General features: G+C 34.7%; 4 protein-coding genes, 3 long non-coding RNA genes and 1 pseudogene across 9 annotated transcripts; 3 read left to right on the top strand and 5 right to left on the bottom strand.

The window, feature by feature from the left end:
* Window positions 1-1,290: 1,290 nt before the first annotated feature.
* Window positions 1,291-3,118, top strand: LOC9299737 (annotated as a pseudogene).
* A 7,169-nt stretch (window positions 3,119-10,287) lies between these two features.
* On the bottom strand, window positions 10,288-12,163 carry LOC9299736 (serine/threonine-protein phosphatase PP1 isozyme 7). The gene is made up of 4 exons (XM_021010684.1): window positions 11,827-12,163; window positions 11,187-11,746; window positions 10,885-11,106; window positions 10,288-10,581 (listed from the first exon to the last, which is right to left on the bottom strand). Exons 1-4 carry the CDS (start codon window positions 11,999-12,001, stop codon window positions 10,543-10,545), a joined length of 996 nt encoding a protein of 331 aa, XP_020866343.1. The 5' UTR covers window positions 12,002-12,163; the 3' UTR covers window positions 10,288-10,542.
* Window positions 12,164-12,994: 831 nt separating this feature from the next.
* LOC9299735 lies at window positions 12,995-15,481 on the bottom strand. Its single transcript, XM_021010676.1, has one exon. The coding sequence runs from the start codon at window positions 15,111-15,113 to the stop codon at window positions 13,101-13,103; it is 2,013 nt and encodes a 670-aa protein (XP_020866335.1). The 5' UTR covers window positions 15,114-15,481; the 3' UTR covers window positions 12,995-13,100.
* Window positions 15,482-18,044: 2,563 nt separating this feature from the next.
* On the bottom strand, window positions 18,045-20,283 carry LOC9299734. Its single transcript, XM_002863612.2, has one exon. The coding sequence runs from the start codon at window positions 20,199-20,201 to the stop codon at window positions 18,228-18,230; it is 1,974 nt and encodes a 657-aa protein (XP_002863658.1). The 5' UTR covers window positions 20,202-20,283; the 3' UTR covers window positions 18,045-18,227.
* A 5,498-nt stretch (window positions 20,284-25,781) lies between these two features.
* On the bottom strand, window positions 25,782-26,552 carry LOC9299732. Its single transcript, XR_002329993.1, has 2 exons — window positions 26,242-26,552; window positions 25,782-26,027 (listed from the first exon to the last, which is right to left on the bottom strand). It is a non-coding gene; the product is annotated as an uncharacterized LOC9299732 (long non-coding RNA).
* An 11,261-nt stretch (window positions 26,553-37,813) lies between these two features.
* On the bottom strand, window positions 37,814-40,861 carry LOC110230223. The gene is made up of 3 exons (XM_021032363.1): window positions 38,174-40,861; window positions 37,998-38,091; window positions 37,814-37,914 (listed from the first exon to the last, which is right to left on the bottom strand). Exons 1-2 carry the CDS (start codon window positions 40,859-40,861, stop codon window positions 37,999-38,001), a joined length of 2,781 nt encoding a protein of 926 aa, XP_020888022.1. The 3' UTR covers window positions 37,814-37,914; window position 37,998.
* A 342-nt stretch (window positions 40,862-41,203) lies between these two features.
* LOC110227943 lies at window positions 41,204-42,932 on the top strand. 3 transcript variants are annotated; one of them, XR_002331578.1, is made up of 6 exons: window positions 41,204-41,525; window positions 41,794-41,880; window positions 42,360-42,419; window positions 42,490-42,613; window positions 42,704-42,766; window positions 42,860-42,932. It is a non-coding gene; the product is annotated as an uncharacterized LOC110227943 (long non-coding RNA). The 3 variants fall into 3 exon arrangements; XR_002331576.1 differs by lacking the exon at window positions 42,360-42,419; XR_002331577.1 differs by lacking the exons at window positions 41,204-41,525; window positions 42,360-42,419 and adding an exon at window positions 41,547-41,716.
* A 1-nt stretch (window position 42,933) lies between these two features.
* Window positions 42,934-43,395, top strand: LOC110227965. Its single transcript, XR_002331579.1, has 2 exons — window positions 42,934-43,040; window positions 43,155-43,395. It is a non-coding gene; the product is annotated as an uncharacterized LOC110227965 (long non-coding RNA).
* Window positions 43,396-58,471: the final 15,076 nt, after the last annotated feature.

Here is a 58,471-nt window from a genome sequence, read left to right as displayed (position 1 = left end):
CTCACTGATCATGCTTGGTGTCATTAACTTTGTTGGTATGCTCTTTCGGGTCCTCGTCCCTGAGCCCAAAGGCAAGTCCCTTGAAGAACTCTCCGGCGAGGCTGAGGTTGATAAATGATTATGCCGTGATATATTTGTCATTGGTTTTGTGCATTCTTACCTTTTACGTTTTTTTTTTTTGCGATGAGTGAATTATATTTGCAATGGTGTACTACTTCTACTTTTGCTTTTTGTTTTAATGTGTGTGCAACCTGTTAAGAAGTAAACTGATGTTATGTTCATAACTGTGAAATTCTAGCCGCTTAACACGGCCCATGAATACACATGAAATAATAGCTATCTTTATATATATAAATCTCTATATTATTTTCACCTTTTTAAAACCCAACAATATATCCAACGTCTGTAGATTAGTATTCATTGGTAGATTTTTTTCAAGTGGAATTAGGCCATATAGAACTAGATTTAACAATCTAACCAACTATAGTGCTATAAGTTTGGAAGCAATAAAGACATGAACAATCAAACGAAAAATATGCTTATTGGAAAGTTTGACATGAATGATATAAGGGCTAGCGGATGTAATTTTAGGGATCAATATCACTAGAACTTATAATTAAAAAATCAGCTTGCACTGGTTCATTATGTTGAAAAGATAATTGAGAGATTTTAGAATTACTGAACTACAAAGATTGGTGTATTGTAGTTCATGTAATCGAAAGATTTTTTTGTAAGATTGTAGATGAATTTATCATCAAATGAATACAAAGACAAAATAGGAGTATGCTGCAACAGTTTATTTGGTAAATGACCAATTATACTAGACTGGATTTGATGCTGCAATAGTGTCGTAGAAGTCTTCCAAATAGACATTATAGCTTTAGTCAAAGCAAATGAGAAAGCCGAGTGGTTTCAGAACATCTTGAAAATATCTCAATTTGGGAGAAACCAGTGTTGGCACTACGTATAAACTATGATAGCAATCATTTATTGTTCGAGCATTGCGCTCTTAGTATAATGTTAAATATTTTCTACTTAGAAGACAACACAAAACCAATAGCATGTAATCTCAAATAGTGTAATCTCACTTGATTATCTCAAATCGGATAATAACCTATGAACTAGTTCTTTGGGAACAATTCTTGGGTTCACCCCTAGGGGTGAACCCATTTCATTCACCCCTCTTTAATTACCAATCAGAATTTGCCTTATCATCTAATTAAAAAAATTAAAACAATTAAATAAAATAATTAAATTAAATTATTAAAAACCTAAAACTAAATTAAATGCATGGGCATTCACCCCCTCTTTCACGTCTCTCTCTCTAAAGTTTTTTTACCGTACGATCTTTTTTGCGTGTCCTTGGTCACCAAGCTCCTTGGCCGAATCTACTACTTCAACCCGACGTCAGCGAAGCCTGGCTCACTTCCCCCTCATGTTGCGGCCGCGGTCAACGGTGTGGCCCTCTGTGGAACCCTTTCTGGTCAACTCTTCTTCGGATGGCTCGGTGACAAACTCGGAAGGAAAAAAGTGTACGGTCTCACTTTGATCATTATGATCGTGTGCTCTGTCGCTTCTGGTCTCTCCTTTGGCCACGAAGCCAAGGGTGTCATGACCACCCTTTGCTTCTTCAGGTACAATTTTCATCCAACTTTAATATCATACACACCACATATAGTTAATCGATAATCTCATGGCGTATGCAAGTTTTTAAAATTAGTCACGCTTGAAACTGATAAAAATATTTAATATATAAACCATTATATAGGTTTTGGCTGGGATTTGGTATTGGAGGTGACTACCCTCTTTCTGCCACCATCATGTCTGAATATGCTAACAAGAAGACCCGTGGGCTTTCATCGCGGCTGTCTTCGCCATGCAAGGTGTCGGAATCTTGGCTGGAGGTTTCGTGGCACTCGCAGTGTCTTCTATATTCGACAAAAAGTTCCCAGCTCCAACATATGCAGTCGACAGGGTACTCTCAACGCCTCCTCAAGTTGATTACATATGGCGAATCATCGTCATGTATGGTGCTTTACCCGCAGCTTTGACTTACTACTGGCGTATGAAGATGCCCGAAACAGCTCGTTACACCGCTTTGGTGGCCAAGAACATCAAACAAGCCACAGCAGACATGTCCAAGGTCTTACATAACAGATCTTGAGGTTGAGGAGAGGGCCGAGGATTTCGTCAAAGACCCCAGACAAAACTATGGCTTGTTCTCCAAGGAATTCCTTCGGCGCCATGGGCTTCATCTCCTTGGAACTACCTCCACTTGGTTTTTGCTTGACATTGCCTTCTACAGCCAAAACTTGTTCCAGAAGGATATTTTCTCGGCCATCGGATGGATCCCAAAGCCAGCCACCATGAACGCGAGCCATGAGGTTTTCAGGATTGCTAGGGCTCAGACTCTTATCGCCCTTTGCAGTACAGTCCCAGGCTACTGGTTCACAGTTGCTTTTATTGATATCATTGGAAGGTTTGCGATCCAGCTAATGGGATTTTTCATGATGACCGTTTTTATGTTTGCAATTGCCTTCCCTTACAACCACTGGACCAAACCAGAAAACCGTATCGGATTCGTGGTTATGTACGCTCTCACTTTCTTCTTCGCCAATTTTGGTCCAAATGCAACCACTTTTATTGTCCCGGCTGAGATATTCCCGGCCAGACTAAGGTCAACATGTCATGGAATATCGGCCGCGGCTGGTAAGGCTGGAGCCATCGTTGGAGCCTTCGGGTTCCTATATGCAGCTCAATCACAAGACAAGGCCAAGGTTGATGCAGGATACCCACCAGGCATCGGAGTTAAGAACTCACTGATCGTGCTTGGTGTTCTTAACTTCATCGGTATGCTCTTCACCTTCCTTGTCCCAGAGCCCAAGGGCAAGTCTCTCGAGGAACTCTCTGGTGAGGCTGAAGTTGACAAGTGATCAAATGTGGACTTGTTTGTGGTTTGTTTGATTTTTTTGTTTCTTTTCAATTTTTTTTTTAATTTTCCATTTCGTGATGCAGTAAGAAATGTTTGATTGTGTGGAATACTTCAATCTTACTGCCTTGAGTGCAAATCTTGTAATCCACTTTTTCTGTTCTAATTAACTTTGATTTCTTTTAATTACCAACTATGTTTGATTTTATATTTCCAAATATTTATTGTAGGCTGTAACCTTTCCAAATCATTCACATCTTCTTAACTAATTTTTTTTTAATAAGCCAAAGTCAGACCAAAGAAATCAATTCAATCTTTTATCATTTAATCCACATGAAGCAAACTTTATCAGGCTAATGGTAATGGTTTTGTTTGTGTATGTTGTGTCTTCAAACATGTAACAATAGAAGAAAAAAAGAAAGCAATTTATAAACTGTTTTGTAACTTGCACATTTTAAGAACGTTATTAGTATGCTAGGACAAATTGATAAGGTCTAAGCCCAAAGACTCGTTAAGAGCATCTCAGTTAGGTTTCTCACATTTAAAGAAAAAATAATTAATTAAAAAGATGAGAGAGTAATGAAGATCGACTTTTCTTTTTGACATTTAAGATTGATCCAAGTTCTTACCATCCGACTAATCTCCAATGGTGAGTGTAGCAGTTGAATAGACAATCACCGGGTTTTTTAATTGACTTAAAACATGATACCATTTCGTCACGACGTCTCTTCTCCGATATCGTCTTCTTCCAATGCTTCTTTTTTTTGTTCTTCGATCATCTTCTTCTCCTCATGGATTCTTTTTTTCTCTTTTGCAGGTTCAATCAAGGATACAATTCCAACATATACGTATTTGTTAAACTCAAATTTGATTATCCTGTTTAAATGTAAAAAAATACTAAATACCAAATTTATTTAACGTGAGAAGTTTCATTTTTAATTCAAAAGAGTAAAAATATAATAAATAAATAAAATTTCATTAATGGTTTATTCTCTACATTAACATTATGATTATGATTAACAGAAAATCCAATTAGAATAGGAAAGAGACGTTGGTGCTTTTCCTATAAATAAGAAGACGTGTTCTTCATTCTTACAGACACATGAGTGCTGTTAAAACAGAGAAACATAAAACAGAGTGTTTGATAAGTTTGTGTGAAGCTTGTGTTGTTGTTGAGTTTGGGGAGAGATCACTTTGAGAAGAGATTGCTATTGGCGTAAGGAGCACAGAGCAAAGACTTCTCCAAAAAGAATGCATACATGATTAAAGGGTAGTAAAATGAGTTTACTTGTTAACCTTAGTTTATGTTCTTAGATAGATGTTTTAGAATTGTGTTGAATTTCTAAGTCTATCTTGTACTTCTTAAAGTGATCTAATAAACTCTTGTTGCAGACGAGGACTAGTGGTTGGTTTAAAAGAGAACCAACCAATACCTCGTTAAATCTCGTGTCGTCTTATTATTGTTTTATTGTTTAAATCGTTTCCGCTATTTAATTATTATATCTAGTCTCTCTAGAAATTTTACATAACGTGAGAGTGGACTTACGGAAAACACTTGGTGCTAACTTAAAAGTAACCAACAAGATAATAGTAAACTATAAATCAACTAATTTAACTAACCTTTATGGTTGTTGGAGTCCAAGAAACGAACAAAGAAAAACGATTGAAGAAAGTTATGTGTAACGTTTTGACATCTATACTAGTATTTTTGAAGTACATTTTTAGCGGGTGGGTTAAATTATTTGCGGACACATATGGTATCCGACCCGATAAGAAACTTACTTCATAAAAAATTAGTTAGATCGGGTTATATTTAACCCAACTCTTATACCGGTATTTGCCTAAAAGTCGGATACTAATATACCAAAATTAGATCGTGTCCACTAATTACGTTTCTATATTTAAAAATAAAGATATTTAGAAGATTTGGTTATGATTTCTCCTTTTATCTTTGTTTGATTATTTTTAAATATTTTGATTATCATATAATACATAAAGTTATTTTCTGCATATATTGTGATTCAAATTTTAAAAACGGACATATATTATCCAATTAATAAAAAAGTGTGTGTTCAACGTCTCACATTGGCTAAAATGTTTAGACAATGATTCAGAGTCATATTATAAATAAGAACAAAATAAATCCAAATCCGAATGAGTAGGAACCTTAACTTAACAAGCATCCAAATTTAAAAGTTTGTATACGGGTTAATTCAGTTTTTAGTTAAACCGTTTTATTTTACCGTAAATATTATAATTAATATATTTGAAAGCAATAGAAAGTTTCTAATATTATGAACATTTAAAAATAAAAAACAACACGGGAAGGATTATATTGCGGGATGGTGAGACGGGTTTTGAATCAACATTAATAAAAATTTAAAATTTCATTAACACGCTCCATTAAAATCAATAAAAAAGTTTATAATATTATGAACATATAAAAAATAGCAAGGGGCGGATTATATTGCGGGACGGATTATATGGCAGAACAGATTTGAATTAACATTAATAAAAATTTAAAATATCATTAACTCGCCGTTTCAATACGGAATAAACCCAAATTTTATTATTTTTTAACACCATGATTATTAGACATATCGAATTAGCCTGATTAAAATAAGAATGTATAAAACAAAAGTTATCTCGTGCTATACCGCTACGTTATAATAATTGTAAACTATAAAAATATAAATGTCTTATTAAATGATACTATTTGCAAATTTTTATATTTAATAATTAATACATAATCATTAAATTTAAAAAATCATTACTTTTAGTAAATAAATCGTCTCGCGGTGTACCGCGAGTTAAAATCTAATTTATAGACTAAGATATCTCAAAATTTAAAAAATGTATTGCTACTTATAGACCAAATTATATCCCAAAGTCAACGTACCTAAACTATATGCATCGGAATCTAAAGGAAAAATATACTCTCATCTTGTTTGTGTTAAATAAATTGCATTACAATAAGAGCCTCAATAATACGTAAAAGATAATGAAACTATTATAGTATGAATTTAGTTGCTTCTATCGTTAACGAAGACCGATTATTAATACATTACTTTTGAACTTAAGTGATCGATTTTCATTTTCATAATATATAGAAATATATAAAGATTTTTTGAAGAAATTCATCAAAATACAGTATGATCTAGCTACCAGATTCAACACCAACAAAATTGTAAAAATAAATTGGGAAAATTCCCAAAAAAAATCTCATGTATTTTTTATTTGGACGTTTAATACCCAATTGTTTTCGGTTAGAAGAAAAATACACATATTAATAAAACTGTGCGATTTAATACCCAAACAATTAAATGTTGTTATTTTCATATTCACGAACTCACAACAAAAAAAATATTCCAATTTTACCCTTATCATCTCAATTAATTATTAACTTTTAAATAACGTGATATTATTTTTTTATTTAAATAAAAATTAATTTTGTTAATGTTTTATTTAAATATATTAATTTTTTGGCGGGAAAAAATTTTACTGGAAAATTTTACAAGGTATTTTAAAGGTTTTACAAGTTTTACAAGTGTTTTGGCGGGAAAAATTGCGGGATCACTTTTCCCGCCAAAAAATATTTTGTATTTTGTGGACCTAATTTTGTTATATTTCCTTATATATTTGTGATATTTTTTATTAAAAGAAGGGTAATTTAGTCATTTTGTACATAAAAAGGGGTATTTTTAAAAATAGACAGCCAAAAGGGGCATTTTTGAAAAGAGATATTGAAAAAGGGGCATTTTTGTGAGTCTCCCTTTTTTTTGTTAACTCTTCCTAACATTGCGACATTTGACTCTATATTTAGGCGACACATGTCCTTTTTCATTTTCATTTTGTTTCTTTTAATATATTTTTTAAACCATAATCTTTACAATTTTATGTCAATCTTAATTCTAAAAAATCATATTTTTTTATCTGATTTGTACACTTGACATGTATTTTTAAATCTAATTTTTTATATAATTTGTTCTACTAAAAATAATATTTAATTACTATCACATACTTGATACGTCTACTTTACACATTTTTCCTACATTTTATTTGATTTATTTTTTATCACTTGAAGTAAAAAAAAAAAAAGATAGTCACTTGGCATATACTTTTTTTTATCAACCACACATTAATTAAAAAACAACTCCATGATTGGTTGCCCATGTTTGTTTTAACTCCATAACTCCTTGACATGCATTTTTTAAATCTAAATTTTTATCTAATTTGTTTTGCCAAATATATATATATATATATATATATTTATATATCTATTTATTAATACATATATGATACATCTACTTCACACATTTTTTTCCTACAATTTATTTGATTTATTTTTTATCATTTAAAGTAAAAAAAAAGATCATACTATTTTATAATCTATATATATAATAGGAGAGTTTTCTCTCCTCTTAGGGTGTCCACATCAGTGACACATCAGCATACACGTCATCATAAATTTTTAATATGTACAAAATGCCACTAAAAAGATTCGAACCCATTAGCTTATGCATTTAGTGAATGCATCTCAGACCAAATTACCACTTAAATCATTTTGGTTTATAACAAAATATAAACTATATATATTACCTTATACAAGTTCCACATAATTTATTTTTTTAAACAAGAAACATTAAAAAAAAATTAATTCATATATAACTTTTATATCATCGTCTTTTAATAAAAGAAAATATTTTTTCATAAACAATAACAGGATTTAATATAAATAAAAAGTAATATAATACAACACACAAAACTATGTGATAAAAATAAGATAAATATACAAGTACACATTTCAATTTTACACAAAATAAGAAATGATTTACTTTTAAAGAAAAATAAATTTTTAAATTTTTTTAAAAATAGTGTTAAATTCTGTTACCGATAAAAATATTTAAAAATATGAAAAGATACTGGTTAAATATAAAGTAAGATAATTTCATTTTACTTAGAATAAGTAGTAATTTATTTTTAAAATAGAATATTTATTTATAATTTCTAAATATATTTGTTAGTAGTAAAGTACAAAATTTATGTTACCAATTAAAAATTTAGAAAAATTCATTGTATATTAGTAAAATTCAGAAGCGTTGGAGATTAGAAGAAAAAATGTATTCATTGGAAGTTTGATGTTCTTTTTGGTGTTAATCTTCACTTTTGATGTTCTTTTCTACATGATTCATCTCCAAACTCGAGTACTTCAAGATTAACAAGATTACCATACTAGAAACAGCTGCAACAAAATAAAATTCAAAATAAGCAAAAATCTAAAATGAAGAGTTGTTAAAATAAAAATATGCATATAGATATCAGAAATGGATGATAATATCCATAGATTTCCAACAACATTTGGTATATTAAAAATGTGAAAGAAGAAATAGTCAATGTGGTTGAAAAAAAAAATTAGGTGCTATGAAAACACACAATGAAAATAATTAAAAAGATAAAGTATCTGATATATATATAAGAGAATAAATCACAATAAATTTAATTTTATATTTAATTACAACAATCGAGATAACATAGAAATTTTAAAAAAAAATCAAATCAATGATATTAGTCACGATGAAAGTAAAAAACAACAATAATATCTAATAATATGAATTTAAGCACAATTACAATTTAGAAACAATTAGAAAAATACACGTATCATCAACCGGTCTCATCATCAACCACATAAATAAAAACATTAAAAAAAATCTTAAATTGATAATTATTTTTTACACAAACTCATATACTATTTTCTAATATATAAACCCGCAAAAAGATCATACTATTTTATAATAAAATAAATTATCATAATGAAAACCATTTCTTGGATGGGAAATGGAATGGTTTAAATATATGATTATGCCTTTATGTAATTTTTATAAACATTAATTACTACCATTTTAAATGCAAGGAACGAATATTGACTAAATGTTACGTTTTTTAGTCCTCTCATCAAAGCACAATTAATATAAGAAATTTATATTAAAAATTACGTATTAAGGCCAACTAAAAATCATGTAACGTTTTCTTTCACTAATTGAGTAAGCAATTGAATAAGTCAGTTTCTCTAAAATTTTAGTAAAATCCTATTAACTAAATAATTAATAACGTATGAAGTACTAAATAATATAATGCCCCACTAAACTCTTATTTACCTAAACTCATTTGTTATAAATAGTAGCTTTTCCTTTCATTACAAGGCCAAACCAAAAGGCGAACATGAATTCAATCTGTTTAGAGCTTTTCAAAATTATTTTCATGTAAACATGCTATGTCATATTAATTTGGATTCATATCTTTAGATTTTATAGTAGTATAAAGCTTTATGTTTGTTCTTAAAGGTTTTAATTTTAATTTTATTTTTGATTTAGTTCTACGTAAACCATTCTCTATGTATTTATAAAAGGATCTTATCCACCTCCTATGTCAGCTTATTTTCCATAGTAGAGTTTTAAATTTTATTTTTCTCGATATCCCGTTCCTTTATTTTGATTGAAACTTAGTATTTTTCTCTTGATTTCATACTATCGCCCACATTAAACAACCATCTAAGATAGTTTTTGTCTGATCATCTAAGATTTATAGCTTTTGTTTTTTATGAAACACCATTAGTCTATGTATGTGATCTTCCTCTGTTTATATGGTATTTCCTTTCTCTATTAGCTTATAAACTAAGTTGTTGCACGAACTGGATCTCTCAGATCACTAATTACGGCACCAACGAGGAGTGCGCTGTCTTTTATCGACAGCGCACTTACCATATCTTGTGACATGTTTGAACCAACGAATGATGATCTTAACGAAAACATCAACAATGAGTGACAGTCATCGAACTCCTCATTGGTGCTGTAATTAGTGATCGAGAGATCCAGTTCATGCAACAACTTAGTTTCACATATACAGTTTGGTTGGAGTTGTGTGAGAGTCGTCTCCATCAACGCATCACTCCGGATTGGACTGATACTTTGAGAACTATATATGCTTCTCCATCAACGCCATTGATAGTATTCTTCTCAAGCTTTGCTTCCAGACAGCCATCTACTATCTATGGCGTGAGAGAAACAGTAGATCACAACCGCCCGTCCCTTTCCTCGCGCCAGCTGGTCTGCATCATCGACGAAACAGTCCATGATCACATTATTGCTATGCAACACTTGAATTCTACAAACCTCGGAGATTTGTTACAACGGTGGCTAATGACCCGCCTATCACCCTAAGAAGCGTGATGTCTTCCTCTGTTTATATGGTATGTGAACTTTGTATCCAAATGTCTTATTTCTTTTGCTCTCTAGTATTAAAAGATGCAAGAGATAAGAATATCAAATGTCTTCTAATTAAGAAACTTAAAAAAAAAAAAATGGTCCAAAGGAAATCATATTTTAATATCAAATTCTAATCGCCAACAGTTACAAACCAAATTTACAAACAATAGAGATATAAAAAACATACACACAAGTAAAAGCAAAAGACAACACAAAAACAAAACAAAAACAGAAGCTTCCCAAAATTCCGAAATTCAAAATCATCTTGCTTTCTCATCATATAATCGAATTACGTTGGCATGATTTCTAAACAGTTATTATGCGGAGTTTTATGGAGTCATCAAAACTTCATCAGTTGTATTCTTTCGAATTCTGCGAACTCAAAATCGACTGCAAGTAAACATGTTTCGAACAAATGGTTAGAGATTGCGAGATTGCCTTGTAACATGACATGACAAAAATTGTGTCACTATAAATAACTAGTGAGAAACAAAGCAGTTTAAACTATACCACAGTGTTAGATTTGACTAACGTTTGGTCTAATTCGGTGAAGTCAATACTAATCCAAAGTTTCATCAATCAATGTGAATAGTAAGAACAAAATTAAATATTAAATCATTCAAAACATATAGTAATAGAGCAATTTTTTATGCATTCATTTATTTTTGGTGCAAAAGTATCATCCACACATACCTTGACTTTAGGATAAGGGAAGCTAGTTTTAGCACCACCTCTACTTCCGAAACTGAACTTTGATTTCTTGTCATTAGGTTTTAAGATCTGAAAAGAGCAGGTCAAATCATCGTCCACACTCATCATCGCACCTGCATTGTCGAATTCTCCACAGTAATTCGGTGCAGAGAATATCGTCACGAGCTGCTTATTCGCAAAGAACTCGAATCCGTCTTCAACAACCTGTTACGACATCATTGCTTGCGTCAAAAGGAAACATACACAAAAAGGGTTTCGTTGGGCACAAGGAACAATAAACAAACCTGGTGAGCCCTACAAATTAGGTCAAGATCAAGTCTTTTCAGAAAGCTAGAAACTGTATCCGATCCGAAAGTGTAAGAAACTCCGCGATCGTTAGGCCCCCAACCTCTAACATCTTTATCAGGATCAGACCACAAGAGATCACAGAGTAAACCGCGATCAGGAATATCTGTTGGACGACGAATATCCCTAATCTGTCTCAAGCTAAGAAGCTCCGGTGAGAGCCCACCATGCATACAAAAAATCCGATCATCGATGAGTGCAGCCACGGGGAGACAATTGAAGCAATCGGTGAAGATTCGCCAAATCTTGACACTGAATCTGCGTTTACACTCGTCATAGAAGCCGTAAATGCGATTTATTGAGGCACTTTCATGGTTTCCTCTAAGAAGGAAGAAGTTTTCAGGGAATTTGATCTTGTAAGCGAGTAAAAGACAAATCGTTTCGATGCTCTGCTTGCCGCGATCAACGTAATCTCCAAGGAACAAGTAGTTTGAACGAGGAGGGTAACCGCCATATTCGAATAGTCTCAAGAGATCCGGATATTGTCCATGAATGTCCCCTGTTTTTTTTGTTTAACCAAAAGATTACATAAGAACACAATATCAGAGAAGAGTCAGAGAGAAACAGAGAGAAGCCTACCACAGATTTTGACTGGAGCTTCGAGTTCCAAGAGATTTGGCTGTCTTAAGAAGATACCTCTGGAGGCGAAACAGAGCTGTTTAATCTCTGTTTCAGACAATTGAACAATCTTTCCTGGTTTCTCTCTAGCTTCAAGCAACCTATTGATCACCGAGTTTAAAGTACTAGCATCCATTAATAAAACCTCAAGAAACAGAGCAACAATGAGACGAAACAACAACGAGAAGAGACCTAGAAGATTTATACTAAACAGAAGCTATTGACAATATGAAATAAATTAAAAAAGTTTGGTTCTTTTATGTTCTTTTATGCTTGCTCTTTGAGAAAAAGAATGGTAATTGTCAATTTGAAGAAGGGCTTTATAAAGCCGCGTTGAAGAATATATTCTTCATAACTTTTTAGCAAAAGCCCATGTGTTCAGACCTACCTACATTGTTCTAACTTCAACTAAATCATGTAATAATCAGATTCTTGCTAATTCAGAAATACATTCTTTATGTGTTTGTTAAGCTTCACAGGATTGAATCCAGCCCGGTACGTCAAGATTCAAATTCAATATCTTTGCGCCGGTAATTAGAGTGCGAAAAACGCTCTTTCTTCTTCTTAGAATCAATGTTTTTGGATTCGTTCGCGTCATATCAAGCAACTTGGCTATCTACAAAAACATATTCTTCTTCCTTTTCAGCAAAATCCCAACTATTCTACTTCCACCAGAATAACCAAAAATATTAGCTAGTTATTTTTTGTCTTTTTATGGGTAAAAAAATGTTAGCTAGTTTAGACATTTCTTTGTGTTGAGCATTTTAGGCTTGAATCTAATCATGTACATCGAGATTCGAATTCAAGATATTTCTGCGTGTAAGAGCACGAAACAACGTTCTTTCTCCATCACAGTATCAATGTTTTTGGATGTAGAGTAATTCTCAAAACATTGTTCGTTGATGTGTTCGCATCATGTCAAGCAACTTGGCTATGACAAGAACATATTCGTTATGAAACCACCGGATGTGAGAGGACACCACAGGAATAACAAGGAAAGAGAGAGATTAGAGAATATTAGTTTGGCTTTTGCCCTTTTCTTCTGTAAAGGAAAGATTCCAAAGTTAGGAGGAAACGAAGAGTGATGCCTCCTCTTATGACTTCTAGATCATTTTCATTTTCTTAGCTATATCTAATTAGACTTAGTATAAAAAAAATCATAAACAAGATTCATTCATGTCCTCACATCAAAATGAAAAAAAACTGCTTAAGGTATAAGCTTGTGTATGTGTATCTCAGTCATAAACAGCAAGCTTCTTATACTCATCACCTTTAATGGCTAACCACATGACATCTTCAGGATTCACAATCCCACCTTCCTCAAGAAACAGAGTCAGTAGATTCTTCGAAAACCCGCTAACCATAGCTACTCCTTTCTGCTTAGACGCCACGGGTGTAGCTGACGAGTCTCTTAAGTTCCAAAATACAATTTCAGGAACATTCTGAAAACCCTTCTCTTTATACTTTCTCTGAACAACTTCATAGTCCGTCTCCCATTTCTCAAAACTCTCGGAGACACTCTCATAGTCACTCTCGGAGTTACTCTCGTAGTCACTCACTTCCGAATTGCTGTCTTTTACTCTTGCATCATCAAACTCCATGTCGCTGAACACAAACAACCGCTTGATCATCTGGTCATTGGTTAAGTTATTTTCAACTGCAACCTCTAGAATCCGATCAAACACCTTCTGAAAATCAGTGTTCATTCCCCAATCCATTGCTCTGACAAACCCAGTCTTTTCTCTCAGACTCGAACCCGTGACAACATGAAGCTGCGGGTTTTCGCTAAAGGTGATAACTTTCCCTTTCCACGGCTCTTCGTTAAGTTCTGAAACCAATAACCCGAGTGCTACACAAACATTCATAGGTGTACCAGCCATGCTTCCCGAGACATCACAAATCGCCAATGAATTCGTCAATTTCCCTTTCTTGGCAAGATCATCCACCATTCTTGCCCATTGAAGCTCTGCTACTTCTGCACCAACTTCATTTTCACTATCATTCTCAAGCTCGCTGATTATCTGATGAGGAAGCAATGCACCAGCCGCGATTTTCTTCTTCCCAGATCTCACATCCCCCAAAAACTCGGTGAACCTCTCGTTATCGTGTTCCACAAAGCGTGTCCTGTAATTCTGCATAGCCACAGAAGGAACTCTATTGTACTTCAACAAATTCCATTCCTTGGCACTCATAGACACCTCTGGTAATTCAAGCGCTTTATGTAACGGCACGAGAACTTCTTTCCTCAACCTATCTCTAATCCTATACGCATAATGCGCTTCTTCGATACCTTCATACTCATCTCTAGGAAACATCCTTCTAGCAATCGCCTCACATATCAAAGTAGTCTTATCATACGAAGAATCGACAGAAGGACACCATTTCGAAGCTAAACCAATCTTATTCAACTCATTCGAATTCAAACACTTCAAATCCGATTTCAACAAATCGGCAAACAAATCCGCAATTCTATCAAACAGTAATCTGTAATTAGCATCAGAGTTATACCTCTCTAGCGCCTTTTTCGCCTTTTCGAACTCTCTCTGTTTCCGCAAAGCCCTAGCTTTGATTTTATCAACAGGGCCACCAATCTCCTCCGCTGTTTCGAGAATTCGATCTTCCATTTCACCAGATATAGCAGTCCTTTTCTCACTATCCCCTTTGAATTTCCTCTGAATCCTCTTCCTCCAAACACGCTTCTTCCCTCTCTCCATCTGCTGACCTTCCAAGATCCGAAAGAGAATCTCAGGCAAATCTTTGAAATACCCAAAATCGACGAGAGCAGGGATATTCAAAGCTAGGGTTTTTGGGTGATTCTTGTAAAGCCACAAGGCAGCTGTGTAAAACCCTTCCTTGTCTGATTTCCCAGTTCCTCTAACTCCTCTGAGATTGCAGATGAGCTTTAACGTAGTCAAAGGATCGTGAGACCAAGAAATCGCCAGCCTTTGGATCAGATCCTCGGAAGGTGTGTCCGGGACGATGTGGAAGAAGAAATCGAGACATGGGTTCCCGGAGGATAGAAACGTGGGCGAGAAGTTTTCCGTCAGACCCATCCGTGGTTCTTCGAGGTTTAGTGTGGCAGTTTGGGAGATCAAACTGTTGCCATCGGAAACAGGGGTTTCTGGTGTCTCGAAGGCGGCGACGGAAGGTGGTCCCAGAAGGATCGTAGTGGAAGAAGCCATTGAAGAGATAGAGATTTGGTGATGGTCTAAAGGGTTTTTGTCAAAGTAGCGGATTGCTTTGCCCATCAATTAGTAGAGTATATTTATAGGTAAAAGAGAAACCCTAAGACATCAACTTTATAGAAAGAAAAATATAATAAATCAAAAAGATTAAGATTTGTTTAGCTTGGAGACCAAGTAACCTAAATCCTTCAAATTTCCGATATACACATTTATAGGAGGCATTTATATAATGAATCTCTTATACATTAATTGAGAAGCACTCTTAATAAAAAACATCTTACCTTCACTAGTTTACAAGAGTGTCATGACGTGTTCAGAAAGTTTCTCATAAATTTAATTAATTTCCAAACCTTTATTTCACTAATTACAAATACTGCACATTTTTTTTTTTTGACGTCTAGATTTATTATTTATTGCAAATTATGAGAACTGTTACATAGACGATTCTACAACGGACAATTCCTTCCGACCCTTATTAGATCCACGACAGACGACACTTCTTTCTCCATGCTCTTGACGGACACCTTCAATGATCCACGACCTAACGACACTTCTCTCTCTGCGTAGAATCCTGGCGAACGGCTATAATTGTACTTCGCTGGAGATCTCTTGCACACTTGCCTCATTTAATCTGCAAATTTATTAATAAATCGCAATATCTGGGACTCGAACCCCAGACCTCTTGGTGTAGAAGCATTAATTAACCCTTGGTCAACCAATGGGCCAAGGGGGCTTCCACACAAATACTGCACATTAGTGTTACTTTTACATATTTCTTTTCAATATTTAAGATATCAACAATTCATAAATGCAATTGATTACCAAGAGTATATATATTTACGAAATAATTTATATAACATCTTATTATATAAAACTTGATTTTTAAAGTTAGTAATTTATAAGATCGTGACACGTGTCAATTTTTTTGATAAGATTTTGACTTGTCTATAAAAAATTATTTCAATTAAAAAATAATTATACAATAAATCACAAATCCAAAAAAAAAAGAATTACATTTACTTTCTTTAAGAAAAGTATATTAAATTGTAAAATAAAAATAAATAATATAGTAAATAATTAATCCTGAAAATTTATAGTATTAAAAAGAAAAGTATACATAAAAATAAATTTAAAACATATAATCTTGTTATATGACTGTTGATGTTCAAAAGTAAGTAACAAATTAACATGATTGCTATATGTGTCAATCGATTCATTGATATATGTAATAAACTTCTCACATACAGATTTTGACACATACTAACACAAAATTGAAACTTACAAATCTTTAACATAAAAAAACATACATATTAAAGTATAAAAGTCAATTAAAATTTAGTTAAAAAGTTAAATTTTATAAAAAGGGAAAACTTATGAAAAAGGGAAAATGTAAAATATAATTACAATTACTATTTTTTGAAAAAATATATTAAAAGCAAAGAAAAATATTTAATGTAAAAAATGTTATTATTATATAATGTTCGATATATCAAAGTTCGTAAATAACATGATCAAGACATGAGTTGAATTATCAAATATTTATATATCATCGTGTTTATAATTTTCTATTTTATTTTAGATTAAATTTTTAGTTTCTAGATTATTTATTTTGATTTTTACTTTCATATTTAATTATAGAGATAATTGGGTGAGAGACATTATTGGGGGAGCTATTTAGTTTTTTGGTAAACTGACACATGGTCCAGAACAACACTAATTTTAGCTCCTATTTTGTCCAATTTTAACCCCACTCGCTTATGTACTGTCGACCAAAGTTCGGCCCATTGTGTGAGACAAAGACAATGAATTTTGGCATTCTCGAGAAACTGAAGCGTGTTATAGCTTGAGACAAATGAATTGATGTTTGTTGTGGATGTCCAAAGCATTTTGTAAATCTAGTATATATCTTGCATGTTGTTTCCTCTGTCGATTAGATTAAATATCTAAAAAATATTTGTGGTTACATGTATACAAATGTTAATAACGGTCTATATACATGTTTTCATGTATACAAATGCTAATTAATAACGCTCCATGTACGTATTTACATGTATACAAATGTTAATAACGCTCCATGTACGTTTTTACATATATATAAATGCTAATAACGCTATATATATTTACATGTACACATAGACTGCACTATTTAACACCATAATTATTTATCTGTATACAAATGTCAAAATCGTATAAAATATTCATTGGATGTCTATGCAACTAGGTTAGTTGTTTAAAAAATTCAAAGAACTATTTATTGAGTATCCATCAAACTATGTTAGTTGTCTATACTCAAATTTGAGTTAGCTCAAGTTAAGATCTGTTGCATTTATTAACGATCATTTCGTTCTTTTTGTCTACGTGGCTATGTTAGTTCAACTGGAAGCATTTATTATATGGCAGATTGTTCCTTCGGCTCTTTTAAGAGACACCAACCTTCACCACGCGCACGACGTAAACAATGGCTGGTATTCTCGTAATTATTGTTAACTTCAAGCCCCATTGCAACTGTTTTTTTCACGTTGTCTATGACCCTCCTTACTAATGTTGTTTTCTTAAATATTTTCCCCAATAACGTCTCTGAGCAAATTCACTCTTAATTATATAAAAATATTAAATCATCGTGCTAATAATTTTTGATTCCTACATGTGTTATGATTTAATTTAAAATTTCACATTATATATTTTGGAAACGAGGGTATCATCAGTATTCGAAAAGTTTCAAGAGATCATAGTATTGTCCATAAATGTCCCCATTTTTTTGTTTTTTTGTTTAACCAGAAGACTAAATAAGAACACTTTTTTTTTTTTGGATCAAAACTAAATAAGAACACAAACTCAGAAAAGAGATATAGAAAAACAAAGAGAAGCCTATGACAGGAGCTCAAAGAGATTTGCCTCATGAAGAATATCTCTAGAGACGAATCAGAACTGTTTGATCTCTGTTTCAACGACTAGACAATTTCTATCTAGCTTCAAGCAACCTTGATCACCAAGTTTAAAGTACCAGCATCCATTAATAAGTTAAACAGATCACATAGGTATTTAGAACGAAAAGTTAAAACAAGCAAGATTCATTCATGTCCTCACATAATTCCACTAATCAAAAACAAAACTCTCAAAATTATTAAACTTCTTAGTTTTTTGCGGTATAAGCATTGAAGCTTGTGTATGTGTATCTCAGTCATAAACAACAAGCTTCTTATACTCCTCACCTTTGATGGCTAACCACATGACATCTTCAGGATGCACAATCCCACCTTCCTCAAGAAACAGAGTCAGTAGATTCTTCGAAAACCCGCTAACCATAGCTACTCCTTTCTGGTTAGCCACCACGGGTGTAGCCGATGAGTCTCTTAAGTTCCAAAATACCATTTCTGGAACATTCTGAAAACCCTTCTCCTTATACTTCCTCTGAACCACCTCATAATCTGTCTCCCATTTCTCCTTGGATCGTTGCTTCTTTATCTTCAACCGGTCCTCCACACTCAGACGGTAACTCACCTCTGAATGGCTGTTTGCCATTGCATCATCAAACTCCATGTCACTGAACACAAACAACCGCTTGATCATCTGCTCATCGGTTAAGTTATTCTCGACTGCAACTTCTAGAATACGATCAAATACCTTCTGAAAATCCGTGTTCATTCCCCAATCCATTTCCCTGACAAACTCAGTCTTTTCTCTCAGACTCGCACCCGTGACAATGTGCAACTGCGGGTTTTCGCTAAAGGTGATAACTTTCCCTTTCCACGGCTCTTCATTAAGTTCCGAAACCAATAACCCGAGCGCTACACAAACCTCCATAGGCGTACCCGACATACTTCCAGAGACATCACAAACCGCCAATGAATTCTTCAGCTTCCCTTTCTTAGCAAGATCATCAACCATTCTCGCCCATTGAAGCTCTGCAACTTCCGCGCCAACTTCACTCCCACTCTCATCCTCCAGCTGCTTGATTATCTGATGAGGAAGCAACGCACCAGCCGCAATCTTCTTCTTCCCAGACTTCACATCCTCCAAAAACTGTGAAAACCTCTCGCTATCATGTTCCTCAAACAGCTTCTTGTAATTCTTCATAGCCACAGAAGGAACTCTATTATACTTCAACAAATTCCATTCCTTTGCACTCATGAACAACTCCGGAAACTCAAGCGCTTTATGCAACGGCACAAGAACTTCTTTCCTCAACCTATCTCTAATCCTATACGCATAATGCGCCTCTTCTATATCTTTGTATTCCTCTCTAGGGAACATCCTTCTAGCAATTGCCTCACATATCAAAGTAGTCTTATCATACGAAGAATCAACAGAAGGACACCACTTCGAAGCTAAACCAATCTTATTCAACTCATTCGAATTCAAACACTTCAAATCCGATTTCAACATAACCGCAAACAAATCCGCAATTCGATCAAACAGTAATCTATAATTAGCATCAGAGTTAAACCTCTCTAGCGCCTTTTTCGCCTTTTCGAACTCTCTCTGTTTCCGTAAAGCCCTAGCCTTTACCTTATCAACAGATCCACCAATCTCCTCTACATTTTCCAGAATCCGATCTTCCATGTCACCGGAAATCTCGTCCCTTTTCTCACTCTTCCCTTTGAATTTCCTTTGAACCCTCTTCCTCCAAACCCGACTCTTCCCTCTCTCCATCTGCTGACCTTCCAAGATCCGAAACAGAATCTCAGGCAAATCTTTGAAATACCCAAAATCAACAAGAGCAGGGACATTCAAAGCTAGGGTCTTTGGATGATTCTTGAAAAGCCAAAACGCAGCTGTGTAAAACCCTTCTTTGTCTGATTTCCCAGTTCCTCTAACTCCTCTGAGATTGCATACAAGTTTCAACGTAGTCAAAGGATCGTGAGACCAAGAAATAGCTAACCTTTTGATCAGATCATCGGGAGATGTATCGGGGACGATGTGGAAGAAGAAATCGAGACATGGGTTCCCGGATGAAAGAAACGTCGGCGAGAAGTTTTCAGTTAGACCCATTGGTGGTGGTTCTTCAAGGTTTAGTGTGGCGGTTTGGGAGATTAAACTGTTTTCATCGGAAACTGGGGTTTCCGGTGAATGGATGGTGACTGGTTTCAAGATCTGTGAATCGCCGGTGACGGAAGGTGGGCCAAGAAGGGTCGTCGTGGAAGAAGCCATTGAAACAGAGGAAGAGCGATGGTGATGGTCTCTGAGTGTTTCTCTTTCTCAAAGGTTTTGACTTTTGAAGCTTATAGAGAGTGATTTGCTTCGAAGCATGTTGGAGACGTGGCATATTTCTAATTAACGTGGCCATGTGTCATTGTGTCTTTTGCCTTATTAAATTAATGAATTAATTAAAAAAAGTACTTTTATGAAAGTTAAAGTTATAATATACTCATTTGGTTTATTTATAAATGTGTTTAAGCTTTTCTGACACAGATTTCATTGAAGTTATTCTTTGTATATAAATATTTTTTTTTACCTATGTGAAAATAATTTGACCAATAAAAAATAAATAGAAGAATATAAAGAATTAAAAACAATAAATAATTCTAATTAATGTGACATATTTCTAATTAATCTAGCCATGTGTTTTTTTTGTCTTATTAAATTAACTAGGTCGAAATTCGTGCTACGCTATGGAATACTTTTAAAAATATTTTATATATAATATAAATATGATTTGTAATAATTAAATCATATTGTTTGTAATCACAATTGAATCAAACATAGTAAATGTATTAACATGACTTTCATTTAAGGATGTGGTTCATAAACTTAATTATCATAAAGTTAATAGCGCCTATTTTCAATGAGATAGTTCTCTTATGATGCAAAATAGATATCGATGAAAAAAAAATAAAGATTGCAACTTTTGTAATTAAACTCATAAAGAGAACTCTAACAAACCCTTTTAAATATGTAAAACAGATACTTCCTCGCTATTAAATGTTACTTTATTTACTTTACTTTCATTATTACCTAGGTGAATATGTTTCATATGTTTCAAACATCGTTTAAAGTTATTTTTTCTAGCTCAACTCAAATTATATCAATTATGCAAAACTGCAATTGTCCTACTTTATGTTAAGCAGACGATCATAAAATCTTGTTTACCTCCCAAGATGTAAAAGATTATAAGATAAGGGAGCCTTGAAATCCTAACTTTTTCCTTGTCTTTCTCTGGACTTATATCTACCATTAAGTGTTTTTGGAACAGAGTGGATCAAGCGTTTGAGCCGACGTGGGATCATTTTCATTCAAAACATAGAAATTGATTAGGTTTAGATATAGGTTTGTCAAAGGGTTGACCAAACATTTTCGGTTCCATTCAGGTACCCATGTATATTCGATTCGGTTCGGTTATTACTCATATCCAGTGGATAGTGTGACTGAGATCCATTCGGGTATTTAGTGGTATCCATAACCGAACCGAAACCCTTTTTTTTGTTCAGTTCGGTTCATCGGTTCCGGTTTTTATGCCTATGCCTAATTATATACATTGTAATATAGATATATATATATATATATATTTATCAACCACTATTATAATTAAAAAACCATAGATATTTTTTCCATTAAAGATATATCTAGTATACAAACATAATTTGAATACCACTGAAAATATTTGCCATAGTTTTTCATTTTCAAAAAATAGTTTTTAACCATTAAATCACAATAATTAGTTAAAATTATAACTTCATAATTTATTTTATATCATAATTTTTTTATATAAAATAAAATCATTCTTCGAATTATGCTTGTTCTTTGGATTTTATAAAGTTAATCACTTTAATATCATTATAAGGATGACTACAAGAAGAAACGAAACCTATAGCAAAAATTAAACAAGAATGATTGAAAACACCAATAGCAATTCAAACAAACCATGGAAGTTTTGTTCTTTCATCCCAATTCAAAATGTGAAAGCAACACCAGCTTTTTCACCAATGTTTTGTAAGCTCATGGCAAGAAATATAAGCCATATTCGTCCACAAGATATTGTTTTTTACAATTAAATCATAGCTAAGCCTAATTTTTTTTTTTTTTTTTTTTTGTGTTATCTTTGATCGTTATATTGTCGTTAACCAATTTTTCACTACCAATGGTAAACTATTCCCCTAAACCGAACTGTAACGTACTTATTAACCACTGATTCATTTAGAGTCTTCATCCGTCCCATCTGAAGCCAGACCGGAGCTGTTTCGATGCCGTTGTACTGTTGAATCACCCAAAACCGAAGCTCTCGTCGATGATTCCGGCGAAACCAACAAACTTCCGACATGTCGAAGCTCTAGGCATTCACTGTTCTCCCTAATCGCCAATGCAATCTCGCCTTATCATTGCATCCAATCATGTTCATATCATTGCAGTGGGAGAACCGGAGAAGAAGAAGAAGACCGAAAGTGGTTAAGTATGGTTGAGTATAAGTAAACCTCTAATTGAGAAAGAGGGTTTGTCCTTTCTCTTTAGTTTTCAATATGTTGTCGTTTTAACATTACTACTCTGAGAATGTACTCGGATCCCAGAGTGTCTAGGGTTTCCTCAGTATGAAAATTACATTATCAGTCTCTCTCAATCTTCTAAGCTTTTCTGTTTCTTCTTTGTTTGGGACATTAACCAAACACTAACTTTGGATTTAAGTCTATAAAAGCAAACATTACAAGTGAATTGAAGTCCAACAACCCACCCTCTCCCAAAACATTAAGCTCATACATTAGAGCCCAATAATAAAAGAGGAACACATGTCGACAAAGAAGGGTTGACGGAAAAGAAGCGCTGCCAACCGACCTAATCCACCGTCACGAAAGTCCACCATGCCGGACATGAAAATCGAACGGTGAACCAACCAGTTCCGACCTTACTTTCTTCATATCCACTTGAGAATTCCTTGGCATAGAAGAACCGTGGCAATCGATCAGTTTCTTCTTCTCCCCCACATGAAATCCATCTTCGACAACCTCAAAGCTCAGGACACTCCACTCAACTACCTTCATCAAAGCCCTTCGTCAGAGGAGAACGCATCATGAAATAATAAGCCCAACATTTTAATGACATCTGAATAATAATAAGCCTACTTCTTCCCAGATAGTAAGCCCACATGACGTGGAACGTAGGAAAATTATTATTGTCTTAGAAATTGTTGAGTTGTATTAATCGAAATGTTTTTATTGGATAACGATTTTAATGAGGTGTCAACATGAGAATAACTTTAAAAACTGAGGTGTCAGACCTGGAGAGACTATTAGTGTTTTTATTGTATTGACTAGGACGAAACTCGCGCTATGCCGCGAGATATTTTTTTGTAAATTATTTTTGTTACTAATGATTTTTGCTTAAATCAAGATTATGTAGTACCAGATCCACAATGAAATTTCTATTTTTGGTTTACACAATGAAAGTTGTCTTGCTTTTTTCTAACACAAACAAAAGAGTATCTAATCTTGAATTAAAAAAAAACAAATATGAAGTTAAAAACAAACCAAAGATATAATAAATTAATTATCTTTTATTAGACATCATTTGCAAATGTAAGAAATCACAATTTTTTTTTTTTTTCATTTTTGATAAAAAAGATAAATCACAGTATTTGTTACTAACCCTTCTTTGTGTACTTAAGAAATAGAGACATGATTCAAAATAAGTTGTTACTTTTTGTTTCATTTTAACTTTCTTTAATTTGCAACATATTATCCTACCCAAACATCACTCATGTACCTAAACTATGGTTATTTTGTCTATTAAGCATTTTCATGTTTGTGGGTTACACTTGTCAAATACCGCATAGCATAATAATTAGGTGGTTTTTCAAACAAAGCAATAGGTAGACAAAGAAATTTATACATGCCTTTAAATTTTAAAAAAGAGGCTTCCCAAGCCATTTTTTTGTAATTGATCAAAACTATATAAAGCGTTTTAACACATTATGTAACATGGATAAAAGATATATGAGCATAACGAAAATTGCAACCTTTTTAGTCATTAATGTAGCATACTACAACTACCTGATATCAATAAAACATGAAAAAGTGCATGAAATGTCAGAATAGCTAAGTCATTCGGGATCACTACCATGGCCAGGGGCGGATGTAGAGATAAAATTTATGCGGGGCAATATTAAATTTTTCAAAGAGTTTGAGGGTCAAAACTGCAAATAACAAGGGGCATAACTGAAATTGTTTAACATTTGCATTAAAATTTAAAAAATTAGCAGTGGCATCTGCCCCCTATTACACTACGTGGATCCGCCACTGACCATGGCTACAAGTAAAATCATTAGAGACAAGAATGCAGCCTAGGACACTAAAAAGCCAAACTCCTCTGCTGTGGAGAAGACACCAAGCTTTCAAGGTTCTCAATAGATAACGATATGAGTCCCAAACCCTTTGATTTAGAGAGCGAATTGGAGGTCGAAACCAACGCTACGCCGCATAACTATTTTTTATAATTTTTTTTTCATTTTTGAATAAGTTGTTTGACATCAAATGGTTTTTAGAGAACAACAAGCATGAGGTGAATGCATCAAGTGGTTTATGCCGCTGGGTAGTTTTTGTAAATTAATTTTGTATGAATTTTTTTTTCCGTCAAAAGTGAATTATATTGAATTTGAGAAATCATTACAAAGAGTTCGAGCAATCGGCTCAGGAGGGATTTCAGAGCTTGAGATAAAGGAGAGTCTGTCACAACTAAGTTTTGCTAAAAGATACGCAACTTGATTACAATCTCTCCTAGTATAAACAAACAAAGTTCTATCGAATTTTAAGGACCAATATACCATGTCTTGGAGAAGACTTTGAATATCGACATTTCTTTCTCTGCCTAAAATGTTGATTAGAACCTGATAATCCCCTTCGAAACAAATTGATGTGTATCGTTTACTCCACGTGTGTTGAAGAGCCGCTAATAATGCCTTTGTTTGAATATAAAGTACAAATGGTAAAAATTTAAAAGGTTTCTCAGATTTAGTATTTTACCTTTGTTAGTATTTTAATAGTTTTTATTTTATTATATTATATATGTACACATTAATAAATACTTTTTATATCTTACTTTTACAAAAGAAATGTACTGTATAGTTATTTTTTGAATTTGTTTGGTTTTATTTTTGTGTTTTTAGTATATTTTTAACTTTTTAAAAATTTTAGATTTGTCTTTATATTGTAATGTATGTAAATATTTTTCAGCGACTATTAACTTCAAGAATCTTAGATTCTTTCTTTAAAAGGTATTTATTGTAAAAACATAATTTGAATCAGAATAAAAACATTTAACATGTCTTTTATTCTCTTAATTTTTTTTTATCATTAGAACACAATAATTAGCTACGTCGGAGATTTTTTTTGTATTTTTGTTCGTTATATTGTATAGTCCAATTCAAATTTAATATTAATATTTCATAGCCCTAAATTTTATTAGGAATGATTCTGATATAACTGATTAATGAAATTCTTTAAATATCAACTGTTAAGAGGTGAAATTTGATATAAACTACTAAAATTATATAGATACCAAAGACAGAAATTATAAATGCGTTGTGGGAAGGGCATTATATTTGATTCCGAGTGTTGTTATTGTACCAAAGAGATTTGAGATTCCTTGTCATCTTTTTTTTTCTAAAAAGTTCCATCTATATACAAGCGATGCATGTTGAGAAAAAAATCATTTACATTGTGGAACATATTCTTTTTTTTTTTAATTTAAAATGATTAATGGCTAAGTTAATTAGATGGTTGGAGTTTGTTACGGTGGATAAAAAGAAGTTTAAGCTAAACCACTTAATTTATTCATTTGAGTACACAAAACACTCATTTAAAACCTTTCACAATACAAAACATAAGTCAAGCCACCAAACTTAAGAAGAAAAACTAATAACTATAAATGAGAAACAACAGGATCAAGCTTCAAAGCGAAAAGAAGCGTCAAGGAGAAGAGCAAACAATGCAAACAATGCGCTGAAGCCGCCTGAAGACACTTCTAGACTCTTCTCCAACTCATTACTCTTCTCTGCACCAACATTCATAATAATTTATTCGAGTCCTAATCAACCAAATACAGCACGAGTTTTTTTCCCCAAAATCAGAAGTAGGGTCTCACTCATGCTAAAAAGTACCAAACGAATTTTGAAATTTCTTAACCTCAATTTTCCCCTAATGAAAAAAAAAAAAAAAAATGTCACGTAAACCAAACAGACAAATTAAGGGATAGAGAGCAGAATTACAATAGCGCGTTGCAGCAGCACTGGCGGCGAGCCATTTCTCTTCATCTTCTGCTCTGTCTTTTTTAGATCTCAATCTCGATGTCTCAGAGTTTCATGTTTTTATTCAGAAATAAATGATGGAAACAAAAGATGATGCGTAAAAAAAGTAAAACGGAAAGATGATGTGTAAAAAAATAATGCTGAATCATATTAATGAAATGTTCTTATTGGAGGATAAAAAAGCGGAGGATAAAAAAGCTTATGTGTCACACCCTGAAAAGGCTGAAAAAGCTGAGGTGTCAGATCAGGAGAGAAACTAAGTGTTATTATTGTATTATATTGTGATATATATAAATATTTTTTTTGCGACTTTTATACTTCAAGAACCTTAGATTGTTTTTGTTAAAATTATTTATGGTACACAAGCAATATTTGAATCCTACTAAAAGTATTTTAATATACCTTTTGTTTTAATAAATATTTTTTTTTGACCATTAAATCAAAATAATTAATAAGCGAAGTATTTTGTGTGTATTTTTGTTTGTTTAACTTTAAAACAATTTGATTTTCGAATTAGATCAGATCAATATTATTATGGTGGACATTTTAACCGAACGAAACCAAACCTAGCAAACTAAACTCAAACCGATCCAAACCAAACCATAACTTACATTCAAACCATTCGATTATATTTTTTTCAACCCGAACCGATAACCCAATCTATTTATTTATTTAATTAAATAATAATATTGTAAATTCTAATATGTAATGCTTTACTAATACTAACGTTGCACTTGATTTAGAGCGTTAGATATTTTTTCATTTTCTAATTAATAAAATATAAAATTAGATTGATTTTGTTTAAATATCTCTCTACCTTTAAGTTTTTTTAAGAGTACATAACTAAAACCAAACCGAACCGAGCACAATATACATCGACCCGAACACAAGCCAAATCATTTCGAGAGGTTTTATAGTTCGTTTTGATCATTTTGTTAGAAAAAGTCTTTAAAATTAAGATCATATTCTTTTATGATATACATATAAATGTTTGTCTTCTTTTAAACCTTAAAAATTTTGCCAAACCCGATAGTTAGTATTTGGATTGTCTCTTTCTAGCATTAATAAAATTATCTAACTGTCAATAAATATTATGAAAATAAAACTACTTTTGAATTCTGAAACAAAAGATTAATGACATGAATTTTTCCTTTCTTTGAATGAAATGAGAGTTATATTATTTGTATTTGTTGTTGTATCTCATTATTTACACACAATCAACAACTGAACCTTTAGTCGCCTCATGTACATTCTATAATTTTAAACTCTAATTTTTTTGTTTTGTTATTCAAATTAAACTATATAAAGTCTAGAGGAACATGGCTGCATGTGTTTGATTATTTATTGTGCCAACTGTTTTTGAATTTCTAAGAAGCTCTAAGAGCTAATCAAACCCGTGAGCTATTTTTAATTTTTTTTTTCTTTTTTAGTAGAATTGAAAACATCGAATAATGATTAAAAAATTTAACTTTGAGTTTAAGTAAGCAAACTTTCTCCAACCCATTTGCCTAGTAGGTCTCTTCTATATCATATCCTCAATTTTTTCTGAATCTTAGCCTTCACAAACCTTCTTTCACCATTCCTCATGATTCTCTCTTTTTTCCTCAATCGACCACTCATATTTTCTTATACACTTGGATCATGGAGTTTTTTTAATGTGATTTATCAATTGAGACTTCAAGCTAAAACTACCGGTGAAACAAAACATAGAAATTTATGCACTTTAAGACGAAAAGTAGATGTACTTTTGAAATATTATTTTTTATTTATTTTCAAATTTAAATATTCTTACAAGTTTTTTTTTCTTTGTAATTTTCTTTTGGTATCTACCTCCATTCATGAGCTATCAATTTTCTTCTTTTTAAAAGAAACCATGTTTTGCATTTAGAAAAAAAAATTATGTTAGCTTACGAGTTTGAAAAAAATATATAATGGTGTGACTACCTAGGAAATAATTAATAAGCACCTTATGTTAAATTGATTTTTTTAATAGAAATTTAGGCATTGAGCTGTTTTTATTTTAAATAATTATTAGGTTGTTTTTTTTAAAGTTTAAATCAATTGAGCTTGCGCTTGGACTTGAGTTTAATTTAATAATTATTAAGTGATGTGAAATTGGAAAGAGTTATTATTGGTTGAGAAATATGAGTTGTATTAATCGAAATGTTTTGATTGGTTGACGATTTTAATGAGGTGTCAGTCCCAGAATACTCCAAAATGCTGAGGTGTCAGCACTGAAAAGACTTTTGTTGTTTTTATTGCAATACAATAAAACTACTAAGAGTCTCTCCAGCAATGACACATCAGCTTTTTAAACTATTGTGGGACTGACACATCATTAAAAATGATACCCAATCAAAACATAACAATTAATACAACTCATTTCTCCAGCATGCCACATCAACTTTCTGTGCCACATCAGATATTTATTAAAAAAATGCATCATTTTAAAAATACAACCAATCAAATTAAAACATATAATACACATACTTTCTTTTTTAATTATGATACATAGATTTCTAATTTGTGCAAAGAAAAACAAAGTCAAATTATATATAAAATGAATACACATTAGCTTATGTAATGTTGACACATAAAAAAAAATTCTTATTATTTGATGGAATTGATCAAATATCTAAATATAAACTTTATATCCATAGTTATTTTTTACATAACATATATATATATATATATATATATATATATATATATATATATATATATATATATATTTAAGACGTTTATAATAAAAAAAATTTACTATATAACTCAACAATCAACATGTACCGATTCAGTTTACACATAAATTTTTTGATATTCACATCCACCAAAATTTTGATTTTGTACTACTAGAATTTGGTTTGGTAACTATATTCTTAATTAAGCCACTAATCACTTTTATTACTTTATGTCTTACTAGAAGCTGAGATTTCATTTAAAAAGTAAAATCAATCAAATTAAAATAAATAATACACATCAGCTTTTATTATCATAGACAAAATTTATTAAATAAAATTTATAAAATATCTTAGTTGGACGAATAGTCCATATTCCTAATTGTAAGGATTGTTAAATCACTAAATAATACAAATATATAAATTTAAATAAGCTTGTCTATTCCGTTTTTTGGTTTGATTTGGTTCAATATCATTTTTAGATTTCAGTTTCGTAAATTATAGTCTGACTCTATAAACAAAATAATGATGTTAATTGAGTATATCAAATAAAAAAAGAATAAAAAAATAATGGTGACAAATATTTGTATTTTTATCTACATTTATACGGTGTAATTGCGTTATAAAATAATAGTAAAGTAGTGTTTCCTTGATTTTCTGCTAACATTGAGATTGTGGGTTTCTCCCTCAGTTACGAAAATGAGTAAAATTTTTACAAAATCCAGTAACATAATTGGAATAATAATTTTATATTAAAATTATTGTATAATTAAAATAAATTATAAGTTATCATTTTAACAAATCATTGTGATTTAAAGGTTAAAAGAATAGTTTTAAAAATTGAAAGTCTATGTTAAATATTTTAAGTGTTATTCAAATTATGGTTGTGCACCATGTATATTTTTAATAAAAAGAAAGTAAGGTTCTTGAAATATATTAGTCGCTGAAAACTATATACATATAAAAAGAATTAAGATATTTGTAAAATGTTATACACATTATAAAAATAAAACAAAACAAAAACAAAAATTGAATATACGGTACATTTATTTTATAAAAGTAATATACAACATGTATTTATTAATATATACATATATAACAAAAATAATAAAATATTAAAATTTGAGTAAACCCAATCCTAGAATCATTTCAAACTTCTATCAATCATACTTGTAATTATATTAAAAAAAAAGCTAATTTACAAAAAAATGGACTTATTAATTATCCAGATTGCATTAAAATGTTGGACTTATTATTTTCCTCTTAAAATCGACAATTGGAAAAGAAAAAAAAAACAAAGGAGACGGAAAAAAAAAATGGGGAAGACGAAGAAGATGAAGGGAAGCCAAAGCTTGAAGCAAAAGTTGCTTCTTTCGACACTTTCTTCAACACCTATCTTTTGACATGATCCTGGTATCCGCCCTCACGAGTTTAATCTTCTCTGCTACTTAGAAACTGTCACCGATGACGCAGTCGTTGAGATTTACGAGACCGGTAAGTAACGTATCACCTGAATTAGTGTTCATGACTTTAGATTTACGATTCATAGAAAAATTAACATCAAAGGGTAGTTTTGTTATTGAGCTGAAGCTAAGTTTCACCAATTAGAAAAAAAAAAATCACCAATTTATGGTTCATGACTTCAAATTTGAAGAAGGGAGGAAACTTGAGAAATTGGCTCTTGAGTTTCTGAGGAAACGTTAATTACATCTGCAGCTGTTAAGAATCAAGGGAATGATTTTGTCGTAAAGAAAGGAAGAACTGCGAAAGAAACGGTGTTTGTTCAAGCATTGAGTAGCATATCTAAGTTATGTTACTCTTAACATAAATACAACTAATTATACTGTTAACATAAACCAAAATAATTATTATGTAAACCATATAAATAAAAGAGAATATACTATTAGACTTACTACTATCGTAAACTTAAAGCGATTTTAAAACAGACAATAAATTCTCTAAATAAATATCTATCAACACAGAGTTAATTACGGCATATGGACTTTTTGCGATGGCCTTTGGGCCGGGAGCCATTTTGTGGATTTGTTTTCGGATTTGCCATTTCTTCCGACTGCGAATTTACAATTTCGCCCTTCCCACGGAAGCAGACAAAATTTTTTTTTTTGGCGTTTTACTTTACTTCTCTTCCCCAGCTTTTGCGTTTCCACGAGACGACAAGATATCATTGATTGCGTTTCGGTTTACACGCAATCAATTTCATCCCAGCTCCACGCTTCTCTCTCTCCTTCTCTACTGTCTTTCTCTTAAAAACCATTGATAACAGTTCTTACTGCATGCAAGCTACTCTGTTCTCTATTTGTCATTTCTTAATCCATACATCTTTGCGTTTCTCGATTCTCCATCATCATTTACAACCGCAAGTTTCAGGTTTGCCATTGCTTTTTGTCGGCTCTGTCACTCATCCTTAATACTTTAACCCGATTTGTTTCCGGCTTGCACTCTGGAATTTTCTCTGTTATCCGTCATGCCAATCTTCTGATATAATGGGTTGAGCTTTTATTCCAATTTTATTTTCTTACAGGTCAATGAAATCGCCAAATTCTGCTCCGTCTGGTTCGGCAGAAGAAGGTATGCTTCCCTGATTTGTCTGAATTTGCAATTTTCCATTGCTGCTTTGCCGTGTTCTTAGACGAAATTTTATTTAATGTTTTGCTGCTGTTCTATGTGCTTGCATACCTTGTGCTTCCTGCTTGGGTTTAGTAGTCTGCTGGGTCTAGGGTTTAGTTTTATGTGCTTCCTGCTTGGGTTTAGTAGTCTGCTGGGTCTAGGGTTTAGTTTTATGTGCTTCCTGCTTGGGTTTAGTAGTCTGCTGGGTCTAGGATTTAGTTTTATGTGCTTTAAGTGGTTTTCATGTGCCCTTACAAGTTATTTGAAATTGTAAATTTATTAGCTTCTCCATTGCCTGCGCTCCATCTACTTGCTGTCATTGCTGTCGTTCTGCTTACCTCTGTCCTTACTATCTACTTTTACAGGTTCCCTTTCTCCTAGAATTTTTGCCACTGACCGTTATCCTAGCCATTCAGTGCGAATCAATGGTTACTCGAAACCAAAGTATATGATAGATATTTTAGATATTTTGGAAGGGATGCCTGAGTTGGACAAATTATTAGGTTCCCCCCTTGGAGTATTGTTCTCTCTTCGTGTGAGACAGTGTTCTCTCTCTGGTCAGTTGGTTCACCAGCTCTTATGTAGGCAGCTTGATACTGAAAATTCATCTGAGCTTTGGTTTGTTTATGGAGGGCATCCCTTGCGTTTCTCACTTATGGAATTTCAGCAAGCTACGGGTCTGCCTTGCGGTCCGTTTCCCCCAGCAGCTGCCTTGGAGGCGGCTGCTAACCATGCAGAGGACGAACCCCCGTATTGGTATAAGTTAATAGGAGGGAAGCTTGGTTGTATTACTGTTAAACAAATTGTGGAACGTTTGAAGCGTGAACCAAACATGCCAGCTTGGAGGAAATTTAGACTTGCTCTTATTGTCCTTGTAGAAGGCGTTCTGCTTTGTCGCAATCAGCCTGTGAGGCCAGCTGTTGAAGTTGTTGAAATGGTTAAAGATATAGACTTCTTTCTCAGCTACCCTTGGGGACGTCATTCTTTTCAACGCATTGTGCGTTCAGTCAGGGTTGGTAGCTACATAAATGACAGCTCAGCACTTGTATCAAAACTGAGACAGTCATCGCTTGCAGTTCATGGTTTCCCGCTGGCCATTCAGCTTTTTGCTTTTAGGTTTATCCCGTTGTTAACAAAATTCCTTCGTCATGGTGATCAACATTATACTTTCCTTGACAAATTCCTTCAGCGGCTGCCTAAGTGCAAGACCTACCACACTTCAAACATTTTAGCTACAGAACGTGATCCTGAAGTAAGTTCTTACTCTCTCTCTTTTATTGCCCGGTTTTTTAAAAATTACAGTGTTTAATTCTTTGGTTTACCTGTACCAGCTTCTTGTCACGTATCCTCGCCCACGGCAGCCAGAGTTTGAATTGGGTGGTCCTGTTGACATACATGTTTGCCATATGGAGAGGCTTCTTGTATCTGGCTTTGCTTTCACTAAATCTGTCTGGCATGGTGGGTATGCTTCCCTACCTCTCATGTCTGCTCCCCGTAAGCGAAAAACAGCCCCCTCTGACTCTGAAACATGTAGCACCGACTCTGATGATGGAGGTCCTCCTACCACCCATTGTAGATCAAAGAAGACGTCAACCAGCCACCAAGCGGTTGAAAAAATTGTTGAAAAACAATTGCGGCAGTTTAAAGAGTCTCTACTTGTAGAAATGCAGCAGATGCTTCACCCTAAACCCTGTAAAGGTGACGTTCAGTCAGAAAAGGCTAGTTCCTCAACTGTCTGTGGACGCATTTCTCCCATACCTGCACGTGTTACCCGCTCTGCTGGTGATGCTAACTCGGATAACTCATCGTCTGAACGTTCTACGATCCATCCAAAGCCTCAGTCGGAGAAGTCAGAGGAAGATGGTAATCTGTTTTCGCCTTCTACCAAGATGGATAGTCCAAAAGCTGGAGATACCCCTGCTAATCCTTCATGTCCCCTCCTGCGTTCTGAGGTTATTTTGCAATTACCGTCCCTTACTGGTACCGTTTACTGTTATCTTTTTCTCTCTGACTTATTACCCATTAGGAACAGCAAAGCTCCCGTCCCGTACTGCAAGCACACTGCAACCCTGTTGGTACCTTTGTCCCACCGTCAAGTCCTGCCAAACCGGTAACTGCTTCTGGTACCACTAAAATGGTATTTCCGACTTTCACTGTTGCTTCTGATTCACTCAGTGTACAACATTCACTCAGTGTACAACCAAGTTCCTTATCTGATTACATATTTTTATCAGAACTCGAGTCGGCGTATTTCTTTTATTTGGGAAACAAAATCATACACCTCAAACGGTGCACAGGTGGATCCTTCTGTGCAGCAAACAAGTGCCTTTGAGTTCCCTAAACATTCCTTGACTCCACTCCCTTCTATGACTGCTGCCGTAATTAGCGTACCCTCTAAAGTCACCATTTCCATTCTTCGTCCTTAGCTTATTGTCCTCGCCATTTCTCTTCACTGATATTTGTCTTCTTCGCAGGTTCACTCACCAAAAGGGACTACTAAACATACATCTATACTCACTTCTCCGTCTCCTACTCCAATTATATCTCCAACTCCGCCATCAAACGGTACAGATACATTGGACACTGACTGTGGCTCCTTCCCTAAAACATCTGACATGGGACCTCAGTCTGCACCATCTCTCCAGACCTCCACCTCTCCCAGTCGTCCTGTTGGCCCCTATTTGGCTTTTAAGGCACGTGGCTCGAAGTTTGCCAGTAGTATTTCCGCTATGAAATCAGATACGACCCCGGTAATAATTACTGGCCCTGCCATGAACCTTCGCTCCAGACATCTTGCCACTGACCCTGTTGTTAAGGATTGCTCTGCCTCCATTCTGTCAACACTTGGGAAAAATAACAAAGCGCTCATTGCAAAGTTAATGACCAAACTTCGCTCCTTTTCTGGCAGGTTTGCTCTAAGCCCTTCTTTAGCCTACTAAAATGTTTTCTCTGCTTATGTATCAGAAACTTTAAGTTCTGCATTTTTCGTCGCAGTCAGTACACACTTGCTGGTCACACATACCCATCCTCCTTCTTCTTTGACCTTTCCAAACCTCAGCATTGGGTCTCTAACTTGGTTAGTTTCTACCCTTCCTATTCAATCCAGAAACCTTTATGCTGACTTCTCTTTTATCAGCACCCAAATAATAATAAAGTACCCCTTTGTTTTGACATCCAGCACATTGATTTGTTGGTTGACTTTGCTTGGAAACAACATGGTGCCTACCTTGCAAAACGCAGAATCACTATCCTTGACTCTATGTTTACTACAATCATAACCAACAAGTTTATGAGTTTTAGTCAGCACTCCCCTTCATCCTCGTTTGTATGGAACCCGTTGCTTAAAGCCTATGTTGAAGGTCGTGTTGCGGGTCGTTCAGAGAAACTGAACTTGGTAACTGATATTGATACTCTCTACATTCCAATGAATTGGGGTAAGAAACATTGGGTTGCCTTAGCAGTTGATCTCATAAAAGGTCATATCACCATCCTTGACCCATTTGAAGACTGCACTCCTGCAAGAAAAGTCCCTGGATACATGAATGGCCTTTGTCAGATGCTTCCGTCGCTACTGTCCTCGGTCATTGGTGAGCTGCCAACCACTTGGCCGTCCGCTTCCTTCACATACATGCGCCTGCCTGGTCTGCCACAGAATTCTCGTGGTGGTGACTGTGGCCCAATTTCTGTTAAGCTGATGGAGCTTCACTCTCATGGTCTTACTAACGCATTTACGAAACTTACCCCTGATGCAGTTGATAACATCCGGATGCGCTATGCGCTAGACATGTATGGAGAGTATGTCTCTCCACTTTAAACTCCTGCCTGTATTGCCAAAATGATCCTCCTACTGTCATTTCCTCCGTTTTATTTGCATTCACTTACCTTTCTGTGTATTTATACTTCACATTGGTTAATCTTTGAGTTTTCTCAGTTTTAAAGACCCATTCTAATCACTTACCGTCCAAATATATCAGTTCTTATATTTGTGTTAATGCTTATTTATACATGTTACTTGTTTTATTAACCAAACCTCTTCCCAACTGTACTACCATATCTATTAAACTGCCTTTACTCACCCCCACCTGATTTCGCCATTCCTATTTAACTCCATTTTGCAAGGTAATAGGAACTTATGTCTATTCATCAATGGAAACTTTAGATTTTCATGTTGCTCTTGAAATTGCTTCAAGGGTTGGTGCATCTTCATTTATAGATCTAGGAGGTATGATTTTGACTTCCAAATACTACCACAGCTTAGCCTACAACTCAGAGGTCCTTTCCTCAGTTACCCTCCAACCTCTGCTTTCAGATGCTTCTCTTCTTAATCTTGAATCTCCATACCGCCACTTCTTTCGTCATTGCCTAGCAGCTAACAATCCTACTGCAGTTTATCTTGAGAGCCTCCGATTAGCTGCCAAAGAAGGTCGCGCCGAAGATGGTCTCCGCTTGTTAAGCGTTGATACAACGCCTCTGCCTCATTCAGTATTCACTAAAGCGTTGCTTCTGCTTTGTCTAGGTTTTTACCGACAAGCTATTGAAACAAATTGGACTTTCGTTTCTCTTGTTGGTTCATTTCAAGCAGCAGATCAGGTGGCCAGTGAGGTCTTCCACCACATAATGCAGCTTCGTCCTGTTAAGAAGCGGTCTCATGCCAACACCTGGAAATATCCTGACATCCCAGCCTGTCTTCGGAGTGGATGCAGAATAGATAACCGTTGTTCTTTGTGTTTTTTCTACTGGTTTGGTGTTATGTATCTACTTCTCTGTTAAGCCAAAACTGTTCAATTGGTACGCAGAAGTAGCCAACATGTATGTCTCTTTATTTTAAGTCTATTCATACCTAACAAGTGTATCCATATAGCTATTATGTATCTTCTCTGTATTAAGTATAGCACTGTTCTCATTTTAACTAACAAGTGGCTCAATTTATATCTCTGACTTACCTTTATTACACTGCTTCCTCATTTACTGTCTACCATCTGGCCACTCTTCATTTGCTTAGCTTTATACAGTCACCACCCCTACAACCCCTACTCAATCTTCTTCCACACGCTTTGTCCCTGTTACAGCTGAACCAATAAATGTAGCACCCACAACACGCTTTTTCTCTCCATGATATATACCACCAACGACCAGGCCATTTACGTCTTACCTATCACCTTCAAATCTACGCAAACCAGACATGGATACCATTCCACACCCTCTACTTATCGACATTGTGAGGCGTCTGGGACACCATGGTTTTCGAGAACTAGGCTCTTTGATTGCTGCTGGTCATTACTGCAACTCCCTAGCCTTGGACGAGGTTGTGCTCAATGAGGTGGACATAGACGAGTTGTTATTTGTCAGCGGCCACGCAAATGAAGGTTCGGTCTACCGGCCTTTTCTGCTTAGATGTTTGGAAGCTGGTAACGCAACTGCCATGTATGTAGAGGGCCTCCGACTTGCAGCACAAAGAGGACCTTCCCAGGAAGCAATTCATCTTATTGGTGGAGCGGCTTCTGAAATAATTTATGCACGGTTTGCTCTTGGAGTTGTTCTTGTGTGCCATGGCTCCTACGAGGAAGCGATGGAGGTCGTTAACTCTTTCTTTTCTCTCATGCCAAGCGTTGAAGAAGCTGTTGACATCGCAGAGATGGTTATTAGGCAAGTTGTTGACATGGACTTCGAGAGGGTTGGCCGCTACGAGCACACATTTAGCTTTGGGGGTGCTACACCTTACTGTTATGTTAACAATGTCGCAGTTGTTCAGCTATGCCGGAAATGTTTCCTTTATAGTTATGCTAGACGTTTTCTAGCCCTATGTTAACAGTCGTTTCCATGTTTCTTTCTTTCTGAATGCACGCTTTCATGGTTTAATAAAGGGCACGCAGCAGTTGTCATTCATATTCAAAGTTCCAAGTACATAGCCTTGTTTACAAAAAAGGGAAACACATACCTATTACACGCCAATATGGAGTTTTAACCCCACAAACCCAGCTTTTAAACTGCCAAATGCAATTTAAGCTAAAACAGGCACATAGATATTACATGACAATACCGAGATTTAACACCATCTTCCCAACTTTCTAACTACCAAATGCAGTTTAAGTTAAAAACAGACACCTAGAAATGCTTTGCAATGATATCTACATGTTTTGCATTGCAAAGTCACCAAAAAACTTGGGCTTCTTTACCATACTTGCTGAACAACTCCTTCCCGCTCCAGTTCTTCAAACCGCTTTTGGTAATACATCAAACCTTGTTCACCAGACAACAAAAAACCTTCTCCATGACAACCTTTATCTGCTTCATCACAACGCCCCCAAAAAACTGTTGTGCAACCAGACACCTGCAGTTTCAAATTCAAGTTTTCAACTGAACAGCTAATATATATTCACAACAGTTCATCCATAAAAGTCAGAGATTCCATACTTTATGGAAGCACATTAGAGCAAGTTGCTCTGTTATGCCCTGTTTTCAAGCAGCTTGAACACTTGTGTGGTCCACTCTTCCTTCTCTTTGCAGCCTGCAAAGAAATAAAATGGTTAACTCTTTTGCAACTTAAGGTTAGTACATGTACAGGTAATCATATAGGTTAGCTTTACTACCGTGAATTCACCGGCTGATGGGATCCTCTTTTTCTTGCGCCGGCCTGGCCCATTTGGATTAATAGGTGGAATGAATTGAGTCTGCTCCACCACTGCTGGAATTACCTCATCACATTGATTAGGGACAGGGAATATGTATTCTGCATATGCTTCACAAAATGTTGCAAGTGTGTAGTGAGAAGATATGAGTGCTGGAACATAAATTCCCCTTAGCCTTGCAGCAGCCAAAGCGTGGCTACAGGGGATTTCCAGTTTCTGGAACAATAAGCAGGTGCACGTTTTCTTCTCAAGGTCAACATAGTAATTCTTCTTGCCATCACCAACTTGGGAACTCATTGCTGACACAGGTTTCACAGGCATACCAGCGGAGTCAGCCTGGTATCGAAGAAGGAGCTTGTTAACATTTGGAGTGATAGGATCTGGAAAAACAGATAGTCTTTTTCCTTTCTCCCTCCGTAGGCAAAACCACTCCATTAGTTTAGTCCTTATAGACTCGACGATAGAAAGAATAGGTAGCTCAACAATCTTTGCAAGCGCACCATTAAGGGCCTCCGCAATATTTGAGCTCATGATATTGTATCTCTTTGCAGGACAATAGGCCTGAGTCCAGTGCTCACGCGGGATGACGTCCAAATAGGCTGCACACTTGTGGTCTCTCTTTACTATCTCCTTAAACCACTCCTCAAAGTCGCCAACATTAAAAGCCCGTGCGGCTTTTGCAACAAGGCCTGCAACACCGGTTCCATGGCAATTACTCCTCACATTCCTCACTAAATGAACAGCACAAGCACCATGAAACGCTAGTGGATAAATGTGGCGCTTTGCAGCATAGATTGACCTATGCCGGTCAGAAACAATAACCAGATCCTCAGCGTCTGGCAGCAACAGGCTCAACTGCCTCAAAAACCATGTCCACGCCAGCTCATTCTCACTATCTACTATTCCAAAGCCAATGGGAAAGACTTGCATATTGGCGTCCTGCATACTTGCAGTCAGTAACACCCCTTTAAATTTGGACTTGATAGCTGTTCCGTCAATAAGCACAGCCCTTCGCATGGTCCTTATCCCAGCAATACTCGCCCCAAGTGAGAAAAAAAGATACTTAAACTGCTTCACTCCATTTACAGCTTTTGTGTATTCAAGCTTGTAGACAGTTCCTGGATTTCCTTTTTGCAGTAAATGCATATACACACCAAGTAGCTCATAGCTGCGCTCGTCACTACCCCGGCTTGCAAAAACAGCAGCTTCTTTTGCATACCACGCCTTCATATAGTTAATAGAAACTTTGAGCTCCTGTAATACAATATCCGGGATATCAACAGCTCGAGGACCAGGTAACCCATTTGCATACCTATCCTTAAGAACTTCAGCAATCACCTTTGCTGACGCTTGCTTACCATATTGGGACCTTGCTGTTATAGAACAAGTGTGTGTCAATGTACATGTCCGAATCTCAAAGTTCTCTGAGAATGGCGATACAACACGGGCAAACACTCTCCACGGACAATGCTGATCAACACAAACAAAAATCAGCCTTTCGGTGTCAGATTTGGTTTGTCTGAAATGGAACAATCTCTTGATTGCATATATGGCAAGCGTATTCTGCACATCAACTTTGTTTTTAAACACGCGGCCTCTATAAATAACATCTCCTTCAGCAGAATCATTGTCAGACCCTTCAGTGGCTGTAACTTCATATATGTCATCATAGACAGGGGCCGCATCTTCTCTTTGCGTAAGCTCAGGCATGCCATTGTCTATTTCACTTGCTTGGGTAGTTGCAGGTATGGCAGGAACATCAGTGGGAGCTGGCCTTATATTTGGAGTCACACCTGCTACTGTATTAAGATCAATCTCTTCGTTAGCTGTTCCTTGTGTCACATATGTTAACACAGCAGCACCAACATCTACATCATCTCCTGCTGGAACAGACAACCTTTCACCAACAAGCACAGAAGGTTCACCAACTTCAAGCAACGGCGAAGGCCAATGCAAAGGATATTGTTGATCAAACAAATCAATCCAGTACTGCGAGTCCTCCTGTTGATCATCATCTGATCCTGATCCAACAACACCATCCGTATGCGAATCTCCAGAGTCAATATAAACAAGATCTTCAGCACCCTGAATTGCCTTTCCTTTATCAGCACAGCGAAGGCGCTCCTGCTCTTCAAATTCTTCAACTGCCTGCAGCGCTGCCTGATCCTCACTCATACTCTCATTCTCCTCGACAGCCTCAGCAAAAAGAAGATATCCTTCAGAAGACGCAGAGAGAGACGGTGTCTGAGAATCACCAAGTCTAATCAGCCCACTATCATCAACACCAGGGAGCAGGCCTACCCCAGTCACCAGCGGATCATTTCTCTGCAAATCAGACGCTTCACTATTGGATGCTACTAAGAGGAATCTGACTGCATCAGTCTGTCCATCATCATCAAACAGCCTTCTCCTAACACCACTCACATTGTTGACTTCACTTCTATTAGTCCCACCAGTTTCTAAACCATACCTTCGCAAGAAGTCAGAACCACCACCTTCAGGTACACTCCCTTTGCCTCTTTCCGAGGCCAGTGAGTAGTTAGACCTAATTACCACTGATCTGTTTTCCGCAGGTTGAGGCTCAAGGGATAGCAACAAGTTAATATGAACTGCAGTGTTCCTAACTTCCAGAAAATTCCTTATACTCATACTGCTTGTAATAATTACTGGCGGCCTAGTATTAACCGAAAAAACAGAGAGTTGTGATGGAAGCCAGTAGCTAAGCTTTGGTCTGAGCTGCATACACTACAAAAAAAGTGTGCATTGATAGCATATTAGGATAGCACGGATTTTGCAAATGCTATTAAAGATGATATCGAGGGATTTGTAACTATATCGTAGCATTGAAAAATGCTAAGCCCTATAATAGCAAAGAAGAGACGTAGAATCACTTATGACCGCCAAAATTTAGCAAATATTTCACAAAAACCGCTTAACACTTTAGCAAAAAAATTTTTTTTTTTAAATTATTAAGAGACAACCCTAATTTCTATCTTCTTCTCCTTCATCGTTCTCTCCTCCTATACCTCTCTATTCTTCTTTTCTCCTCTCTCGCTTACTCTCTTCCTCTGATTATGCAACCCTAGATCTATTAGATTTTATCAGTTTCGCTTCAGATTTCAGATCCATTATCTCTTTGTCACCCTCGCTTTCATCCCCAAATTTATCTTATTCTTCTTCAATTTGATGAAAACTTCAGTCTCCATCTTCGTCGGTGGTCTGAGATAGCCTTAAACCATAAATTTAATTTCGGTGGCTGAAACGTAGGTGAAACCCAAACCATCTTCGTCGCTTGGTTCTTCGTAGCTGAAAGGTTTCTCGATCAATTGCTTAATCCTTCTCGCTCCGACTCCCATCTTTCTCTTTCTCTCGGCTCCATATGTACGATTTTGTTAGGATTCACTAGATTTATTAGCAATTGTAGATGAATTTGGGTTAGATTGATTTAGCAGTGAGATAATGATTTCGATTTAGAAAGCAAAAAGTCTCCATCGAGTTCTTCTAGTGAGTTTTTACATATCTATTTTCATACATCATAGAACTCTCCCTTTTTCTACTCTAATATCTTACTTGTTTCCCAGATACAATGAATCCTCAAATACTTCCAGAGCTCTTTTCCATTTAGTGAGAGTGGCAAGAGAGCAAAGCTCAAGAAATAACCAAGAGAGGTCTGTCTTTCCGCTTTTTCTTTGTTTTTTTTTCAATGAACATGATGGAGTCTTTACTCACGTAGTTCTTAGGATTCAAGCAAACCATGCCTTATTTATGGACTGTCGCAATGTCTCCTCTTTGGTATATATGTGCAGTCTTTGAAAAATGTTTGCAATTGTTCATGTTTACTCTATTAAGATGTCGTTACTTTTCTCGTTTTCTCATTGCTGCTTCAAATGGTTCATGTGTACTCTATTAAGATTTGTTAGGATGTGATCTTTAAGAATTTAATTTGGTTACTTTAGTCTAGGTTGTTGCGACTTAGATAACGATTACTCTACAGATTTGTAATGTTAATGGTAATGTTTCATACTTGATCCTTTATTGGAGTCTGTTTTTTATGGCTTCTGATGATTGTGGAAGTGGAAATAGCTTTCCAGATTGATGGCTGCAGGTTTTGATTTTCTGTTACAGGTTTTAGTTTATGAATTTTCAGGTTTTGGTTTCTAAATTTGCAAGTTTTGGTTGTCTAAGTCACAAGTTTTGGGTTTCTCTGGTTAGCTACTACATTTTTATTTCATACACACGTTATTTTCCTTAACTTACATGGGTTCTGTTTTTGACAGTGAAGGGACAAAAGGTTAATACTAGTCCTAGCTAGTAATTGTACTCTCATGTGCTTGGATTCATTGAGAAAGCAGGAGATAAAGAAAGGCTTTTGAAGTGGAGTTTGAGTGATACCTGGAATGGGTATAGATTCTTACTATCACTTAATCTTGTTTAGATCTGTTTCTCGTCTTGTGTGTTATATACGTATAATCTAATCTTTTGTGTATTTAGCAATCACAAATGTGGTAACAATCTCTACGATCCTGAAGCACACTGGACTAGCAACATAGAAGAGTAAGTAAAATTTCCTTTCTTATCATCAACGTTTATTTTTTGTAAATCATAATTCAGTAATCTGTTTTCCCTTTGTTCCATGTTTGCCAACAGAGGTGTTAACGTTGTTGACTGTGGGAATGAAAGACAAGAACAAAGGAAGCATGGTCCAGAAGGCTAAGGCAAGTTTCTTTTAATATTTTTTTAAGGCTGGTGAATAAGCTACAACAGAAGCTGTTTAGGTCATTGGATTGTCTTTGAAGTCTGATGCTAAAAAGACCATCATGAATCTCAGGTTCCCTCTTTTTCTCACGGTTTTCTAGCCATTATCTTGTAGAAGTAATTGAGAAAGTCACTTGCTTTTACTCATACAAAGACATCCAACTTCAAAAAGAGAACTGAACTGCAGAGGATATAGAGAAGGCAGTGAAATGAGAATTGCTTGGAATGAGACATCATCTTAAGTCCTTGGAGGGAGGGAAAGAGCAAACCAATGGAGTTCTTTGTTTAGTCCATCTGAATTGCAGTACTTATGACGTTGTTTATGACCTTTGTTTTTATAACAAATGGTGTTAAATGCTGAACTATTTTGTAAAATTACAATTATGTATTTTTTGATGATCTATGAAAAGAAACGTGCTTTCAACAAATTGGTTTTGTAGCATATAATTATTTGGATTTTAAATTTATAGATTTAAAATAATTTTGCAATTCATCATTTTATAATGTAGCACATAAAAATAGCTACACAAAAATATAATATAGCAAAAAATATGAGTTATAAAAAATTATATTAAAGCATTCGATTAGTGCTATACTAGAAGGACTTATAATAGCACGACAAAAAATGCTTTTGTATGGGTGATACCTACTATAGCTGCCGAGAACATAGCGTTTGTGAATTCGCTATCTATAACGTAAGATAGCATATTTTTAGCGCTATCAATGAATAAATTTCTTGTAGTGATACCTTCAAGCTCGAATTCCGATCTGATTTTCGACAAGAGATCTTCATAAGTCATACTCATTTGCATTGAAATGCTCCGCCCATAACACTCTTTAGCGATGACAAAGTCCCAGATTCCCTTCACGCAACATTCCCAGCTCCCAGCAATAACAAAGACAGGAACTTCCTCCACCTGTCGAACAAAAAAACTACCGATTATAAATCCAAACATTTGCACTCAAACAACTATAAAGACAGCATTACACGGAAAACCGTACCTCTCCCGCCATTGATTTACAGTGCAAATTCGTCTACCAGTTTGCTGTTCTTCCTTGTTTTCGCTTCTCAGATTTCTTCCCAAAGAGAAACTAGGTTTCTTTGTACACAGATAGGTCATTACTTTATAATATCCACAAAATTTACTGCCATTAGTCTCATCCAAATAAAACTTAAATCTACGCAATCTGAACCGCTGATGTCGTCTCGTCCACAGGAGCAATCGTCCCATCCTGTTCAGAAGCGTTTGAAAAAAAAAAATTCAACTTTCAGTTTTCCCCCCAAAACGCAGGCAACAGCGAGGAGGACAAATTTGGTATTTCCGCATGCCCAATAATGGCATAGTTGAAAGCCCATTTAAAAATGGCAAATTTTAAAAATGGCAGCCCAAAAAGGATTTTTTCAGTAATAACCCCATCAACACAAACAACAACCAAAACTATACACAACTAATTCTTCCTTTATTAAAAAACATAAATAACAAAAATATTTAACCCGCGGTGTACCGCGGGTCATATCCTAGTTTAAGCAACAAAAAATTAGAACATGTGAAAAGACGTCGATCGAATGGATACTAATCTATTCGACGTCGTTTGACATGATTCCATCTTTAAGTCGCCTAAGTTAATATTTTGGTTCTATAAAAGGATCCAATTCACATATTTTTACGTGTTCATCATATCCGCCGTATTTTTCTGTTACAAACATAGCGAATACATATCCTATGAAAGTTTGGAATTATTCGATCGCATCAATGAAGAAACCTCAAATCCGATTACATTCTTTTGCAAAGGTATATGCTAATAAAACGTAGTTTAAGATCTTTTACATTCATTCAGTTTTATTTGAATTCTTTTAAATATTTGCATAACTTTTTGGTTTTCTTATTACTAATACTCATTCATTATCTTACTATTAGTTTGATTGCTTGATGGTTTTTATTTTGACTCATGAATTTTCAATGAAAAGAAAAAAGAATTCATAGTGGTACAAAATCATCTAATTTTCCCAATTTAATATAAAGCATCTTCAACAAAATAACATAATTTGATAAATGTACACTATATTTAGAGGTGGAAATATTATATGAGATCTAAGCCAATCTGATCCGAATTATGATATATGAAACTTCCGGATCTGGATCCAAATATTTTAATATTGAAAAACAAGATATTTAGATCCATGTCCGATCTACTTCGAAATTTAATTTTCTTAAATGGTAAACATAATTTATAAAAATATTTTGTGGTACCTTTGAAAAGAAAAGAAAATTGTTTGGTATTTTTAAGTATAGCCCTAATAAATTTGTTATGTTTTAAAATGTTTATAATATATATATATATATATATATATATAGAATATATAATAGATGAAAAATTTGATATAATTTAATTTTAATATAATTATTCAAAAGTTTATAAAGAGAAAATATATTGAAAAGTCTCACAGATCGTATCCTTTTTGTATTTTTCAATTTTATGCTATTTCTCTTATTTGTCTAGAACTTGAGATTTTTAGAAACAAAATATTTTTTGTCCAAAAAAAAAACAAAGAAAGAAACAAACTATTTATTTACTTTTTTTGTAAATAAATTTCCATGAAAAAATAAATAAAAAATATATTTTGACTGAAATTTATCTAATATAATGGTAAAATGAAGAAAACTTATTTATTTTTATTTTATTTGTATAATAAGATTATAGAATATTAAATTAAGAAAGAATCTTTAGATTTGGTCAAATCATGTAACACAGTTAATGGTGATTAGATTTTTAGATTTGGTCATAATCTAAAGATTCTTTCTTAATTTATTATTCAACCATCTTATTATATATGTCAAATAAAATATTACATTTTCTTCCTTTTACCATTTTATTATACTGTATAAGTTTTTAGTCAAAGTCAATTTTTATAAAAAAAATTCATTATGCCAATTTATTTACAAAAAGGAAAGAAAATATTTTGTTTCTATATTCTCAAAATTTAAACCAATGCGAGCTTTATCATATAATAGAATATAGTCAAATAAAGGGTAAAAATCTGAAAACATCTATTAGTGAAAAAAAATACTTTTGAATATATCTTTATTTTACTTTTTTGACTTTTGATTCTATCATATAAGAAGATGGAAAGATCTCTCAAATTTCACACTCATGCCAACTTTTGCATTTTCGTCTTCTCTAATTCTATTCTCTAAAGCTTTCTACTTCATTTACTCTTGAACCCATTATTCAAATCTTTACTCTCTGTCGATTTTGTGACTTGGATTTCTTCTGGTGATGTCATAGTTTGGGTATAGACTAAGTTTGGATATGAGTCAGTTGTACTTTTGGAGCAACTGATTCATATCAAACTTCAGACCATACCCAAACTATAATATCACAAAAAGAAGTCCAATCTTTTAAGATATTTGGTATATGAGGGTGTCGTCAAATAAATTCCAAACAATACATAATTAGTAGTTGTTTTAGTGTTTACTTTTTTCCATTACTTGAACCATTCGATCGTTATTATAGTTCTGTTTGAGCATGGCTAGAGCTGGACACTCATGTGAAAAATAGAAAATGCGGAAACAACATAATCATCACCACAACCCAAGGCAAAATTCATCATTTCTGAACAACTTTGAAGCTTTTATTTTTCCATTTGTATCTTTTGTATATCATGAAAATGTAGAGTACGAGAATAGGCCATTATGTAATTTTTAGAAGTATGAAAAGTTTAACTCATTCTTATTATGTTTTGATCCTTTGTCCGTATTGATTCAATTCGGCTTAGTTATATTGTATCGATTGTAATTGGTCAAATTTTTTTGTCAAATGAAAAGTGAAAACCCAAGTTGATTGTGATATCCTACTACTATTAATGGGGGAGTACATAATTTAAATTAACCTAAGTTTTGTTAAAAAGTACATAAAATTCTCACTACAACTATGACCATTTGTTAATTTCTTATAAACGGTATGGTTGTAACTTTGATTAAATACTCTAATCGGATAAACACGCATGTTTAAAAACACCCTAAAAACTTAATCCAGGTTTTAATATAAAATCTTGTCTGGTGATTGTTGAATAATTAATTTGTAAATGTTAATAGGAAAAGAGTAATAACCAACTGATTCAGATTTATTTTGGTATGATTTCGTCATCTACAATATATTACTTTCTTCGAGCTTTAGATAGATTGTAACTCAATTTCAAAAGTTATCTTCTCCAAAGATGAGGTCTTAAACGTATAGAATTTCTTGAAATCCACTTAAGCTCTTCTAAATAATATCCACCATAGTCAAAATGTACGTTTGTGTGACTGTTCTTGTTCATCGCCTCATGGAATAAAACAAAATAAAAGACAATTACAAATTTTTTTACCGGCAGTAGACAAAGGAAACTATCAGAAGCTGCTCAATGAATCACAATTAACCAAAATACTGAAACAATTACATCAATGACAGAGGAGAGAGGAGAAGAAACCGATTGCAAAAAAAAGGAGGCACCTGTTGCGACAGCCGACGAGATGGGTGGCTCGTGAGCCCTCAAGATCTCGCGAGATTATGATTGTTGTTGTGTTTATGTTTCTACGATGTTTCTCCAAATTTATCCATAACAAAATATAAAACAAAGAGCATGAATTAATATTAATACAAAACAAAAGATATTCAACTCCAAGAAATTTCTACCGGCAGTGGAAACCAGAAAGAAAACAATCCGACGACTATGTATGATAGAGGTAGGGACAGATTCGGAAGCTACTCGATGAATGAAAAAATTTCGTCATTGTTGCTGGATAGAAATCAGAGTAGTTATTACCGCCGATGACGATAAGAAATATTTTTGTATAAGCAAACTTCTGATATATTTAACTAAATTTATTTTAATTCAGGATTATCAAATCATTTTTGCTGATATATTTAACTAAATACAAACTAAATTTCAAATAAATATTTCAGTTGACTAAATTTTATTTTATATTAACATTAATAACTAAATTTTTAAACGATATTACCAATTATATTTAAATTCACAAAATTAAGTTTTAACCAGCGAAAAATTTGGATGTTCTCCATTAAAATTAATTTTTCGCTGGTTAATATCTTCCTTTTTTTCATGTACATCGGAAATTCTTAAATATCTTTCTATAAAATTTGTAGAGTAATTGAAAAAACTGTTGTATATTATTATTCCAACATAAGCATTTCAAAAAGGGGTGAAATTCTATTAATGTCTCTGTTTTTTTTTCTTATAATAATTTTAGAGAATGTTATCAATGTAATTTTAGAGAAAGTTATCAATGCTTCTTTATGTTAGGGGTTCCAGATATGTAGTTAATTGTAATTTTTCACCTCAATAAATACGTGACAGCTTCAATTATATCTCATGTATTGCGAGCTTTCTCTATTTCAATCTTTTATTAGAAAATGATTTTATTTTATTATATAATTTTCTAATACATCTATTTCATTAGAAAATGATTCTTTAATTCTTTACATCTATTTCTAATTTCTCAATGCATATCTTCTGTCCACCATCTTCATGGAGTCAACACTTTGCTTCCTTAGTTATATTATCAATCATAGTTCTCTACTCTGTATTACTTCCATATACACCACCATCATCATCATCGCTATCCACTGGAAGATATCAACAAATACGGAGACTGCAAAGTTTAAACCCATCGTAAGAAATGCAGACATAAGGTATCCCCTAAGTCCTGTGATTAGAAATTTCAAACCCATTTTTTGGCTGAAGTTTAAGTGCGGTCACTGCACTCGACCAGTCACAAACAAGAATATTGCAAAACCATCATAAAACCATGTTTGAAAGGAAAAACAAAAATCAATTTATGCATCAATAAAATATAATTTTAAAAATATGTCAAAATAAGTAGTATTTAGACTATAATTTTTTTTTAAAAACTAATTTTTGATTAAAAGTAATTAGGCTACCAAGTTTGCTTAGGCACCTCTATCTCATCTAGAGGGTTTCAACCCTAGGGAGATAAGGCTTAGTTACCGGGAATATTTCCATTTTTCGCCGGATTTGGAGAAGATTTTCTTGTTTTGCATCGTAATCTTTGGCAACTTTCTTTTTTTACTAAGATTTTAACCTAGGTTTGGCTCATCTCCGCCGCAGCCCAACTTCGTTAGCGATCCTCCGGTGCTTTTGAAGGATCTGTGGTGAAGAATTCTGGTTTCGTGACACTTACGGATGGAGTTTGCGTTAGACAAAGCTTTACAAGAGATGTCGCTTGAAGATGATAAACCGATCGTCCTAAAGAATCTGTCTAAATACAGTTCATGTGTGAGGAATGAATGCAGCATCATTGGGAAACTCCTTTGCCCGGAGAACCAAAAGATGTCCAATATGATTCATGAGATGCCGCGACTATGGAGAGTTAATAACAGAGCAAGAGGAATTGCTTTACCGAATGATAAGTTTCAGTTTATTTTTGACTCGGAATCAGATCTCTTAACGATTCTTGAAGCTGGAGCTTGGACCTTCAACGACTGGAGCATGACGTTGGAGAGATGGATAGAATACCCACCAGAAGACTTTCTGAAAATAATCCCGATTTGGATTAGGTTAAGGAATATCCCTGTGAATTACAACACTGAAGAAACGATAAGAGATTTTGCTGAACATGTTGGACAAGTCACAGATGTTGCCTTTGACCCATTGAAGCCGAGAAGCAGAGGATATGTTCGTGTTAGGGTTCTCTTTGACATTAACAAATCTCTGAAGAACAGCAAGGATTTGCAGCTGCCAACAGGGGAGATCGTCTCTATTGGCATTGAGTATGAAAGAATCCGCAAAAGATGCTATCAGTGTTTGCGTCTCACCCACGACAAAGAACGTTGTCCTTTTAACCCTTCAAACCGGCAAGCAATTGCTACGGGAAAGGTTAAAGCTGCGACAATTATTCCAACACGATTAATTCCTAAGATAAGCAAAGATGATCCTCTCTTTGGAGTTTTGACGGATGATGACGTTGGAATTGACTTGGTATCGGGGAAGCCAAAGATTGCAAAGGAAGTTCTCGATGAGATGCGGCAGTACCTTTCAGTGGTGGACCCGCAGGAAAAGAAAATCAGAATAGAGAGGGTCCGGAAATCAGTTTGGGATCTTGAGAATGATCCGCAAGGCCAGAAGACTCTCTTAAGATTGGAAGCCCCTGCAAGATTCACAACAGACATTGATAAAGGAAAAGGATTGGTCTTCGATTTTGAGCATTTAAGTCACTCTTCTGCTGCCAACAAGAGTGTACTAAAACCGACTACTACAGGGGATGTACAAGAACGCTCTGCCTCTAATCTCTATGCTACGGCCTCTGATCAGTCTTGTGGTTCTACGGTGTTTCGGACTGGTTTTATAGCTGGTCCATCCGGAACCAAGATTAAATCTACTAAAACCCGGAGACGACCTAATCAGTGGAAGCGTAAAGCTCAAGCTCTGGAAAAAGGTATTGGGAAACAAACTGATAAAGATGGAGCGAAGAGTGCAGCAGTAATGGTGTACAAGAGGAAGGCTACCGATGAAGACACTTCATCATCAAAACTCGCGAAGCGGGATGCAGAAAAGGTGGTTCTGAATGAGGAACCGCCGAAACAAGTATGAGTTTTATGAGTTGGAATTGTCAAGGCTTGGGGGGCACCTTGACAATTCCTACCTTGAAGGAAATGCGGCGTGAGCATTTTCCGGATTTCTTGTTCCTCCTGGAGACTAAAAACTCCAGTGTTCACGTGAAGAAAGTTCAACAATGGATGGGTTATGATCATTCACATATAGTTGATCCCATTGGCTTAAGTGGTGGCCTAGCACTTTTTTGGAAGACAGCATACGACGTGGAAGTTCTTAGTTCGGATCATAGGATCATCGATGTAAAAGTTAAACTTGGTTCTCAACAATTCTTTATCTCTTGTGTTTATGGTGATCCAGTATCGAATTTACGACAACTAGTTTGGGACAGACTCATTGATATTGGAGTGTCTCGAGATGATCCATGGTTAGTTTTGGGAGACTTGAATGAAATTTTAAATAATAATGAGAAACTTGGTGGACCAGCACGGGCGGAGTCAACATTTTTTCCTTTTCGGAATATGATAAATGATTGTCGTCTACGGGAGGTCCCATGTTTTGGAAACAAGTTCTCTTGGGCTGGAGAGTGTAATGATATGTGGATTCAATGTTGTTTAGATCGGGCGCTTGGCAACGCAGCTTGGTTTCAGTTATTTCCAAGGGCTCAAGCAGAGTTTCTTGAACGTGTAGGATCAGATCACAGACCGCTTCTTCTACGGTTTGTGAATGAAAATGTCTCCAGGTCTGGTCGGTTTATGTTTGATAAGAGGTGGACCTCTAAACCGGAAATCTTAAACATTATAAGAGAAGGCTGGAGTAAAGAAAGTAGTACAGGAACGACGGGAATTCTTCATCGTATCTCCGAATGTAGGAAACTCCTATCGCGTTGGAAACGCAGCTCCAACCAGAACTCTAAGGAACGTATTAAACAGTTAAGAAATCAACTCGACAATGAAGGCCTAAAACGTCAGCCTCATTATGGTTTGATGCGTTCATTGAGATGGGAACTAGCGGAAGCGTATAGAGAGGAGGAATTGTATTGGAAATTACGCAGCAAGGAGAAATGGTTGAGGGATGGAGACCGGAACACCAAGTTTTTTCATGGTAGTGTTCAAAAAAGAAGAGTTCAAAACCGTGTTCTATCATTATTCGATGAAAATAATACGGAACAATTCGCTGAAGGATCGAAGGGTGAGATTGCAGTTGAGTACTTTCGCAAAATGTTCTCTAGCTCTAATCCCTCTCTCATATCGGAAGCACTAGACGGATTGTTACCACGAGTCACAGAGAGCATGAACACGGAGTTAACTAAACCGGTGACAAGTGAAGAAATTAAAAAGGCGGCTTTCAGCATTCGTGGAGACAGCACTCCGGGTGCGGATGGTATGTCGGGTCATTTTTATCAAACCTATTGGGACATTGTTGGACCAAAAGTCGTTGAGGAGGTTCAACAATTTTTTCAAACTGGTATACTTCCATCCGAATGGAATTTTACGCAGATTTGTTTGATCCCAAAGAAGGTAAATCCATCAAGAATGACTGATTTACGGCCTATTAGTTTATGCTCGGTGATTTATAAGATTGTTTCGAAGGTGCTTTGTGCCCGTCTAAAGGTTTATTTACCTAGTTTAATCTCGGCAACTCAAGGAGCCTTTGTTTTCGGAAGACTTATCTCCGACAATATACTTCTTGCCCACGAAATGGTCCACGCTTTACGAACAAATCCACATTGTGATGAGGACTTCATAGCCATCAAAACGGACATGTCAAAGGCTTATGATAGAGTGGAATGGAATTTTTTGGAAGAGCTCCTTCTCCGGCTAGGCTTTAATATATGATGGGTTCAATGGATAATGATTTGTGTTAGATCGGTCTCGTATTCAATTCTCCTTAATGGGTCGTCTTATGGCTACATTCAACCGGAGAGAGGTATACGACAAGGCGACCCGCTCTCACCCTTTCTTTTCATTTTATGTGCTGAAGCTTTGGTCCATATAATGAATAAATCTGAGCTGGAGGGCCGACTAACAGGTATGAGATTAACCCCGGGTTGTCCGTCGATTCAACACTTACTTTTCGCGGACGATAGCCTTTTCTTATGTCAAGCAACATTTCAAGAATGTGCGGAATTCAAACGCTGCCTCCTCTTGTATGAAAAAGCCTCTGGTCAGATGATTAACTTTCAAAAGTCAGCCATCACTTTTGGAAAGAAATTAGATCCTTATATGAAACGGCTTATTAGTGAATTCACGGGCATTGATCAAGAAGGCGGTACCGGTAAGTACTTAGGCCTCCCGGAATGTTTCAGTGGATCGAAGAGTGCTTTGCTTGGGTACATAAGTGATAGATTGAAGTCACGGTTAAGTGGATGGTATGAGAAAACACTATCTCTGGGAGGAAAAGAAGTGCTTATCAAATCGGTAGCATTGGCATTACCGGTTTATGCAATGTCTTGCTTCCGCTTAACCAAATACCAATGCCAACAAATCACAAGCGCTATGTCCAGTTTTTGGTGGAATGCAAGTGAGGATAAGCACAAGATGCATTGGGTTTCATGGGAAAAAATTTGTAAGTCTAAGGCTAAGGGAGGCTTGGGCTTTAGAGATATAAGAAGATTTAATCAAGCTTTATTAGCGAAACAAGCATGGCGGCTCCTTGATGACCCGCAGTCCTTGATTTCAAGAGTCTACAAGGCCAAATACTTCTACTAAGGAGTTCTTAGAGGCCAAGATAGGTTACAGACCTTCATATGAGTGGAGAAGTATCTTGTTTGGTAGAGAACTCCTTGAGAGAGGTCTCATGAAGTCAATTGGTGATGGTGAAACGACTAGCATATGGGCAGATAAATGGATCCTTGACACTTACCCTCGGCGACCGATTAATAAGGAGCTTTTGATGGATTTGAATCTTAAAGTTTCATCTTTAATCACACCACAGGGTGAATGGAATATTCACCGATTATCAGAATTATTTCCAGCAGGTGATGTCACACATATTCGATCCTTCCCGCCAGAGATAAGTGTACCAGACCGGAGTATTTGGGCTTACACAAAAGATGGTAAGTACTCGGTCAAGAGTGGCAATTGGGTTTTAACAAGGGAGACAGAGGCAATGGACGTCTTAACCTTGGATATTCAGGCCACAAACAAAACCAAAGAGAGACTATGGAAGCTTGCAACAGCACCAAAGATTAGGCTGTTCTTATGGAGAGCCTTGTCGGGTGCCTTAGCAATTGCTGATTGTTTGAGAAATCATGGACTTAATGTCTCTCCTTTGTGTCAACTATGTGGTGGTGTTACGGAAACAGTTTCTCATATCCTTTTTGAGTGTTCTTTGGCGCAGAACGTGTGGACCATTGTAGATTTGCCTTTGTGGCCGCCTCTCTCAGGGAATTCCATTGCAGCGAAAATTGATCACCTCATGAACCTAATGACGCAGCAAGACTTGGACACAAATCTGAGGGAGGCTATCCCATGGATCCTTTGGGAGATTTGGAAGGCCCGTAACTCCACATTATACGCTGCAAAAACTACTTCTCCTCATTTTGTTGTTGCAACAGCTTTGGAAGAAGCCAAGGAATGGTTACAACAGAACTTAGTAGCTCAGCAAGACCGTGGGTACAATGATCATCACATTGCGACGGGAGGAAGAAGATGGACCAAGCCAGCTCCGGTAAGGTTAAATGCAACATACATTCTTCTTGGCTCAAGGACTTTTATCATGTTGGTGGAGCTTGGATCCTACGCAATCACTTGGGAGATGTCTTATTTCATGCTCGAGATGCTTTCCTCCCCATGGTTAACCGGATTGCTGCGGAATTACATATAATTCTTTGGTGCATCCGCAGTTTGAAAGAGTTGCGTATAGAGTCTTGTGAAGTCTGGTCAGATTGTAAAGCAGCTTTGGACGCAATAGCTCGACCGGAGGAGTACCCTAAATACCGTTCTCAGGTTATCATAATTCAGCAAGTAATACGGGTGATGCGGGAGGTTAATTTCCACCTCTCTTCACCGAAAGCCAATTCTTTGGCCAAGGAGATTGCTTGTAGTGTGACACGAGAAGGACGGTTTACTTCTTACTTAGCACGAGGAGGTCCGACATGGTTACATAACCGGATTGAAGAAGAACGAAGAGGTAGTTTATAGTTTTGTCATCGGCCTCTGTTTTGGTTCCTCTGTTTTTCGTTGATGTTCTGTTTTTTTTTTTCATTCATACAACTCTGTTCCTTTTTGCAATATTATTCAAGACGACAAAAAAAAAAAGACTATAATTTTATATTTGGAGTATTTTGACTACTTTCTTAACACATGAAATTATTTTTAAAAAATAGATTACTATCTTAAAATATGACCAAATCTTAATGATGTTCATCATTTCCAGGGGAAACCCAACGATGTAAACAAGATTTCTTTTGAATCATTCGTAAACTGTTGATAGACTTTTGGATCTTCTTGCGCTCCATATTGCCTTCCAATGCCAGATTATGACAAGGAATAGAAAAAATTCATCAGCAAAAGAAACAGAAAAAGACTTTCCAATACTAAAAGTTAAATTCGCAAACAAGATAATGTACCAAGCATCATATCACAACATGTCACAACTAATAGTCATCCCTACAAGCATCACACATCACTTGTATATATCACAATAATCAATCAAACAAATTGATGATTTCATTCAAAAATAACTTTAACACCAAGAGCTTTCAACTTCTCAACGATTTTCTCATCTTCTTCTTTAGACAATCTAGCTTTCAAAATCGCATGAGTCTTCTCCACCAATGCTTTAACTTCTTTCAAACCTAAATCAGTAAAACTCCTCAACTCCTTAGCTTAATCATCAAAAGACTGCAGTTTTATCTCAAACACAGTCTTCTTTCACTTTAGCTTACTCACTCGCACTACCACCACTTTATCCATGATTCGATCCAGCCACGATCCCACCAGCTCCACAATACATTTGAAGAAGATCACAATCATGCTCAACAACCGTCTTGAACTATATTATTAACACATTAATGTAAAGACAGTGGATACTCAAATTAATAAAAACAACCATAAGCTCTTTCTCTACAATTTAACAAACTATCAAAAGCTAAAGCTAGTAGTCACACTAAGGAAGAAGAAAGCTATTCAATTTTTACCATAAATTTTCAAATCCAGAACAACAATTGTAACCATATCAAAAATTCGGTGGTAAATCATCGATGCTCAACAATCAACATTACACAATTCAAGAAAAGAAGAATGCACAAAGAAAATGGATACCAACTTCTTCAGCTCGACGAGACTCTAGTCTAGATCATGTTTTCTCAGCCTATTTCCATGTTGCTGCAACACATCCTCCATTACCGAAGCCACCGTGAAGCTTAATCCTCCATCCTACGTCGTAGTAGCCATCATCAACTCCGTACAACGGCGGACCTATGTTCAGTAAAGGTGGGTCAACTGACCCTCCTAAAATTATGAAATTAGTCTTTAGTTCTAGCAATTATCACTAATTGATAACATCATTAGTTCCTTTTTGCACCCCCTATTTAAATTGTTTTCTTATGCATCCATAATGAGTTTTTTTGCACTCATTATTTTATTCATTTTATATCTAGTTACCTTGTTTAATTTGTTGTTTTCCAAAAAAAAAACATCATTCTTTATGTATTTTGATTTAAAAAAATCAAAAATTTCAAAAAAATACAATTTTTATTAATACATACAGAAAATTAATTATGTAATTTTCATCTTCTTAACAAAGTTTACAATATTGACCTCGGTAAAATATATTTCTAGGTCCGCCACTGACTCCGTATTAATATAATAATCTCACAGCACCACACATCAAAAACAAAAAAAAAAAAACAAAGTAGGAAAATTCACTACAAACAAGATCGGAGAGAGAGAGATATAGAGAAACGTTAGAACAGAGAAAAAAATAGAGAATTTGGGAGAATTTGCGGGAAAAAAAAAAACCCAAAGTATGTGTGCATTGAAATGCTCTTTAATTTCTCTCCTCTGGTGGTTGGGTGTGCATTGCTCGTCACTTTCATGGTTCAATTTGGGTTCTTTTATTTTTTTTTTCTTGGGTATTTACTATTTAGTTTGTATGAGAAAATTGGGCTGAGCTTATAAAAGAAAGTATTATTAGTGAGAGAGTGACGTGGAATAGAGAAGGAATATTACTGGACAAAGATGTTGATGTATATTAATTGTTATAATTTGATTGGACAAAGTTTTTAATGATGTGTCATGCACAGAAAAGCTGAAAATGTTGATGTGTCATGTCTGGAGAAATTCTTAGTGTTATTATTGTATTATATTTGATTCCGAGTGTTGTTATTGTACCAATGAGATTTGAGATTCCCTGTCATCTTTCTTTTCTAAAAAGTTCCATCCATATACAAGCGATGCATGTTGAGAAAAAAATCATTCACATTGTGGAACATATCTTTTTTTTTTTTAATTTAAAATGATTAATGGCTAAGTTAATTAGATGGTTGGAGTTTGTTACCGTGGATAAAAAGAAGTTTAAGCTAAACCACTTAATTTATTCATTTGAGTACACAAAACACTCATTTTAGTTTTTCTTCTTCGTCTCAATATTTACTTTTGTTTATTTTTAATTATCGAAAATCTAACATTTGACGTCCATGTAGCCTACAATTAAATCTCTATACTATTAAAAGAGAAGTACAAATGTAAATGGGTCGGGTCAAAATCAGAAAATTGACCCGAAATTCTGAAATCGGATCTTTGAAAAATTTTTGGAATATAAATTCGAATTAATAATGAAAAATCGAACTAAAATCAAATGTATATGGAAATCAAATAAAATTTGATTGTACTTATGGTAACTAATTATAAAATCATATTCCGAACAATATTATACATTAATTACGTATAATATATTTTTATTCATATACTTTTGGAACTAATTCCATAACAATCAACGTTTTTCTCATTAATTTTGTTTATTTTAGCCAGTTATCATTAGTTAAAAGACATCTTACTTGCTTCTAGAGATTTCTAAAAAATTTATCACAACTAACCCATCTATTTTATAAATTAAATATATATTCTTATTTTGGTAGTGTAAATTAAATAGATATGAAATCTATGTAACTAATTTTAATTTAATTAGATTAAATCGAAATTATGGTATTTTCATACTAATAGCTTACCAAAGAAGTTTAATTTTCAAATTATAAAGATTTCTTGAATATGATTTTTAGAATTATTCAACAAGATGATAAATATTTACTAAATTTTGTGAATCATGAAAAATATTAATTATTTTTTAATCATTATATTTCACCTTTCAATCTCTCATCTAACAAATATGATACATATTCTATTATTACTATGTCCAAACTTCATTGTGTTGTATGACTAAATAATATTTCCATTAGAGCTGTCAAAACGAGTTGATTCGTCCCTTTAAGCCTGTTTTGCAATAGGCAAAATATATTTTGGCATGTAGTTAGTCTGTCCGCACGACCCGCGGATAGCATATATGAAACACAAATCCATCGCACGAATGTATGCTGATTTGCGGGGTTATCCGTCTATTTTGTTTAAATAATTTTAGAGTAACCAAAATTTAAAATTCTACTAAAATAAATAAATTAAAAAATTTTAAGAGAAAATAATCTTATATTATCCAATTGACGAAAATGTGTGTTCAACGTTCTAGATCGATTAAAATATTTAGACAATGCTTCAGAATCATATCATAAATAAGAACATTAATAAAATAAATGAGTTTTTTGGCGGGACGGGTTTGGCGGGACGGGTTTTTGAATCAACAATAATAAAAAGATTAAAATATCATTAATCCACCGCTTCAATACGGATTAAATCTTTTTTTTTTATTACCACATATATTAGACATATTAAATCAGTCTCATTTAGAAAAGATTGTATAAAACCAAAAATTGT

The sequence above is a fragment of the Arabidopsis lyrata genome (genome assembly GCF_000004255.2).
Source record: "Arabidopsis lyrata subsp. lyrata unplaced genomic scaffold ARALYscaffold_8, whole genome shotgun sequence".
Taxonomy (NCBI): domain Eukaryota; kingdom Viridiplantae; phylum Streptophyta; class Magnoliopsida; order Brassicales; family Brassicaceae; genus Arabidopsis; species Arabidopsis lyrata.
This window is presented reverse-complemented; position numbering and strand designations above follow the sequence as displayed.

Coding starts and splice junctions, on each gene's coding strand:
- LOC9299734 (XM_002863612.2), bottom strand. CDS start 20,201: ATGGCTTCTTCCACGACGACCCTTCTTGGCCCACCTTCCGTCACCGGC.
- LOC9299735 (XM_021010676.1), bottom strand. CDS start 15,113: ATGGGCAAAGCAATCCGCTACTTTGACAAAAACCCTTTAGACCATCAC.
- LOC9299736 (XM_021010684.1), bottom strand. CDS start 12,001: ATGGATGCTAGTACTTTAAACTCGGTGATCAATAGGTTGCTTGAAGCT. Junction 11,747..11,826: donor AGCTCCAGTCAAAATCTGTG/GTAGGCTTCTCT, acceptor CAAAAAAAACAG/GGGACATTCATGGACAATAT. Junction 11,107..11,186: donor TAATTTGTAGGGCTCACCAG/GTTTGTTTATTG, acceptor ATGTCGTAACAG/GTTGTTGAAGACGGATTCGA.
- LOC110230223 (XM_021032363.1), bottom strand. CDS start 40,861: ATGAGTATAAGGAATTTTCTGGAAGTTAGGAACACTGCAGTTCATATT. Junction 38,092..38,173: donor CATCAGCCGGTGAATTCACG/GTAGTAAAGCTA, acceptor ATTTCTTTGCAG/GCTGCAAAGAGAAGGAAGAG.